Source organism: Brassica napus, chromosome C2, assembly GCF_020379485.1.
Source record: "Brassica napus cultivar Da-Ae chromosome C2, Da-Ae, whole genome shotgun sequence".
NCBI lineage: Eukaryota > Viridiplantae > Streptophyta > Magnoliopsida > Brassicales > Brassicaceae > Brassica > Brassica napus.
The window spans coordinates 23,974,640-24,046,506 of record NC_063445.1 but is presented as its reverse complement, the minus strand read 5'-3'; the positions used below and the strand labels follow the sequence as shown (position 1 = coordinate 24,046,506).

The window sequence follows — 71,867 nt, the reverse complement described above, 5'->3', positions numbered from 1 at the left end:
ACTTATGTAATTCACCGAATTCATAGAAAAAGTTAAAATAGAAACAAAACTCATATCAATGAAACAAAAATGAGAATGAAAGGATAATTTTATAGACGTAGAAAATGAAATTACTTATGGAAAATTAATAGTAAACAAATCGAGAGCATAAAAACTAATCATCTTTTATCATTTTACAATCGATGTTGCCTATCTGGTTTTGGTGATCTGTGTCGGCCACAAAACTTTATTTTTTTGTGCATATGAAGTCTTAGAAAAAAATAAAATGAGCTATAATACGTTAACTCTTCAACAAACATGATATATTTAAGAAACAAATATTTGTATTTTTCATTTTACAATAGATAAAAATTATAGTGTTACAAAATATTAAAATTATTTAATAAACAAATATTAATATAAAAACTCACTCTGCACATGCGCTCGAAATTGATTCTAATACAAAAATGCAAAACAAAAATTAGCCAATGGTGCTCAGAAAGTGGAATATATATTATAGGGTTTTATTGCATTTAACCCTTTTAAAACATCCTACATGAACAATTTCCCCACAAAAGTATTCACACGAGGATAATCCATGAAAACACGAGGCTAAAATTACTTCTATACTATAAGGCACATGCTTTCGTATTTTTCCTCTTTAAATTAACCTTGTCGTTATCCTTATCTTCTAGAGGCTTGCGCTCATATTACACTAATCGAAAAACATGTGTGGAAACTTATCCAAACAAGGGTGCTGAATTTGAACCAAAACCAGATTGAACAGAGAAAATTAACGCTAGTTACGGAACTAAAACCATCATTAACCCCAGTCTCTTAACTAGAGTTCTTAATTTCGGTTAAAAAACGGTTATGTTTTTCTTAACTTTTAACAAAAAAAAATTAAGAACTGTTTTTTAAATAAAAATCCGACGGACAGACCAGTCCTAAACCAGAGCTATAATGGAGATACATATATAAACTTATTCGTTAACCAACGGTCCAAAACAAGTCTAAAAGTCTTTTTTTTTTTTTTTGAGCAACTTCTAAAAGTCTATATATCTCCCCATAGAAAGAAGCGTTCTTACTTCATAGCAAAAGAAAAGTTTAAATTAAAGAAGCGTGGAAGGAAAGTGGAGTAAAATAAGATAGGCCTTTTCTCAAATCTCAATGTACTTGTTTAATTTTAAAGTTAATAATTCAAACCCAAAAACCAAGCGTACACAAAGCTGTATGCACATTCGTGTATAAATACTGATCACATGGACTCACATTTTCTTCATCCAGTAACAATCAGTTATAATCAACTACATAAACACAAAAGGATTAATCCTATGTTTTACTTCCTTCTTGCCTTAACCGCTCTTTTGGCGGCAACCCCAAACGCAGCCAAACCAGTTCTCGACACTGATGGTGATTTCATATTCGATGGCAGTTACTACGTTCTACCTGCCATCTTCGGCGCTGCCGGTGGCGGCCTGAATCTCGCCTCTCGTGGTAGCAACCAATGTCCCCTCTTTGTCGGGCAGGAAATTTCAGAGGTCGACAGGGGAATTCCCGTCAAATTTTCAAATTGGAGACTTAAAGTTGGGTTTGTTCCGGAATCAGAGAAGCTCAACATCAAGATGGACGTCGAAGCTACAATATGCGTTCAGTCAACCTATTGGTGGGTCACTGCAGCCCCAAGTGGCTTTCGGACATCGTTCATAACGGCTGGTCCTAACCCGGAAGCAGGAGAAGATTCGTCGAGGAGTTTCTTCCAGATCGAGAAAGCTAAAGGTTTTCCTGACGGTTACCATATTATGTTTTGTCCTAACGATAACGATTGCATCAATGTGGGGATAGTTGTGGACGAATATGGCGTTCGGCGTTTGGCTTTAAGCTCCATGCCATTCCCGTTTGTGTTCATGAAAGCTACTGGTACACAGACTTCGTCCAAGCCTATTATGTCTATCATCTAAGAGAAATTGATGACTACAAAACTAAAAGGATATGAGTTGCTATAACGTACAACTAATAATAAAACTCTATCTGTGTTCCTTGTTTTCTTTGTTCATCTTTAATGGAATGAAACATCTTTCCTTTGTTTCTTTTTTCTTTTTAATTATCTCTCTACTTTAAGATTCGCATAACTTGGAAACTAAACAGAAACATTGTCTCTCTATTAGTCGAAGTTATAACTCTTATCCTCTTGATTTTGTAATCTTTTAGAACATCCATGTTTCCTCTCTTAACCTTTCTCTTTCCTTAGTTCCTCTTCTCCCAATGGCAAAATCCGACCCGATCTGATAGTTAGTCCACCACAGATCAGTGTACATGTTTGCAGTGCAAGCGCATCGACGGCCGTGAAACTCACAAACCACGAGGCCAATAAGTAAAAAGAGCTCGTGAAAGGTGCTTGCATATTAGATACTGGATAATTATCTTCACAAGATGTACTATTGCTTCATTTTTATGTCCAATATAAATTAAGAGTTGATGTCCATATAAAATACTAAACAGTAAGAAGATGATAACTCACATGTTTTTATCCTTCATAATTCTTTCTATCATACTCACTCAAAAATAAAAATAAAAAAGTTACTCTTTGATTCTTCTTCTTCATCAACATATATAGGTGATGAAGAAGAAGAATCAAAGAGTAACTTTCTACCATACTCACTTAAAAACAAATAAAACGACACGCCATAACAAGGATTTAACGTTTACTATATGTATCATATAATTAAGTACGTGTTATTCATTGATAAATTGTATAACTATATATACAAAACATCGTTTACTTTTTTTACCAAAAAAAACATTGTTTACGTAATATAGTCACGTCAAAAATGATAATGTTATGTGACAAGTAGGTTTACGATCTATAATAAAATGGTCTCAAAATACTATTTTCTAATGAATATCTTTTAAACCGTTATTAATTCGCTCAAAAGTGTTACGTAGCTAAATGGTTCTTAAATAAATAGAGCAGGTGAACCACATGCCCATTTCATTAGTAAAGCTGACCCATAATAGAAAGACAAACAAACCATTACGAATGGTGCTTGAAAAGTGGAATCTATATTATAAATGATCATCTTCTCGACGTACAACCCATTTCATTAGTAAAGCTGACCCATAATTGAAAGACAAACAAACCATTACGAATGGTGCTTGAAAAGTGGAATCTATATATTATATTAAACCATGTTCTAAAACGCGGCCGCCGTGACCGGCTTTGCGGCGATTCAACGCTACGCGGCTCCCGGACATGGCGAGTGGCTCCAACTCGGCGAATTAGGCGGAATGGCACAAAAAATCTTTGTTTTTCTTGTTCTTAAGTTCAAAATCGATTGGTATATAAGCAATTAACAAGTTCAAAGAGTTAATCATGATCTTCATCATCTGCAGAGAAGTCCTCTCTGGTCTCTGCAAGAAAGCTCAGGAATCAAGCTCTTTACTAGGCATCAGAATAGCTCGACACAGTCCAAAAATAAATCACCTCTTATTCGCAGACGACACTATGTTTTTCACAACCTCAGATGAGTTCTCCTCACTGAAGAACATACTCAGCGATTATGAACGGGCATCTGGACAGAAGATTAATGTCCAGAAGTCTTCGATCTCTTTCTCAAGTAAAACCCCTGCAGATGTACGCACCAGAGTTAAACATCAACTAGGAATTGAGAAAGAAGGGGGAGTTGGGAAATACCTGGGCCTCCCAGAGCATTTTGGACGAAACAAGAAGGATCTTTTCGCCTCCATTGTCGACATAATGTATCAACGATCTATTGGCTGGTCAGTACAATTCCTATCTACTGCAGGAAAGGCGATCATGCTGCAATCTGTTATCTCGGCTATTCCCAATTTTGCAATGTCTTGTTTTCTTCTACCGGTGGGGATCTGCAAGAAGATCCAATCAGTGCTCACCCGCTTCTGGTGGGACTCAAAAGCAGAGGAGAGAAAGATCTGCTGGCTCTCCTGGGAGAAACTGACGCAACCTAAAAGCCTTGGAGGGCTAGGCTTCCGTGACATCCAAGCTTTCAACAACGCCTTGTTAGCAAAGATAGCATGGCGTCTGATCACTGCTCTTGATTGCCTCTTCTCAAGGATCATCCTAGGCAAATATTTCCCTAAGACGTCCTTCTTGAAGGTCACAGAGAACTCATCCATCTCCCACGGGTGGAGAGGTATACTCAAAGGCCGCGACCTCCTCCTACAACATTTAGGCAAGGTTATTGGTAACGGAGAAACAAGAAGTCTTTGGAATGATTCATGGATTGATCCAAAAACAAACCTGAAGCCCTACGGCCCAGTATTCATCGCTGACAAAGATCTGATGGTTGCCGACATCCTCACAAGAGAAACTCGGGAATGGAATATCCAACGCATAAACTCCCTCCTCCCGGAGCTAGCAGCTCACATCCTACCCATTCAACCAAGTCTTCTGGACTCCCAATATTCCTAAGTCTGCCGTTATCAAAGAACGGAGCCTACACTGTCAAATCTGGCTACATCTCTCTACACCAGACAGTACACACACTCCCCATTACTTTAAGTAATGACTGGAACTGGAAGAAACAAATTTGGAACCCGCCGCTTCTCCCCAAACTGAAACTTTTTCTCTGGAAGATAGCACAAAATGCCTTACCATCATGTGAGAATCTACAAAGGAGGGGCCTCTTAACTAATACAGCCTGTACCCGATGTGGAGAACCGGAGTCAATCGATCACATCCTCTTCCATTGAAACTTCGCAGTAGAAGTCTGGAGGATAGGACCATGGACCAATGCTTTCTCAATCATGGCGGAGACGACTTTCAAGCCTTCACTCTGCGCCTCGTATTCATGGAAGATCCTTCCTCCTGTGGGCGTGGTAGGGAATTTATTCCTCTGGATCTGTTGGCATCTCTGGATCTCAAGAAACAAGCTCCTGTTTGATAATCGATCGACGACCCCTCAAGATATTTTACTCCAATCCATATGTGCGATGAAGGAATGGGAGGCGGCCAGCCCGAATCGACCAACAACAACCCTAATTTCGCCCCCGATCCCGCATCTGCCACGACCTTCGATGATCTCAGTCTCCACCACCGTCTGTCACACCGATGCCTCCTGGAAAGTTAGAGCGGCAGGTCTGGCCTGGATCTTCTCAGATCATGCGGGTACCGAAAGTTCACATAAAGCCATCTCGCTCAATCATGTATCTTCTCCGCTCATGGCAGAAGCTTTGGCCATCAGAGGAGCACTCCTGCATGCAACATCTATCAAAATCACCCACATCTGTCTTCGCTCAGATTCTCAAGTGCTTATTCAAGAAATCTGTCAGAGGAAATTGATAATGGAACTCTACGGCGTTCTGTCTGATATCGACTCTCTCTCGTTCTCCGCTGTTTCTCCTTTTGTTTCTGTTTGTTTCAATTTCATTTCTATATTTATATACAAAATAAGATAAACAAAATCACAATCTACAGTTAACTGTTATAAATCAATTGATGGATGTCCATAACCGTCCCGATCCATAAACCGGCCCATCCGCAGGAGAGAGAGAGAGGAGAGGGAGTCGGCCTATTGAGGAGAGAGAGAGGCGACTACATCTATGTTTTCCTTATTCGTTTATGTTTATGATTTGTAATCTTTCCTATTCTTGTATTTCCTTTTATCAATCTTGTAATCCCCTATATAAAGGGAGCACTTTATGATTAATAATATACAGAAACTTACAGTCCTAACTCCAAAGTTTCACAACACGTTATCAGCACGATAGTTTCTAAACTCCCTAAGCCAAAATCGCAAAACCCTTAAACCCTAAACTAGACAGCGATCCATCTAACCCTAATCCGATCGCACATAAACCCTAACCCGTTCACGTCCCGTTCGTTCCAGAAGCATTCCCGTCTCAGCCCCATCCGATCTCAGCTCAGACGACCCCATCCGTTCTCAGCTTGCATCCCAGACAGCTACAGCTCGTGTTCCCCGATCAGCCAGCTCGCGACCCGATAGGAAGCAGCCTGCTCGCGTTCCCGATCAGACGCATCCCGTTCCAGCTCATTCCAGCTCGCGTTCTAGCTCGTTCCAGCTCGCGGCCGATCGTCAGGCTCGGGGTTTTCTTGGTGGTCCGGTTCTACAATCTTCAAAACCTAAAGGTAATTCGAATTCTGAAAACATGAATCGAATCTGGTTGATTGTAAAGAATGAAACCCTAAAACCTAATCTCTAAGATGAAAGCCATAGGATAATAGATCAAAACCCTAGATGAGTAAATCGAAGCTCTAAAAGTTTGATGAGTAAATCGAAGCTCTATAAGTTCGATCCCCAAACCCTAAAAACGAGATTGATCCATTGATCAATTAAAATCGGAATCTTAAAGTTTTTGAATCTCAAATCAATCCCTTTGATCAAAGATCAAATTTTTGAAAATCCCTAAACCCTAATTCGAAAAATATTGATTGATTAAAACTTATTGATTGATTGAAATTGAATTGATCATCCTGAATTTGAAATTGCTTGTTAATTGAAATCGAAACCCTAAAACCCTAAAATTGAAAAAATGATTTTTATTGTTTAAAACTGAATCTTGATTGATTGATCGATCACCTAGAACTATTGATTAAGATTGTTTAAACTTGAATCTGAATAAATTGAGATTGCTTGACTTGTTTAAACTGAAACCCTAGTCTAGATTATTTTTGAAATCGAATCTAAATTTTGGTCGTGTGGCCTTGTTGCATTCATACCATAATTTGATCAGATTGATTGATTGCAATTACACTTAGAACTTATTCTAGGAATGGTATTGAATCAAACCAAATAGCCGTGTGGCTTGTTCTATTTCTTGGCCGAGAGCTTTCTTGTTTTGTTTTCATCTCGTATAAACTGATAGAAACCATGTTAGGATTGCAATTACATAACAAACTAAATGCATAAGAGTGAACCGAATGCATCCATAGCCGTGTGGCTTAACTTGGCCGTGCGGTTTACTCATTGGCCGTAAGGCATAGATATTGGCCGTGAGGCATTGTTTGATTGTTTGAACCTAAAATCCTAATAGTTTAAACTTAAAAACTATTACTAAAGATCTAAAATATTAATCTATGATTTCAGATGTCGAAAATCAACAACTTTGATTTCGCTGCCCTTAATCTATCTGAGAGACAATTACCTTCAGTGGGCGCTTGATGCTAAGATCATCTTGAAATCCAAGGGTCTCGGTGAATGTATCACTAAGAACAGTAATCCTAATGAGAAAGATCATTACAGAGCCATCATGATCATTCGTCATCATCTAGTTGAGAGTCTCAAGGATCAATATCTAACCATTGAGAATCCACTAGATCCTTGGAACGAATTGAAATCGAGATATGGTCACCAGAGAACGGTGATCTTACCTAAGGCTCGGTCTGATTGGAGAGATCTAAGAATCCAAGACTATAAGTCCGTGGACGAGTACAACTCGGCCATGTTTAAGATCGTTTCAAAATTGAAATTGTGTGGTGAAAGTATTACGGATGAGGATATGCTTGAGAAAATATTTTCCACTTTCCACACAAGCAATGTGCTGTTACAACAACAGTACCGTGAGAAAGGTTTTAAGATCTATGCTGATCTTATTTCTTGTCTCTTGCTTACTGAGCATAATAATGAATTATTAATGAGAAACAGTGAGATGAGACCTGTTGGCTCAGCAGTACCACCTGAAGCACACACCACTGAGGACAATAAAGAGTCCCACCATGTCCAAAGAAAGGGCTATCATGGCCGTGGTCGAGGAAGTAGAAACGGACGTGGCCGTGGCCGAAGTTCCTTTGGCCGCGGATGAGGGAATCATAATGGATGAGATCATGGACGTGATCGTGGCTCATTTTGAAGAGGCCATGGTCACGGCCATGGATCTTCGTTCAAACCTCAACACTCGACCAACTCAAGTAAATCAGTGTGCCATAGATGTGGTATGGGCAATCATTGGGCTAAGACTTGTAGGACTCCCAAGCATCTAGTTGATCTCTATCAAGAGAGTTTGAAAAGGAAGAATCCTGAAGCCCACATGACCTATCAAGACAATGAAAATGACTTAGATCATGAGAAGGACGATCTTATGGATTATGAAACTTCAGATTGTCTTAAAGACTGAAGAATGATTTCGACATTATAATCTGAAATTATGTGTTCTCTGTTTTGGTGTTTTTAATTTCTATGTTGTCTTTTATTTTGAACTTGTTTTAAAGACCTACAATAAAATAAAAGTTTCCTTTATATATGAAGTCTCCAAGTAGCATCCTTTTGAATCTTGTTTTGGAAATGAACGAGAACAAGGATGTACTCGTTGTGGACAGTGGATCAAGCCACACGATCTTAAAAGATAAGAGATGCCTTGTATTCACCCTACTCTAAGAGAAGTCTATTAAGCTTTAAAGACATTCGATTGAATTGCTATCGTATTGAAACCAAGGGCGAAGGACACAAAGAGTTCCTCCAGATCATTGATCTCGTCCAAGGTCATAAGAAAGTCTTAAAATCCATACCCGCACTATCTACTGGTCTTTACCGTACTAAAGCCAGTATGATCGAGGCCAATGCCATTTTTGGCCATCCCGGTTGGACCATGATGCATAAACTGATCCTGAACTCAAAAAGCCATTCCCTTAAAGAGAAACAAATCATCCCTAAGCACCTATCTTGTGTTGCTTGTTCCCAAGGAAAACTCATTTCTAGGCCATCACCAATTAAAGTCACTAAAGAGACTATAAACTTTCTGGAAAGAATTCAAGGAGACATCTGTGGACCAATTCACCCACCTTGTGGGACATTTCGATATTTCATGGTCTTCATTGATGCGTCCACTAGGTGGTCGGATGTTTGTCTCCTGTCGACCAGAAACTTGGCATTTGCCAGGTTGCTTGCTCAGATAATTCGATTACGAGCCCATTTTCCAGATTTCCCTTTAAAGATTATACGTCTAGACAATGCTGGTGAGTTCACTTCCCAAGCGTTTAATGATTACTGTATGTCCATGGGGGTAAGTGTGGAATACTCTGTGGCACATGTACATACACAGAACGGCTTGGCCGAATCATTTATAAAACACATAGAGCTCATAGCTCGACCATTACTCATGAGGTCGAGACTTCCGGTCTCAGCGTGGGGACATGCGGTCCTTCACGCGGCCGTGCTCATACGCATCAGGCCATCAAGTGAACATAAATATTCCCCATTACAATTACTTACGGGTCATGAGCCAGACGTATCCCATCTTAGGACATTCGGTTGTGCCGTTTATGTTCCAATAGCTCCACCACAGAGAACAAAGATGGAACCTCAAAGGAGGATGAGGATATATGTTGGATTTGATTCCCCCACGATTTTAAAGTATCTTGAGCCAACTACGGGTGATTTGTTTAAGGCCAGATACGGTGATTGTCATTTTAATGAATCCGAACTTCCAACATTAGGGGGAGATAGCAGTAAAATGGTAAAAGAAATATCATGGAATCAAACATCCATATCTTGGCAAGATCCTCGAACTCAAGAATGTGATCTAGAAGTTCAAAAGATCATTCATTTACAAAAGCTAGCTAATCAATTGCCAGATTCCTTTGCTGACCCGAAAAGAGTGACAAAGACGTATATACCAGCTGCTAATGCACCAATAAGAATTGATGTTCAAGAAGGACACAATCAAGTTGCTACAGAGTCTAGACAACGTGTGAAACGTGGTAGACCAATAGGTTCCAAAGATAAGAACCCTCAGAAAACAAAGAAAGGTGCAGAAAATGAAACCGAGGTTGTTCAGACACCAGACATGGCCGCTGCCGATCCAGCCCGTGATGTGGACGCGTCCGACCCTACGACTTTAGACATGGCCGGACCTGATGCCACTGATGTGGCTGGCCCTGATGTACCGAACAATGATTCTTGGGACGCCAAGATTCATGGTACAGATGATGCAGATAATAATGAGATCTCAATAAACTATGTCTTGTCTGGGAAACAGTGGAACAGAAAACATGTCGACATGGATGATTTATTTGCTTATGAAGTAGCACTTGAACTTATAGATAACGAGGATTATGAACCCACGTCTATATATGAATGCATGCAACGACTAGATTGGCTTAAATGGAAAGAATCCATAAACGTGGAGTTAGAATCACTGAGAAAAAGAGGTGTATTTGGCCAAATAATCCGGACACCTCATGATATCAAACCAGTATGATACAAATGGGTTTTTGTGAGAAAGAGAAATGAGAAAGGCGAAGTTGTGAGGTACAAAGCATGCACAAGGATTCTCACAAAGACCTGGAATAGACTATGAGGAGACATACTCCCCTTTGGTCGATGCTACGACCTTCAGGTTTTTAATAAGTCTGGCCGTGAGAGAAGGTATAGATTTACGGTTAATGGATGTTATAACCGCATACCTATATGGTCCATTGGATAATGAAATCTATATGAAAGTCCCAGAAGGTATCGAATTGAAAAACAAAGAGAGTTCTCGAGAACAGTATTGTATTAAGCTGAATAAATCTCTTTATGGACTGAAACAATCCGGACGGATGTGGTACAATAGACTAAGTGAGTACCTAGTGAAAGAGGGATATAGAAATGACCCTATCAGTCCATGTATTTTAATTAAGAAATTCAAAAATAAAGGATTCGTGATCATAGCAGTGTATGTTGATGATCTGAACATCCTTGGAACCTCTGAAGAGATTTCCCAAACGGTTGAATACCTTAAGAAAGAATTCGAGATGAAAGATCTCGGGAAAACAAAATTCTGTTTGGGATTACAACTTGAGTACAAAAATGATGGTATCCTTGTGCATCAAATGGCATATACAGAAAAGGTACTCAAGAGGTTTAATATGGCTGATTGCCATCCACTGACCAGTCCCATGGTCGTGAGATCTCTCGGTCTGGATACTGACCCATTCCATCCCAAGATGGACGATGAGGATGCCCTTGGTCCCAAAATGCCATATCTCAGTGCCATAGGAGCTTTAATGTACTTGGCAACTCACACACGGCCTGATATAAGCTTTGCCGTGAACCTACTATCTAGGTTTAGCTCATGTCTGACCCAAAGGCACTGGAATGGGATAAAACATGTTCTTCGTTACCTGCAAGGAACGAAAGACTTGGGTCTATATTATACTAACCATAACAAAGATGGTGTAGTTGGCTTTGCTGATGCTGGTTATTTATCAGATCCACATCAAGCTCGATCACAGACAAGATATGTCTTTACACATGGAGGTACGACCATATCATGGCGTTCCATGAAACAAACCATCGCGGCCACTTCATCTAATCACTCGGAAATCTTGGCCATACATGAGGCCAGCCGTTAGTGTGTTTGGTTGAGGTCGATGACCCAACACGTCCGAGCTGATTGCGGGATGTCCGAGGACAAAGAGCCAACCGTGATGTATGAGGACAATGCTGCGTGCATTGCTCAGCTCAAGGACGGTTACATAAAAGGTGATAGGACGAAGCACATATTGCCTAAGTTCTTCTTTACTCACGAGCTTCAGAAAGCCGGTGAGGTCCAGGTCGTCCAAGTACGATCAAGTGACAATTCAGCTGACCTATTTACCAAAGCACTTCCTACCTGCACGTTCAGGAAGCTCACGCATCAGATTGGGATGCGTAGGCTGAAAGACCTTCACTGAGGTTCACATCAGCGGGAGTAGTGCGTGTTGTACTCTTTTTCCTTCATCATGGTTTTGTCCAACTGGGTTTTCCTGATAAGGTTTTAATGAGGCAACATTAAGTGTATTACATTCCCTGTATAGTTATGACATCCAAGGGGGAGTGTTATAAATCAATTGATGGATGTCCATAACCGGTCCGGTCCATAAACCGGCTCATCCGCAGGAGAGAGAGGAGAGAGAGAGGCGGCTACATCTATGTTTTCTTTATTCGTTTATGTTTATGATTTGTAATATTTCCTATTGTTGTATTTTCTTTTATCTATCTTGTAATCCCCTATATAAAGGGAACGCTTTATGATTAATAATATACAGAAACTTACAGTTCTAAATTCTAAGTTTAACAACATTAACCGTATTTTTTCTAATTCTTTCGCTTTTTCATTTGAAAATCATAAAAAATATTTTAAATTTTCTCTTATAATAAATTTAAATTACTTTTGCAGTTAACAAAACTTTTGACCAGGCTACACAATTTTGAACCAAGCCAGATTGAACGGAGAAAATTAATATAAATTATAACACCAGAGCTGTAGTTAACATACATAAACTTATTCGTTAACCAACGGTACAAGACCAGGCTAAAACTCTTATCTCTCGAGAAGAAATAAATAAACAAACAAGCGTTCGTGGCAAATATAGATTAAAAATTAAAGAAGCGTGGAATGAAAGTGGAATTAAAAAAAAAAAAATAGGCATCTTCGGCCATATTTGGCCATATTTATTGGGGTTCTTAGGATGAGGTTCTTTTTTTTTTGATAACCCAGGTTTCCTGCCGCTCATCGACAGGGCGACGGCCAATAGGGCGATATAACCCATACATTGGCACCCGTACATCGAGAGCACAGACTAGCCACGTGGGTGTCCAAACGGAGCTCTACGTGTTGGCTCCTGGACGCTGCAGTCCGCATGTGAAATCCGCAATGACCGGTAATCGAACCCAGGTGGCGGTACTCACAGCTGTGAGCCTTTTACCACCAGAGCTAGACGCCCCGGTTAGAATGAGGTTTTTAGCGTAAATAAACACTGTATCTTAACTTTAATTAAGAAAAACTAAGAACTGTCTCTTAAAACTTTTATTTAAGAGTCAGTTATTAGTTTTTCTTAGTTAAAAGTTATGAGTCGGTTCTTATATTACGTTAAGATCTCCATCCTAAGAACCCCCGATAAACATGCCCTGCGTGTATACAAAGCTGTATGTGCATGTATACACTAATACACATCCGTGTATAAATAGCGAACACATAAACTCACATTTTCTTCATCCTATAACATCAAGTCTAATCAGCTACATAAGCTCAAAAAAGGTGAATCCCATGTTTTGCATCTTGCCTTAACCGTTGTTTTGGCCGCGACGGCACAAGTTGATGGCAATATCATATTCGACGACAGTTACTACGTTCTCCCCATCTACTCCAATGGTGGCGGCCTGACTCTCCCCTCCCGTGGTCATGACACCAATGTCCCCTCTATGTTGGACATGAATATTCGGAGGTCAATGGGGGCATTCCTGTAAGATTCTCAAACTGGAAATCTAGACTTGGGTTCGTTCCTAAATCAGAGAACCTCAACATAGAGATGGACGTCAAAGCTACGATCTGCGGTCAGTCAACCTATTGGTGGGTCACTGAGGCCGAAAGTTAGACGTTCGTAACCGCTGGTCGTAACCCTGAAGCTGGAGAAGATTTTTCGAGGAGTTTCTTCCAAATCCATAAACCTATAGGTTTGTTTGCCAGTTACCAGATTATGTTTTGTCCTAACAATAACGATTGCAGAAACATCGGTGTAGTTGTGGAAGAATATGGTGTTCCGCGTTTAGCTTTAAGCCCTATGACATTCTCGTTTTACTTCAGGAAAGCTACTGAGATATCGTCCAAAACTATGTCTATTATCTGAGAGAAATAAAGAAGATGAGAGAGTTATAACTTAATAGGGTTTTAAATTCTCGCTCTAGTAGACTCCAAAATTAATAGGATAATTTTGTAGTCTACCAGAGAGAGAACTGAAAACCCTATTTATTTGTAAACTCTTATCCTCTTAATTTTTTTGAATAATACTATTTTACTAGGATAAGACCCGCGCCTTGCGCGGAATTAAGTTATTATTTTTATTATATTTTGGAGAATGAAACAATAGTTTGGCTTCATTTGGATTAGGGGTCTTCAATCCAGATATCGGATTGGTTTCGATTCGGTTCGGTTTTTTTTCGGTATTTTGGTTAGTAAAATAGAACTACTATTCTAAATCCATATTTACTTTGACTTTAGTCTTTCACATACTTTTGAAAGATTTCAACTGGACAACTAAATTGATCAACCAATCTTGTTGCTTTAAATCATTAGTATATATATAAATATATATATATTATTTAGTTTGAATATTTATTAAATAAAAATTCATATGCGTTATATTTTATGATAATTTGTAACTTATAACAACAAAAAAAATAATCTATTGATCACGAAATTTTCAGAGTGAGAATCTTCAAATTTCTAATAATATATAGACGTTTTGAAAAATTCAAAATATAACATATAAGAAAAAATATAAATGTTTTTATTATATATTTAATGTGATTTTTAATATCTTTTAATAATATAAAATTAAAAAAAAGAACTAAGATACCAAAATTGTTATCAAATATTTATTATTCATAATAATTAATTTTCATATATACGTTAATCATATTAGGTAATTTCGTAGCTTCTAATTAAGGAAAGTGCAAAAACAATATTTGATAGATTATTTATCAATTCGAATATTCGATAGTTAGTTTAATAAAAAATATAATGTAAGTTAAGATGGACCAACCTATTTTTTTAAGAATAGTATATTTTATATAGTCATTTACTAAATGAGAATTTATAATCATACACTTCTATGATCATTCATATCGTTTTATAACTGAATATTTAAATCATCGATAACAAAATTTTTAATGTGAAATCTTTAATAAGTTTATAATTTATAAATGTTTTTGAAAATTCATTGAAAGTTTTAATATTAAAATATTTATGTAATCTTATGGTATATAGTTTAATCTATATATATGTATGTATATATATGTTTTATTATTAAATGATATTTTTTACTCATATAGTTTTAAAATCATGTGTATCTTCTTATAATATTAAATAAAAGTTCATATTAATACAATTTTATGATCATTTGTAACTTATTATGGCAAAAAAAAAAATCTATTGATCACAAAATTTTAAGAGTGGTGATCTTCAATTTCTAATAATTTATAGACGTTTTGAAAAATTCAAAATATAACATATAAAAAATATAAATGTTTTTTTATTATATATTTAATGTGAATTTTAATATCTTTTAATAATATAAAATTTTTAAAAAGAACTAAGATACAAAAATTGTTATCAAATATTTATTATTCATAATAATTAATTTTCACATATATGTTAATCATATTAGGTAATTTCGTAGCTTTTATTTAAGGAAAGTGCAAAACATTTTTTGGTACGTTATTTATCAATTCGATAGTTAGTTTAATAAAAAGTGTAATATAAGTTAAGATGGACCAACCTATTTTTCTAAGAATAGTATATTTTATATAGTTATTTATTAAATAAGAATTTATAATCATACAGTTCTATGATCATTCATATCATTTTTTAACAAAATATTTAAATCATCGATAACAAAATTTTCAATCTGAAATCTTTAATAAGTTTATAATTTATAAATGTTCTTGAAAATTCATTGAAACTTTTAATATTAAAATATTTATGTAATCCTATGGTATATAGTGTTTAATCTATATATATATATCACTACAAGAAAACATATTTTTTACTAGGGCAGTATTCGTTGTAAATTCGTCGTAAACGGGGTGTTACGACGAATTAACGTCGAAAGACGTTTCGTTGTTAAACGTCCGTCGTAACGGAGGTTTCGTCGTAAACGACTCGTTACGTTTACGACGAAATATATTCCTCGTAAAGCGCAGGGAAAGGATTCGTCGTAAACGCCACGTAAGACTTCGTCGTAAATCCCACGTAATTATTTCGATGTAAAGCACACGTAAATACTTTCGTTGTAAATCACTCGTAAACATTTCGATGTAAAATCCTCGTAAATATTTCGATGTTAATTACTCGTAAACGTTCGTTGTAAACTCCATGTAATGTTTACGAGGAGTTTACATCGTTACTTATTATATTATTATTAATTAGTATATAATAGATTTTAATTTATTTTTAATATTCAGAATTTAAAATAATTTAAATTTTAAAACAAAATATGAAATTGGAAAACATATTTTAAAAAAGTCATACAATAATATTTAAATTCATAATACAAACAGAAAAAAAAAACTACATATTGTCGAAGTAGTTGGTGGGGTTGCTCGGCTGTTGACGGGTTGGATCGGACTCTTGGGGATCTCGTGGTGGCATTCCAAGAGCGGCTCGTCTCTCACTCAACATTCTCTGCATAACCGGGTTTCCCACTGCCATCACGTCTAGCAAATCCTCAAGAGAGTCTAAACGAACCTGCTGACTATCCATTTGAGCCTTCTGGCTATCCATTTGAGCCTTCATCTGAGCAGTCTCTTCATCCCGTCTCGAACTGTATGACGAAGTTGCCCTTGCAACTTCGTTAACAGAGCCTATACCGACTATCCGTCCCTTCTTTTTAGGAGCCACCTATAAAATCAAAACATATATTAATATAGTTAATTATGTTAAAATATTTAAAATAATGTAAACTAAAATTTTAAGTTACCTCTTCGAAAATTCTGTCGACCTCTTGGGTGGACAATGTGACTGGTAATCCATCGGGAGACTCCTGGGTTAGTTGCGTCTCCCGTTCTTCAATCCGACCGGCCACTGTTCGGAAGAGTTTCTCAGATGCAGGATTCACAAAAACTCCGTCGGATGTGGCGTGAGTCATCTTGAATAGGTCAGACAGAGAAGGTAAGACTAACTACAAAACTACCGTCGAACATAGATCTATATTGAAGGTACTTAGAACAGAGAATTGATTAAAAATTGAATATAATAAATAAAAAAAAAAAATTAATATAATAAATATTATAAATATTATATTAATTGAATATTTTAAAATATATATTTAAAACAAAACTTACAGCTTCTAGACGGACTCCTGCATGAGGTTTTTGTCCGGTTCTGTGAAGCATGGGCAAATGACCATCTTTATCCTTCGTCCTTCGAGAAGCCGAGCACGAATTGGCCTTTCTGATCGAAGAGGGGTGCTCCCAATAGGCGATGAGGCCATCCCACACATCCGTCGTGAGCTCAGTGGGCTTTCCCTCATACCCGTAGATCTCCCACTTGTCCTTCCAATCAGAGACTGTGTTGCAGAGGCGTATCTTTGCCTTTGCAACGAATTCCGCCTTCACCCTCTCGGTGATTCCCAAAGACCAATGCCACTTTTGCTGAAACATAAAAATTTTGAAAAAATTACAATTAATAATAAATATTAAAAAAAAATATATATATATATATATATATAAGTGAAAATTTAATTAAATTTAAAAATCTTACCGCAAAACATTTAAACCACGTGATCTTAACGTGATTTGGTGTCTTGCTCCAGTTCGGGTATGCCCCGTCGTAGTAACCCTTAATCGTCGCCGAAACGCTCCGGCTAACACGGTTGTTAGCCCCAAACCTGAAAAAAAACAATTTAACCGTTACAAAATAAAAATTAATTAAATTTTAAAGTAATAAAAATTAATAACTTACCAATAAGTTCCTCGGGGTCTATCGGGGTCTAGAACATCCAAACCCTCCCGTCCAGGCTGGGCAAGCAAATCCTCCACCGTATATCTCGCGAAGGGAGCATATGAAGGCACACGCAAATCCGGATGAACTGCACCTTCTGGGACAGGCTCAGGTGCAGCCGCTGGAGGAGGAGGTGGAGGCATCTGCGGTGGAAGAGGAGGACTCGAAAAAACTCTCTGAGAAGTCTGAGAGTCTGGAACTGCATCGGAAGACGATGGACCGGAAGAAGATGTACCGGAACCATCGCCAAACAACTGGGCATAAGTAGGTGCTGCTGGTTTCCTTCTAGGAGCCATCTAAAAAAAATTAAATAAATTTAATCAATTATGACGACATAATTAAAAAATTATTCCGTTACCTAACTAATCACCTAAACTATAGGATTCCGTCATCTAACTAATCACCTAAACTAATTATCTAAATAATCACCTAAACTAATTATCTAACTAATTAATAACCTAAACTAACTTTAAAAAAAAAAAAAAAAAAGAGGGAAGAGAATGTACCTTAGGGAGAGGAGAGGAGTTTAGGAGGAATGGACGAGGCAGCCTCGTCTCGGCGTCCCAATATATAAAAGAGTTTCGTCGTAAACGCGACGTAACATTACGACGAAGTTACCAGGCCCGCGTTTTTTCATTTACGACGAAGTTACCAGGCCCGCGTTTTTCGATTTACGACGAAATTACGTCGAAACGTCGGTTTACGACGAATTTACAAGGCCCACGTTTACGACGAAGTTACCAGGCCCGCGTTTTTCCATTTACGACGAAATTACGTGGAAACATCGGTTTACGACGATTTTACAACGCTTAACCCTAAACACCGAGAATGAAATCCCTAAACCCCAAAGTCACATATCATCTAACATCATATCTCTTCTTCTCTACTACTTTGTGCTCTTTCTCCAACTTAAACTCTAAAACCCTAAAACTCCAAATAATTTTTTTAAATTAACACAAATACATATTATATAAAACAACATTTGTTACACATACATTAGGATGGTAAAAAAACAATATTTCTTTAAACATACGTTACAATAGAGAAATACAACATCAGAGACATATATTACATCACTCTAAATCGTTTTCGTTCTCATCAATATTACATCACTCTAAATCGTTTTCGTTCTCATCACTATCATTACAATCATCATCGTCGCTTCTCTCGAACTCGTCTTCACGTGCTTCATCTGTCGCATCTTCGGGAATATCTTCATATTGAAAGTTTTGCGGGTCGATCAAAAGGATTTCATCAGTTGGTTGTTCTGGTACCTCAACTTCATTGATAGCGTCTTCTTCTTGCAAGGGCGGTTCTTCTCCAGCGACAATGCGTCCACGAGGTGTAATTTTGATAGCAGCTAACCAGTTTATCCCGGAAGTTCGAAGCCGAGGATAAGGAAGGAAGCTTACTTGCTCGGCTTGTGAAGCTAAAATGAAAGGCTCAAATTTGTTGTATCTTCTCCCAAAATTGACATCCACAACACCAAATTTGTTATACCGAATCCCTCGGTTCACAACAGGATCGAACCATTCACATTTGAAGAGGACGCATTTTAGCTTCAATAACCCCGGAAATTCCACTTCAATAATCTCCTGCAAGATCCCGTAAAAGTCCGTTTCACCTTTCACACATATTCCGTAGTTACTCGTTGCCCGATGTCTCCCATACTCGTATGTGTGAAAGGTAAATCCTCGTGTGAAATACATAGGTGATGTGGTGACCTTTGCAACTGGACCTTGAACCAATTCGTGAAACCATACGGGATAATAAGGATCGTCATAATCAACCTGCCAAAAACAGTTATTCTTAATTAATATTGAAGTATCAAAACACTTACTTAATTAATCAATGTATGAGATATATTACGTACCTGTGATTTTAACCACTTGACAAAGTGCTTATCTTTACGTGTGTCCACATCAGTTGCAGATATTCCTGGTATTGCTTCTTCAACTTGAGATACAAACATGCTGCAAATTAAACAAATAATCAAGTCATACATAATTAACTGCAATTCATATAATTAACATTCACAAAAATATTTACCTTTCAAAGTAACGGGTCACTGCATCCTCGCAGTTGAGCAGAATATAAGTGTGGGCACTATGTTTATCCTCTTCACATGACCACCATACTTCTTTCGTTTTACCACCAAACCGTGCAATTTCGCAGAAAATGTCAGGAACACCATCAATTGGATATGATGTCGGTACTCCACCATCATCATATCTTCTAGGAACTCTTTTCCTCGTACGAACAGTTGGAGCAAAGTAGTATGATGTGAAGTTAGATGTTTCGGCTGTCAAACTTCCCGCAACTATTGAACCTTCCACCTTTGCAAGATTTCTTGCTTTCCCCTTCAAATGTTTCATCTGTCGCTCATACGGATACATCCATCCGTTGTGAACAGGTCCACGAAGCAATGCTTCATACGGTAGGTGGACAACTAGATGCTCCATGACGTCAAAAAATGAAGGAGGAAATATCTTCTCCAGGTTGCACAATATGATCGGAATGTTATGATGAAGTTGTTCGATGACTTCTTCCTTGAACGTACGTGTGCTGAGATCTCTGAAAAAAGCGCCGATGGCTGTATATTGCAAAAGTAATCAAATTAATAACATTTCATAACATATGTATATATATTAACGTTTTATAATTACCTGCAAGTGCTTCATGGACATTTGCTGGAAGGAGCTCGGCAAAAGCAAATGGAAGTAGTCGTTGCATAAACACATGACAATCATGACTCTTCATTCCGGAGAACTTTTGACCTCGTTCAACACATCTTGACAGATTTGAAACATAACCATCAGGAAACTTAACTTCTGATGCAACCCAGTCAAACAAGGTTGTTTTGGCTTCTGATGACAACCGGAAGATGGGAACATGAACGTTTCCATTGCTCTTGATATGTAACTCACTTCTTGAGCAAATATCAGGTAAGTCCATCCTTGACTTTTTGTTATCTTTTGTCTTCCCAGGGACGTTAAGTAATGTATTCATGATGTTCTCAAAAAAGTTCTTCTCAATATGCATGACATCCAGATTGTGGCGTAAGAGAAGATCCTTCCAATAGGGTAGCTCCCAAAATATACTCTTCTTATGCCAATTGTGAGACACACCATATCCATCAGGCATATTTCCAGGAACATGCCAATTTCCTCCAACTTTAACTGTTTCCTGAGCTCCGTAATAATCAATGTCTGCTTCGATCTGCTGGCCGGTGAGATATGGAGGAGGACCGTCTCTGACAATTTTTTTGTGCCGAAACAATGTCTTATTTCTTCTGTACGGATGGGCAAGTGGAAGAAAGCGACGATGACAGTCAAACCAACAACTCTTCCTACCATTCTTCAGTTGAAAAGCATCCGTCGATCCAAGACAATATGGACAAGATAATCTTCCATGTGTTGTCCAGCCAGACAACATCCCATAAGCAGGGAAATCACTTATCGTCCACAGCAGAACTGCTCGCATCGTAAAATTGTTTTTCAAGGAACAATCGTACGTCCTCACCCCTTCTGACCACAATTGCTTTAGCTCTTCTATCAACGGTTGAAGAAAAACATCAAGAGACCGTTTTGGATGCTTCGGCCCAGGGATTAATATGGTCAAAAATAGAAATTCTTGTTCCATGCACATATCCGGCGGTAAATTGTACGGCGTAAGAATGACTGGCCACAAAGAATATTGTCTACCAGACATTCCAAATGGACTAAATCCATCGGTGCATAACCCAAGATAGACATTCCGAATATTTGTAGCAAAATCTGCGTGTACCTTGTTGAAATGTTTCCACGCTCTTGCGTCTGATGGATGTGCAACCTCACCATCTCTCTGGACATGTTCCGCATGCCACCTCATCGACGCAGCAGTCCTCTCAGATTGATATAATCTTTTCAATCTGTCTGTAATTGGTAGGTACCACATCCTTTGGTACGGTACCCTATTCCTCCCACGGCCTTGCGGTTTGAATCGTGGTTTTTTGCAGAATCGACACTCTTCTAACTTGTCATCTTCTTTCCAGTAGATCATGCAGTTGTCGATGCAAACATCAATCATCTCCGAAGGCAACCCAAGACTATAAACCAATTTCTGAATCTCATAATAAGATTCAGCAGACACGTTGTCTTCTGGCAAATACTCTTTAAACAACTCCGCCCATGCATCCATGCAATTCTCAGGTAAATTATGATCCGTTTTAATATTCATCATCCTAGCTGCTAGAGACAATTTAGAGAGACCTTCTCTACAACCAGTGTAGATTGGTTGATTTGCAGCATCTAGCATTTCATAAAACCTTTTTGCATCCAAATTAGGTTCTTCTACATTTCCAGTTCCATCAGCTATTGTTGTAGTTGTTTCTAAAAATGCATCACTAATCATATCTTGAACCCTATCATGATCTACCATCTGCTCATGATCTTGATGATAATTATATTCATTATGCAAATGATTCGGTTCTTCACTATGATGACCATCCTCAAAATTATTATTACTACTACTAGCTTCATTTCCCCCATAACCCTCTCCATGTTGATACCAAATGTAGTACTGTGGTGTAAATCCTCTGTTTACTAAATGCTTCCATACAGTTTCACTACGTGCAAATTTTGAATTCTTGCATTTCCAACAGGGGCAGAACATCTTACCGCTTTCCTGTGTTATCGGTGTACAGCCCGCCTGGTGCATGAATGTCTCTAGCCCGCCTAGAAATGCGTTCGTCACCCTCCCGTCGGAATCTTTGTGCAAATACATCCAACTCCGTAACTCGTAAATACTACCGCCACCGGCCATTTTTTCTTATATTTTTTTTTGAAATCTTTTTTTTCTGATTTTTTTTTCGGATTTTTTTTTCTCCCGTTTGTGTGTTGTGAGGAAGAGAGTTGTGGGAAATGACATATATATAGAGAAATTTTCGAGTTGGGTAGTTGAAATATAACAACGATTTTACAAGGAATATTTTATATGAATTTTACATGGTTTTAACATATTATTTACAACGACTTTGCGACGAAATTAGGTAAGTTAAAGCACATTTAATACACGTTTTCACCTAAATATAATGGTAACATGCTTCGTTGTAATGTCGATGTAATGATTACGACATATTTCTCATTCCACGTACATTCGTCGTAAACTTACAAGGAGTTTACGACGAAATCAGTTCGTCGTAACTTTACATGGCGTTTACGACGAAAGTTAGATTCCTCGTAATTTGGTTGTAAAGCCCATGTAAATTTACGACGAAATATTTTCGTCGTAAAGTTTCGTTGTTATAGGCACGTTTTCTTGTAGTGTATATATTTATTTTATTATTAAATGATATTTTTTACTCATATGGTTTTAAAATCATGTGTATCTTCTTATAATAAAAATGTTAAACCATTGATCATTAATTTTTAACATAATAATTTTAATAGTTTTAGTCATTTATTGTTGTTTTTAAAAATTCAAAATATAACATATACGAAAAAATCTAAATTTTACTTTTATAGCTAATTTGATTGTTTAATTTATTTTAATAATATAAAATTAAACAAAAAATGATGGAGGAGATATAAATTGTTATCAAATCTTTATTATTAAAATCATTAATTGTCATATATATATTAGTCATTTATGGTAATTCCGTAGGTTTGATTTAAGGAAAGAAAATAACATATCATATCATTATATCATATAGTTTGACCAACTTATGTATCTAACAACATATAAAAATCGAATGTGGACCTACTTATTTTTCAATTGAATGTAATTGACTACCTAATTGAGTGCCACCTATGCATTGGGGCCTATTTTAATTAATACAAAATTGAGGTTACATCTTTTCAAATGTTCCTCAATTAATATATAGGGGATTATATCTATTTGTAAATCGTGCAATTAAATCTAAATCTTACATCTCATGCCCCCTAAACTTCATTAATCATTACCTAGGATAAATTACTTATAAGAACCACATTTTTAAACAAAATCTCTAAATCCATTTGGAATATATAGCATTGACTTTTCCTTTTAAACTAACTAATAGATCTCGATCCGCGCGAATGTATGTTTTCAGTTTTATGAAGATAGATATTTATTTTAGCTCCTTAAAATTTAAAAAAGTTAATCATATATTTAAATGTTTATATAACTATTTCAGATATAATAATTTAATAATTTTATAGTTTATACGTGGTAGTTAATCAATTGTTTAAAGAGTCAACTAGTTGAATATATATGAAAAAGACAAAATTAACAAACTATCCTAACATGCTGAAAAATAAAATTTTATCTGCCAAAATCAATTTAAATTGACTATTCTGTCATTCTTCCTTTAACACGGTAGAAAGAGAAAGTCAAATCTTCATCTTCATTTTTACAACTTCTTCATCGCTGACAAAATTCACTCTCACTATTTCTTTTTATCTTTTATCAATGTCGATAGTTTCTCCTCAAACTAATTAAATTACTCTCCACCAACATCCGTTTCAGCTTCCATTGAAGAAGACGAAGTAGAAACGTTCACTTTCTGAAGATTTAGTTTTTTTTTTCATTTCTCCTTACAATTTTCACAGTGACGCTCGCCGGAGATCGTCTTTCTTCGGCGTCTACAAGGGCCAAGTTTCCTTCTATCAAACCAGATGATTACGCTCACAGTCCCGTTCACTACGCCGTCTTGGGAGATCACGCTTCACTCTCTCGTCTTCTCTCTTCCGTCCCAAAGCTCGGAGATCCAGAGGAGATCCACACCGAATCCAACTCACTGAGCCAAAAACGAGTCCCCGATCAGAACTCCGCCGTCCTTAACCACCACGACGTTACCTCACGCGAGACACCGCTCCATCTAGCGGTTAGCCTCGACGATCTGTTCGCGACAAAGGCATGTAGGCATGTTTGTTTCTTCTTCCTGTGATTTTCATTGAGAGCTTACATGAAATTGAATGAGGATGGAAAGAAGGGAAGGCAAATGAGGAGTGATGTGGTGGATGCAGTCTTATTCAAGATCAAGAAAAGAATACAGAGAATTTGAAGAAAATGCCGGAGAGAGAAGTTCTGTACGTACTATATAAGGGTAATATCGAATTATCAAAAAATCAATAGTGCCGAAAGGATCGGTAGGGTACTTAGCTAATATTGACATTTTCTGTGTATACACGCCGTAAATACTCCTCTTGAAATATATGTACATATATGTATAAATGGATTAGATCGGATATTTGTTCCTAAAATATTAGTATTTGTTATTTGTTTCGTTTCTTACGGATATTGGATATTGCATATTAATATTTGTTTTGCTTCATAGATTTACGGATATTCAAATTTTTCTGTTCTAATCGAAACTGATGACGAATCGAATCAAAATTTTACTGATATTTTTTTCATCCCTACCGTGCCATTCCCGATAACGTTCGTGAAAGCTGATGAGACGGAGACTTCGTTCAAGACGATTATGTGAGAGAAATTAAGAAGATAATAGAGTTATCACTTACGACAAATAATAAAACTCTATCCATGCGTTCCATGTCTTCTTTGTTTATCCATCTATATCATATATGAAATAAAACAATAAGCGAAAACATGACGATTATGTGAGAGAAATTAAGAAGATAATAGAGTTATCACTTACGACAAATAATAAAACTCTATCCATGCGTTCCATGTCTTCTTTGTTTATCCATCTATATCATATATGAAATAAAACAATAAGCGAAAACATGTGTGGCAACTATGAACAAATTTTATTTTATTTGTTAAAACTCTATCTCCACATAAGAAATAAATAAACAAACAAGTTAAAGAATGGTCTTATTTGTGTAATAGCCATATCTGAGACATAAATTAGGTGAGTAACATTGACTTTGACATAACTAAATGTCAGATATTTGTATTCCATTTTATCTGGTTCTGCCCTCTCGCTTAAAAAGATTTCAATTGCAAGTAAGAAAGTAGATGAGGTCTCTTTCTTTTGGTGAAGTCGTCCACATATACATTTATTAACTACATACATATGCATAGAGTATTCTATTCCATATCCTCGAAATAATATAAGATTATAATTTCACCTACAACTTTTAAATAATAAACATATTCCAACTCTAGTTATCCCTAATCCCACCACAACCCATAAATATTAAATCTTAAACTCTAATCAGTAAACCTTAAACCTAAATATAAACCCTAAATCCAAATAGAATGGAACAAAATAAATACATAGTACATATTGGTGAAATTATGAAATGTATGTGGTTGCATGTAAGAAGTTAATTCTGACCCCAATCATACCCATTCATCTTCTAAATACTAAACCATAATCTCTAATCACTAAACCCTAATCCAAATATGAACTCTAAACCCAAATATCAAAATCTAAAAAGTACATAATATTATGTAATATTAAATTATATTATGTAATATTAAACTATACAATATAGATCATAATACAATTTTTAGAGATTGAACACATGTAAAGATAGTTAGAATTTAAAGAAAATTACAAACTATATTTCTAAACAAAACATAGCATTTTTATTAACCATCAAATGAAATGGAACATGATAAAATAATATAATAACAAAAACTGAAATGGAATAGAACGCATAACAAAGTATGAAAAATACACATAACTGTTCATCTTCTCCTACATATAATAGAGATTTCCTGTAAATTCAGATACATACATGTTCTGGTGTCTTCGCTAAAGTCGCTTTTGGAATCTGAGAAGCCTCTCCTTTCAGTCACCGACAAAGCCTCCTGAACCGGTCTCCTCCTCCACAAAACTTTTCGGAAACGTAGTCCATAGTCCGTAACGTCTTCGTCGCTCAAATCTGTTTTGGAAGAATCTATTCACTTCTTCAAATATTAGTAATAAAAACTTATTTTGTGAATGTAAGTGAACAACAAAGAGCCACATTTTATGTTTCACAATAATTATTAATTAAATTTTTGTTTCTTTGCGGGTTGGCCGGTGAAAGAGAGGGCTAATAGAGTATTATTCGTGTATAGAAATGTTAGGGAAATTGATTGCTCAGTGAATTAGACTTTTTTCCATGTCATACAGCCCAATCTCTATTATTAAAAGAGAAGTACCAATTAAAAATTACCCCTATTTTTTCTAACTTGTTTACACTTCCATGCCACTGAGAATTAAATTAAACTACATATTTTAATGCTTGTCTTTTCCAGTTAAATTAATGAGTTTTCCTTAATCAAATTTAAATTTAATGTCATTAAATAAACCTACATATTTTAATGCTTGTCATTTTCAGTTAAATTAATGAGTTTTTCTTAATCAAATTTAAACTTAATGTCATTAAATGAACATAAAAATACATCATATTTAATGTAGCTTATTACGTACGAGTACGGTCCAATAATGAACTTGAATTTTATTTTTACGAAAACGTGAATCACTTGACTTATGTAATATTTAAAATATATTAACTACAATATAACAAATGCATATAACCTACCTATACTTTAGTTTGAAATGATCATGTTCAAGTTTTATATAGTCAACTTACATCATGCATCGATCGATGTACAATATGCAAACTACCTATAGTTTTCGTTTTCTTTATAATATGTATCAACCAACCAATCATCCCATTGATTTTCTAAGCTTTATAAAAAAAACAAATTAATAAATACAAACTCAAAATCCAATATCTTCTATTAATCAAAACAGAATATCTTCAATGTCGTATATTTAATGTTCCTATCAAATATAGAAACTGTAACCATAATTACACTAATTATAAGAATAGATTTGATTCCAACCAATTGATCTATTACTTCGGTAATTGATTTGCTTGCAGAAGAAGAAACAATAAATTTAAAATTTATAAGAATATAAAGATATAGAGATTCCAACCAATTGCATATATTTGCGTATGATTTCCGCATAATAAGCTTCAAATTGAACATTGAAAAAGATAGAGATTTTTTTTTAATCTTTTACCGACACAAACTTAAAAAAACGAAGAGTTAAATATTTTTTTTTGTTACACTTCCCGGAAAAAAAACGGTACAACATGGGCTTTCATAATATGGTCTTTTAACATATTAATGCAATGGACATTTAATAATTATCTTGACGAAAAACGAAGACTATAAATAATTTATTATTAATAAAATTATGAAACTATTTACAATTTGATGACTAATTCATCGCCCTTTTTTATATGTTAAATTTTTCATAGAAGTTTAAAAATAATTTTATTTCCTTTAAACATGTATAACTAATTTATAATCTTTTACGCCATACTAATTCATAATATAATATTTCTTCATATTTTACGTTAATAACCATTGTTTTTTATATTTCGTCTACAATTCTCTAATTACGTCTATTTGTTCAATTTTTTATATGATATCGAATATTCATCGTAATTAGTTGGTTTAAGATGCCAAAAAAATTATTTACTTGGTGAATATAATACATCAAATATTACAAATACATTATTTAGTTAAATAAATAACTAAAAACCGAAAATTCAAACCCGCGCTGGCGCGCAGATGAGGGTCTAGTTTCCCTAAAACAATACACGGATAAATACCAATCACATGCAAAGCTGTATATGATTGTATACACGTATCCAAAGCTGTATATGCATGTATACACGGATAAATACCAATCACATGAACTCACATTTACTTCATCCAGTGACAAACAACTCTAGCCAACCACATAAACTCAAAAAAAGGAGAAGATGAATACTTTGTTTTACTTCCTTCTTGCCTCAACCGCAGTTTTGGCCACCACAGCAAACGCGAGCGAACCAGTTGTCGACGCTGATGGTGATCTCATATCCGACGGCAGCTACTATGCTGTCCCCGTCTCCGACAATGAAGGTGGCCTGACTCTCGGTTCCGGTGGTGGCAACCAATGTCCCTTTTATATCGGACCGGAATTATCAACGAAGAACAAGGGCCTTGCCCTAAAATTCTCAAACTGGGGGTCATGGGCTGAGTTCGTTCCCGAATCAGAGAACCTCAACATCGAGATGAACGTCCCCCCATCTACGATCTGCGGTCAGTCCTCCTATTGGTGGCTCACTGAGACTCAGAGTAAAGGATTGCTGTTCATAGCAGCTGGTCCTAAGCCAGAAACCGGAAAAGATTCGTCCAAGAGTTTCTTCCAGATCAAGAAAGCTGGTGATTTTCTTCGCGGTTACAAGTTTGTGTATTGTCGTAACGATAAGAGCTGCTACGAATTTGGGATGGTTGTGGACAGATTTGGCTATAACCGTTTGGCTCCAGCCAATCTGCCATTCCTCGTTGACTTCGTGAAAGCTGACAAGACAGAGACTTCGTCAAAGTCCAAGACAGACAGCTTCGTTAAAGACTACAAAGAGTTCGTTGAGTTAGAGGATAAGAGTTTTAACTTGCACAATAGTAATAAAATTGTATCCGTGTGTTCTATGTTTTCATTGTTCATCTTTAATGGAATTCCCGATATATTATTTGATAAGCATTACAACTTTTGTAGCCACGTGTCATCACTAGTATGATTCTTAGAATCATTAGAGAAATCTGTTGGTCCATCTAATTATATAATAAGTTTTTTATTAAACTAATAATAAATTCATCATTAATGTACTGTATTATTTCCTTCATTAAAATTTACGGAATTGCCTAATGTGGCTAAAAAGTATATGTCAATTAATGATTTTGAATAATAAAGATTTGATAAAAAGTAGTGTATCTTCTATCATATTTGTTTAATTTTAAACTATTAAATAAATTAAACAACCACAATAACCATATAATAAAAAATTAGATTTTTATGTATATGTTATATTTTGAATTTTTACGAACGGCTATAAATTAATAAAACTGTTAAAAATCTCACATTCAAATTTTATGATCCATGGTTTAAAATTTTTGTTTTGACAAAATACAAATGATTACAAAAACTATATAATTAAAAAGTCTAATTTAATTAATTATTAAGATTAATATATATATCGTTTTAAATTAAACTATAAACCATATAAAATAAAATATTTTAGTTTCAAAATTTACTTTGAACAATTTTTTTGATAAAAGTTTTGAACGATCATTGACAACTTACTTTTTTTTTTAAATTATAAATTACTAAAACTATTAATCCACAATGAAAATTTTGTTATCAGTAATTTATTTTTTTTTCTATAAAAGATACAAATGATCAAAAAAACTATATGAGTAGAAATCATCATTTAATAGACATTAATATTAAAAATATAATAAAATATATTATTTATGTTAGTATCATTTAAATTTAATAGCATATCCTATCAAATATAAAAAAAATATTTTTTGGATTAATAAAATTGATTTATATGTTCGCACCAATTTAATTATATATTTAATAGTTGCTGACTTTTAATTATTTAATATATATTTATTATTTCATAATATATAAAAATATTTAATACATAAAATAATATATATATATATATATATAATGTTGATCCCGCGCAAAATACGGGTCTTAACCTAGTGAAACATTACTTTTCTTTTCAATTCTCACCCTAGTTTAAGACCCTAAATTTTTGAAGAAATTACACATAGATCCTCAGATTTGTGTAAAAGAAAAATTAAACTCACAAATTATTGAATTTTTTTGTTAAACCGTCTAGAACTCTAAAATCTCAGCCCCTGATGCACATGCCCATTTTTTGGGTAAACGTTATTAGTATTAACTGGTGAAGCACATGCCCACTTTATCAGTAAAGTTGACCCATAATAGAAAGACAAACAATCATTTAGCGAATATAAAATAGAGAAAATTACTAGAATGTATAAGAAAGTTGGTTTATTACTAGAATATTAAACATCTTATAAAAATTATTAAAATGTTTCTCTATCCATAATAAAAGACTGTAAGGGCCTTTGATTAGTTTTTTTTTAATTGAAATTATTTTTAAACATTAAATTCACATCACTAATTAAATATACACATTATCAGAACATTGTCTTTGTCGTCTCGAAGTAAAAAAAAAAAACTAACTAAGAACATTGTCTTTGTCGTCTCGAAGAAGGAACCGTCAAAGAAGGAACCATCGAAGAAGGAACCGCGAGGATACTCCCACTCTCCGTCATCGACATTGTCTGTGTTTACTTCCTCTTCCTCGAACTACCTCTCTATCGTGATACTCTGTTTTCTCCGTTTTCGTCGTGCCCGAAATCGTCGTCTTCAATCGTTTGTACAAAATCGTCTTCGCCGCCGTCTTTGCCGCATTCTTATCTACGAGTTCGTCTTTTCTGGTAGGATATCGCGACGGTATATATTATATTTTGTTGCGACTGAGATAGAGTTATGTTGCGGCTGTGATATGGTTTTGTTGAGGGTTTTGTTGCGTCTGAGTTAGGGTTTTGTTGCGACTGAGTTATGGTTATGTTATGGCTGAGTTATCGCTGTGTCGTGACTAAGTTAATGTTATGTTGTGGCTAAGTTACTTTTATGTTGTGGCTGAGTTACAATTATGTTGTAACTGAGTTACAATTATGTTGTAACTGAGTTATTCAAACATTTTGTGGCTGAGTTATTGTTATAGTACGGATGTGTTATTGTTATCTTGTGGCTGATTTATTGTTGGGTTATATGATCAGATGGATGCTGCGGAGGTTAAATCACGGGATTACCCTCCAAGACTTTACCCTGAAGGGTCTTCTAACCTAGAAAAAAAAGATATTAATCACAATTTCCGTTTAGGAACTTTCCGCCACATTAGAGAAACAATTGGACTTGATGTGTGGGAAGAATTGGTGAACTCTCCCATTGGAGTAGTTGCTAGGCTAGCTGGACGCGAAAGCGTATGGTCTGGTAGGACCGTACACTATCTACTATGTAGACAGCTGCGAGTACATAAGAAGGAGATATGGTGTCTCGTGGTTGATGAGGCTATCAGGTTTAGCTTGCTCGAGTTTGGTGAGATCACTGGGTTAAACACAGGTCCATTGCCAATAGAAAGGTTTGAAGCTGATCAATACAAAGAGTTTTGGGAGGAGTTGAAGGTGCCTCTTGGGATGGGACCCAAGGTAGATGAACTGAAGAAAGCATTAGCGTTCTGTCCGCTTTGGAGTTTTGAAAAGCGTAAGTGGTTGGGGCTGCTACTTCTTCACGTCATGGGAGTCTATTGTTTGCATCACAATTCTAGGATACCTTTTGAAAGTGCAATAAGGGTATTCGACGATGAAGCCATGTGGTCGTATCCATGGGGTCGGACTGCATACGAAGTTCTCATTGACTCTATTAAAACGTTGGCTCTAGAAGGAGGGTCATACACAATAAGCAGCATGACCGTCGCGTTATTGATTTGGGCTTATGAATCTGTCGCCTGCTTCGGTGAGAATTTTGGGATGGTGGTGAATAATGAAGACGTTCCACTTTTACGATGGGGTGGAAAGCGTACAAGTGCAAGTTTTGATAACTTGTTGGCTGCCGAAATCAAAGAGCATGCGAGGTAAGGTTTACGCTGAGTTTTTAGTATTTTGATGGCTGATTTATTATATTTGATGGCTGATTTATTATATTTTATGGCTGAGTTATGTGTTATTTTGGTGGCTGAGTTTAATTATAACCTGGTGTTGCAGGTGCGTGTGAGGAGAATGGTTTTGAAGGACTCAATTGAAGAGATGTTTCCTAAATGGTCGGGTGAACCTGACGACCCACAACTCGTTAGGTTGATAACATTCATACATGTAGGTAGATTTGTGAAAGGTTTTTGGGAAGTGCATGGGAATACGCAGGGTAATGCACAGGGGAAGGGGAATGAGAAGAAGAAGAAAATGAAGGGTGGAGTTTCGTCAGAAGCTGAGCCACCCACTAAGAAGCAGAAGAAAGTTAAGACACATAATGAGTCTGAAGTTGCTGCAACGGAAAAGGGTTCTAGCGAGAAGGAAGGTAGCAAAGATTCGGAGTTGGAGAACAAAGCGACTCTGAGGACCATTGTGAGTACTTTGGATAATATTTTCCAGGAAAGTTGAGCAGTTTGACTCACGGTTGGAAGCTTACGAGTTAGACCGGAACATACCATTGATGGACCAAAAGACCATTGATGACAGCGTGAAAGCTTTACTGTAGGAGCGTCTGAAAGTTCTGGGAGTTGGGAAAATTTCCGAAAACAATGTTAACCCCTCTCCACCATCAGCAGATAAATCTTTAACGTTGGCATCACCGCGGGTTCAAACGCATCAGAAGTCTGTCAATAGTCCAGCGTTAGTTGCGACTCCTGGTAAGGTTTTTGGACCGAAAAATAATTTGGCAAAGGAGCTTGATAAGGAATCATTGGTGAAAAGGACTTTGGCTGAGGAGTTTGGTAGTGTCGCTAAAGCTACTGATCTTGATAGTCAACATGTTGATTTCGTATTAGTTTCTCCTTCAAAGGCTACTAAGGATGATAAGGATGCTAAGGTTCCAGCCTATGGACGCGGCTGCAGGGGCAAGCGTATTGTTAAGGGTGAGGAAGCCGATGAGAAGAAAAAAGCAGCGCAAGTAGATGATGCGTTTAAGAGGAAGGAGAAGGCTGAGGCTAAGAAAAAAGAGGCTGAGGCTAAGAAAAAAGTGGCTGAAGCTAATAAAAAAGAGGCTGAGGGTAAGAAGAAAAAGAGGCTGAGCTAAAGAAGCGAAAACAGGCTAAGTCAAAGAACAAAGAGGTGACTCCATATGGAGAGGACAGTGTATTTGCTGATGTGACTGACGAAGTTATTGTGGGAGAGAACGAATTCGCACTGGAGTCTGACGTCGAGGGATCTGAACTGGTTAGATCTGCCATAATTAAGGAATATCGGGAGAAAAATGTTTAGTTAATTCCAAAAGGGTTTTCAAAGGCGGCAGTTTCTTCACCAGCAGTTTTTCCGTACGTAGGAGATAATGGAACGACGTGCATGAGGAAAAATGTTACTCCTTCATCAGTAATATATGACCCTCTAGCACCTGTTGATCCGGTGCTACTCGAAAAACTGATGCAACACATTAAGGGAATTCCACCCAAACCACCAGCACCAGCAGATAAACCAGCAGTCCTCTCCGTTGATCATGAGGGTGATTTCTACAGCATACTCATCCATGAAAGACTGTGGCCGGAAAAGGAATATGGATGGGTGTTTGATAATGTAAGTTTTTAGTGCGGCTGAGTTATATATTAATTTTATTATATTGCGGCTGAGTTATATATATGATTACGGCTGACTTACATATTCTTTTAGTATGGCTGAGTTATATATTATTTTACGGCTCACTTACATATTCTTTTATTATATCACGGCTGACTTGTTAATATTATTTGTGTAGCATGTCGTTGCATATTTGACCGTCCTCATTAAAAGGTTCATGCTAAATCCCACTTCATTCTGGACCAAGCGGATTGCCTTCATTGACCTTTGGTGGCAAAGTTTTTTGATTCACGATTTCACTCAGTTCAAGATAAAACCTAGTATGTTCAAATTCAAAGTCAATGGTTATGAAAATATGGTAAAGGGTAAGCTTCCCGATCACTGTCCAACAAACTTGAAGTGGTATGAAGATGTGGATCACTTGTACGGATGTCTTCAAACTGGCGGAAATCATTGGGTTGCGTATCATGTGGATCAGAAGAAGGAGAAGATTGATTGCTACGATCCAATCTTTGGAGAGGTAACACCCGAAAGTGAGCAGAGAATTCTAAATTCATTTAAACCGCTGACGCACATGATTCCGTATATGTTGAGTGAGCATATTCCTGTCAATATCCGAGCCCCTAGTAAGAAGAAGTTATCATTCAGAAGGAGGAGCAAAAGATACACTCCACAAAACATCCAGATTGGCGATTGCGGGGTGTATTCGTTGAAGTTTGTGGAGTGTCTAGCGCTTGGTGTAACGTTTGATGGGATAAACGATAAAAATATTCAAGGTTTACGGATGAAGATGGCAGCAGAGATCCTCGATGAAGAAGGAAATTCTGTGATGAGCAGTTGGCTGCCTAATTGAACCTGTGTTTGTTATTTTGTACTTGACTTATGTTATTGTTTTGTACTCGACTTATGTTATTTTGTACTTTATTAAGTATTTGACTCAGTCTTATCTTTTTTATAACTCAGCCGTGTACTATATGTGTAATTCAGCCTTACCCAGACATACCCTATAATCGTAAAATGTTTATATAACTTAGTCGTATCCATTAGTATAAGTCAGCCGTTACGATATTATAACTCGGTCATACCTCAAACATACCCTAGAATCAAAAAAATTAAATGTTTATACTTTAAAATGTTAAATTGAAACTCCAATTATAAATTTGAAGTGAATATATAATCAACTGAATGTGTCTTCTTTATTGAATTTACGAGTTTAGAATCAATCATGATCTTGAGGTATATGTTGTCTTACAATTACTTATAGTTTAACTGATATACATAAGGTGTGAGCAAAATTGAAAATTCACAAACGATTATTGTGTTATTTATTATGAATGCACGTTTTTATAATATTTGTTGCACCATAAACCCTAAATAAGCAACCCTAAACCCTAAATAAGCAAACCTAAACCCTAAATAAGCAACCCTAAACTCCATTTACTAAGTCAGCCGTAAATGTTAAAGAATCAGCCGTAAAGTGTAACTTAATCTTGATGTTTGGCGGGAAAAAGATAACTGATTATTGGGAAATTTTAACTCGAGACGTTTGACGTTCTGTACCTCTCCATATATTGTCTCCTCTCTTACACCTTTCTATCTCTAGAAAAAACCTTAACAATATCTCTCTATCCCCATCAAAAGTTATGCTGATTGTTCCTGGTTATTCAACGATGTTAGAGAACAGTGTCAATTCGATACTAAGCTCTGCAAATCGTGAAAACCTCCCTCTTCTATACCCTGGTCCGGGAGAATTGCTTGACACAACCAGTACTATATGATTCAAATTTTTAAGTGATCTATCCCTCGTCATCCCGTCGATTCTTGCAGAAGAATGGGATCATGATTGGCCGACATACCGCGCCATTCCCGATCATTTTAAGGAACACTGGTTTTTTCAACTCGCTGTAAGAACAGTTTGTCCACTTAAATTGGCAGCATAGAGTCGCTGAGTTATTTTTATTTTGTGTTCTCAACAGTTTTGTAATCTTTTTGGTTGTAGCGCAAAAACACGTGGGATCGAAGGCATAATTTGACACTTTGGACACATTTTAATCTTGTTGCCAGAACGCTATTTCGTTATCAGATGCGCCATTCTGAAAGTGATACCTTGTCTGTATTTTGAATCTGATAATTTCGGTTTCTGAATGTAAACATGTCGAATTCAAATTTCTTTTATGTTAAGTACTATAACTCAGCCATAATGTGAATATAATTCCGCCATATCTGTTAAAATAACTCAGCCAGAACGTATAAGGTAACTCAACTGTGAATGTGGCTCAGTGACAACTTTAAGTTAACTCAGCCAAAACGTATAAGGTAACTCAGTTGTGAATGTTAATTAAACATAAACCCAACCATAAGTGACCGAAAATCAGCCGTTATTAAACTAATGATAATTCAGCCATAGTAAAACATAGCCAAAACCCAGCTGTGATGGGATGTTTCCGCTTGCTTGATTGGACTGAGTTGTCGATTATGGGGCGTGTGGAAATTGAGACGGCTCAAACCTAATATCGAGGCTAATTATTAAGAGTATTAAATACACGGCTGCCACGCATGTGTCGAGGGATTTATAATATCGAGACATTTAAATATTATTATATTTAATAAAAAGGAAATAAGTAAATGACACCGTTTCATCAAAATTCCATTTAATTTCATTTTGTTTCTGAAATCGTTTTGAGAATCAAAAAAAAAAAGAATCAAAATGTCTTCTTCATCCTGTGTTTCAGGAAATTCTTACAGACGACGTTTGAATGCGGAAAGAGGAACGCCGAAACGATGTTGGTGTGGTGAACCCTGTTACATTTCTACATCTGGAACCACTACAAATCCAGGAAGATTGTACTATTGTTGCGGAAAAGGATATAATAAGGTTCGTTTTTTTTTTGTTTTGATTTCGCGTGTTCTGTAACGTAATACTTAGATCTGGTTATATTATGAAAACAGAGACATTTATTCAAATGGGCGGATGAGTGTTTGGTTGAAAAGGTTGAGGATATAAAGTCACTGATAAGTGGCATGAACAAAGACATCTCAGAATTCAGACTTAACGTTGATCGGTTGGAGAAAGAGATTGAAGTAATGAAGAGGGCGTCTGAGGGAAAAGGAGAAGAATGTATGAGTCAGGGTCGGTGTTTGAGGAGTGTGGTTGTTTTTAGGGTTGGAATGTCGTTACTTTGCTACTACTACTTCTTTGTTTAGTAATGTTTTGTACATATAAGTCAGCCCATGTTTTATGTAACTCAGACTTAACGTATTGCAGTAACTCAGCCGTAAAGTAATCTGAAAATGTATAAGGTAACTCACTCACAGCTTTAAGCTAACTCAGCCAAAACGTATAAAGTAACTCACTCACCCACTTTTGATTATTAATGGGACGTTTCCACTTGCTTGATTGGACTGAGTTGTCGATTAATGTTGGCACGTGTGGAAAATATTGATGTCTTTATAATATCAAGACGATTTATACTTTAACTCCGCCAACAATATGAGAATATCGAGGCTAATTATTACTCCCTCCGCTTGTTTGATTGGACTAAGAATTTAATTGACATTTTACATGTCTGCACGTAAATTAAGAAATCTAAACTTTTTGCAATGCACGTAAATTAACTTCTTTTTGCCTGGTGTTTAATACTAATATGACTTCATATTATGTGACCAAAACTCAGCCTAATTAAACTAATGATAATTCAACCATAATTAAACATAAACCGAGCCATAATTCAACTATAAATCAGCCAAAACAAACAATAAATCAGCTGTCATAAAACAATAGCTCAGCCATAATTAATAACGCTGTTAATAACTCTGCATGATGTTTGTTGATGTTTGCATGATATGTGTGCTTGAAAACAATAACTCAGCCGTGATAAAAAAGTAACTCATCCGTAATTAAACTATAAATCAGCCAAAAGAAACAATAACTAAGCCTTCTTTACATTAATTTGTAGTCAGACATACATAATGGCATAGCAAAATAAGATTCCGATAGATTACATCTTCACCAATTCCTTGTGTCCCTAATAACGCTTATCGGTTCAAAATCACGTAAAAATGTGCCAATCTCTTTGATCCAGAAACATCGCTCACACATGTTATCATCCTTAGTCATATCAATGTGCCACAAGCAGAGACATTGTCGCTCCACATGTGTTGCACATTGGCATCTATAGAACGACGAAACATAAGCTGAAACGAACACGTCCCTATTTTGGCGGAACTCGTCAGAATGCCACAAACCCCATCCCATTTCACAGATCGCACTAGTTTCCCTATCCTCTGAACTGATTCTCTTGGAATACCAGCAAAATACTGCCCATCACAACAAAAGATTGCTCGAGTCATTGCGTGTGTATACACAGCACGCTCATATCATGCATCTGCTGCACGCTTCATGAGAGAAAGCCCTTATTCTTTAAGGCCGAATGAGAAGAAGAATTGTACACCCTTTATATAAAGTGTGCTTGGATTTCCCTCAGCGTAGCAAGATTTCAAGAACGAAGAAGGCATATTGAGTCCCCAGGGAACGAATAACACATCGTAAAAATGGTATACACCACGCCGCTCTGCTAACGCCTTCACCGACTTGGACGATGCTTTGAGGCCATAGAGATCTTGGAAGGAGTTACGGGCCACACATTCAACCACCAACGCCTGAATTTCTTCAGGAAATTCAAGAAGAGGGAAATATTTCATTTACTGTGAAATTGATTTAGAGAGAGAGAGAGAGAGCAATTGTGTAAAAAATAGAGAGTTGAACATATAATTGTTCGAGAAGTGCCTTATTTATGGACAGTAAAATGGTTTTCATATCGCGACGCTTCTTATTTTGGGCGGGAAGTTATTCCATAACCCAGCCGTAATACAAATTAATTCAATAAATCAGCCGTTTGAAAACAAAAACCCAGCCGTAATACAAAAACATGAAAATCCCTAATCCAGCCGTAATGCATTTACATGAAAACAAAAATACAGCCGTAATACAAAAACATGAAAATCCCTAATCAAGCCGTAATACATTTACATGAAAACAAAAACACAGCTGTAATAAAAAACATGAAAATCCTTAATCCAGCCGTAATACATTTACATGAAAACAAAAACAAAGCTGTAATACAAAACATGAAAATCCCTAATCCAGCCGTAATACAAAAACATGAAAATCCCTACAACACTTGCTTACATCGGACAAGTTTTCGCATTATGTCCACTCTGTCTACATCGATAACATGTGTGTTCTTTCCTAGGACGTTTGTTTTGAAGTGCAACTTCTAAACCAGATTTCATCCTATTTTTCTTAGGTCTTCTCGGCTGTTGACGAATAGACGGAGACAAGAACGGTTGGTTAGCCACGATTTCTGGAACAGGTTGCGCTGAGTCAGCCGGCATGACCGGTTCAGCGTATGCGCTCACCAAATATGCACTGTTATAGTAAGAACTGCACAGAGATATACGACAAACATTGTTGTACTCCGCAGCTGCGATTGCGTGTACACATGGTAATTTCTCGCGTTCGAAACGCTGACATGTGCACTTTCGCTCTACCAAATTAATAACATTCAAAGACTCTCTAGAAGATCCATATTTAACTTCAGTGTGATGATCATCAATCCTTTCGACTGTCAAATCTCTGGCGGCAGTTACACCACCATATTAACAAAAAAAGAATAAATATGAAACAACTGACTTATTACATATTACGGCTGATTTAAGAACTACAAAGGCTGACTTAAGAATTTTATGAATTTTAAAGACAGACTTATTTTTACTGTTACGACTAACTTACATGTAGTAGTTTCTCGACACCACGCATAAGCGTCGTTGGCTGCGATCTGGCATCCTCTCTCCGTTCAGCAAACCATCTGGTCTAATAATCTGGTATCGATTCTAATAATCGAACAATGTTTAGACCTCTAGCATTCGACAATGCTCTGTTCATTGATTCCGCTATGTTTGTAGTCATCAAATTGTACCTCTCGTCACGGAAATGAATACGCGTTCACAGTCAGACATCAGCTCTTTGGAGGTAGCCGTGGAGTGCATGATTAATCGCTTCAATCTCCTCAAAAATCGCAGTAAAGTCAGACATCCTAAAACATCTCGCCGCTTTCTTCACCAGACGGAATGCATCTTTTCCTTTGTACCGTCCCAATATGTTCTTATATAAATGGTAGGTGCATATTTCCCGAGCAGCTAACGGATACACATGTCTAATTGCTTTCCCTATAGAGTTATGCCTATCCGAGATTATCGCATGACCCTCGTCGTCAGGAATCAGAAGTTTTAGTTGCGTAAAAAAACAATGCCACGAATCATCATTTTCTGTGTCAACCACTGCGAAGGCTATTGGAAAAATCTGAAAGTTACCGTCCTGAGCTAGTGCTGTGAGTAGCGTCCCTTTGTATTTACCATTGAAAAACGTTCCGTCGACTACAACAACTTTGCGCATGAAAGGAAACCCATTTACGCTCGCACCAAAGGCAAGAAACACATACATTAATCTTCCAAGCTCATCGATTTGAAGACGCGTAACTGTACTCGGATTTGCCCTTCTTATCATGTATAAGTAAGAATGCAAGCTTTCAAACCCACACTCAGGTGTTCCCTCATCGATTTCCCTTGAAAATTTCAGCGTCCGGTGTGATTTCCAATAATCCATCTGTTCACATGATAAAACGATCCTCATAACTCAGCCGCATCAAATAATTAAGACAACCACAACGTAAAAATAACTCAACCCTATCTTTACTATAACTCAGCCGCATCTAACATTATAGTAACCCAGCCGCATTGTATGAATATGTCAGCCGCTACATTTGATATTACTCAGCCGTATCGTTAAAATAACTTAGCCACAACAAAGTAATTACCTTTATACCAAACTGCTTAGTGATAGCTATTCCGACGCTCGTAGAGCGAACGGCCGAACCAACATCGCCGAGAAAGTTCTTGTACAACTCTCCTAAAATATCTGGTGTTGCTTGTCGGGATCGATTAGAACGCTCTGTGTAGGAACATGTATGCTTCGAATCGTAAATACGAACATAAAATGCTGGGGATTCTCCTTGGGTAGAAGCACGAACTCTCCAGAGACATCCATCAACCCAACACTTAACAACATATGATGTCGGGGTTGATGTTTCTACATCAAAATCAAATTGATGCCTCACTGTAAGAAGTTTCAGTCGTCTCTCCAAATCGTCTTTACTCTCGTATCGTTGACCTACCGCAATGTCTATCGACGACATCTCCAATCTTAGAACCTCCAGATTCCCTTTAGATCCGCTCATCGAGAAGTTATGATATCTCTTTTTAGGAGGTAGCGTTGGTGAATCTTCATCTTCTGTAGGAGACTCACCGTATGAGCTGAAGTTATCATCTTCAGATGACGCACCGTCCGAATCGTCGAACATATCAAATCGGCTTTCAAATTCATCATCTTCTTCATTTTCTTTGCCTATTTCATCTTCTCCGACTACGTCGTGTTTTTCTCCTTCCACATTACTAGAGCAGTCATTCTCATTGTCCTCTTGTTCCTTCTCCAAACTGCAACCATCGTAACTCCCACTGTAATTTTCGTCTCTGGACTCAACTACTGAAGCTTCTACTTATGAGCTAAAGCTGAAAAATGTTTTACTCTTCTCTCTTTCTCTGTTCTCTGTAATCTCCACAGAGAGACGTAGTTGTTCGATTTTCTTTAGGCTTAGAAAACCTTGCAATTGTCGAGTATTGGACACGTAAACTGGTGGAGTATCGTGCACCATTGTTTTCAATGCTTTATTCGAGAACAAGTAGCTAAGTTGAATATGATCCCTCAAAGCATTCAATCCGCAATCATCGAGAACGGTCTTTGCGAAATCTTCATGTGTTGTTTTCTCATCTAAATGAAGAACTCTACACCCTCTTCTGTCGACGTTGAATACATATCTGTTTTTCTTAATCCAGTTACCGAAAACAATAACTACCGGATTCATAACCAACTGAAAAAGATGAAAACGATAGATAAATAACATGCAGAAGAACATGAACAGTCTCATAAACCAAGTTGTAAATTTCGTTCGTTAGTGATGACATGGCAAATCCGAATTGATCACAAAACTCAGCCAAGAAGTTAGCATTATCTCAGCCTTAAAGTAACAATAACTCAGCCATCTCGCATTTAAATAACTCAGTCATGTCGTATTTAAATAACACTGCCAATAAACGATAACTCAGTCAATATGAATTTAAAACTCAGCCGTAATTGTAGAGAACCCAGCCATAAACAAAAATCAGCCGTAATTAAAAGACAACCCAGCTATAAATTAAAACATAACCCAACCGTAATAATGTCTTAGCAAAGTACATTAAAAAAAGATAAGATTCTATACAATACATCTTCACCACTCCCTTGTGTCCCTAATCACGCTCATTGGTTCAAACTCACGGAAGAAGAGCCCCACCTCTTTGATCCAGAAACAGTGGTTACACATTTTGTCACCCTTACTGTTTTCAATGAACCACAAGACCCAATCTCGCTCCAAAACAGGAACACATTGGCAACTATAGAACGAAAGAACAATGGTTGAAATGAACTCGTCCCTCTTTGCCCGACACTCGTCACCGTGAGGAGAATCCCATGCCCATTTTAGAGATCGAACTTTTTTCCCGATCCTATCAACTGATTCCCTTGTAAAACGAGCAAAATACTCCTCATCACCCCAAATTTTTTTTCTAGTCATTGCGTATGTATACACAGCACGCTCATATCCTTCATCCGCTGCAAGCTTCATGAAAGCAAGTCCTTCTTCCTGAAGGTTAAATGTGAAGAAAAACTGTACACCCTTCATGAAAAGTGTGCTTGGATTTCTCTCCACGTAGCAAGTTTTCAACAACTCAGTAGGCATAGTGAGTCCACAGGGAACGGATAATACATCGTAAAAATGGCATACACTACGCCGACCTGCTAACGCCTTGATCAACTTGCACGATGCTCTGATGCCATAGAGATCTTGGAAGGAGTTAACGGCCACACGTTCAACCACTAACGCCTGAATCTCTTCAGGCAATTCAAGAATCGGGAAATAATCCATTAATGTAACGTTAATATAACTAAGCAATGATGGTTGATATAACTCAGCCATGATGGTTGATATAACTCAGCCATGTTGGTTAATATAACATCGAGGCCTTCATAGAGATCGAGACGGTAATACTTTATTATTTAACTCAGAATATAACTCAACCGTTAATATTAATGGGACGTCTGAGTGTGGAAAATACGTCAAAAGTGTGGAAAATACGGCTAAGAACTAATATCGAGGCCTTTTATTACTTTAGTATTTAAAAACTGATTTAAACGTTTAATGAGACGTTTCGTCTTTCTTGATTTGACCGTGTTGATAATAAATTATGGCGCTTCAGAAGTGTGGAAAATACGGCTCAGAAATAATATCGAGGCCTTTATAACATCGAGACGATAATACTTTATTATTTTCAAAGTTTGATAAGACTTTGCATTAACGATAACTCAGACATAAATTAACGATAACTCAGCCGTGAATTAAACGATAACTCCAACATAATTAAATAATAATTCACCCGTAAATTAACGATAACCCAGCCGTAAATTAACGATAACTCAGCCGTAAATAAAACGATAACTCCATCATAATTAAATGATAATTAAAAGACTACATTTTTATTTCTCCCAACAACAACTAATACATCTAACACTTCACCCTAAGACACTCGATAAGTGCTACGATCTCACTTATGTCGTTCTTCATATCAGCTAAGTCTGCTTTTATGTCGGCCAAATCTTGCTCCATCGTCGCCAGTTTGTTTGCCACAACTACAAACTCTTCACCATGTGCTTCATCAAGCCATTTGAAAACATGGTTTACACCCGAAATTGCTCCACAACGATAAAACCTTCTTCCCGGATTCCTTGCGGTATTTGACGTTAACACAACAGTAGCAGCTCCACAGTCGCACCTCTTTGGGATTCCACGCCCTAGATCCATCGAATTCTACTTCACAACACACAAAAATGATTGAAACTATACCAAGGCGAAACACACAAAATGCTCAAGTAAAAAAAAAACAGTATATGATCTCGGATTTGACGAAAGAGACTTACAGTTAATCCTCTCTTCTGAAGAACCCTAATTTTCAAATTTGGGGGGTTTTAGAATGAGCCTCGCGATCTTAACTTCTGTGAGCTAACATGTCGACGTTTTCTCTTTAAACGAAACGGAGCGTTTTGATGAAGAAGATAGATTGATAGATAAAGATGATGAAGAAAAAGATGAACACACACAAACATAGTTGTAAAGTAGTTCGTTAGCAGTGACATGACAAATCTGAGTTGATAACATGGCGGATGACATGGAAAATCAGTTAATTAGCCGACAAACGAATATATAACTCAGCCTACGTAAATCAGCCCTCGTGTACAATGTAAGTCAGCCGAACCGTGGATACTATTTCAGTAATTAATCTTTTGATCCGAAATAAGCCGTAATTAGGATGAAAAAACCATAAATCAGCTGTATCGTCACATAAATCAGCCGTCAAACAAATGCTATTCTAGTAATTAATCTTTCGCTAATAAGTCAGCCGTAAACAAACTGAGTTTAATGTTAATTCATCCTATTACGGCTGATTAAATATAAACTCAGCCGTAACAACATCCAATTAGTCAGCCGTAAATTAAATAACTTAGCCAGTCGATATTCATTAACTCAGCCGTGGAAAAATAACTCAGTTGTGTCTTAACTACAACTCAGCCGAATATTCCATCAATCAAACCGCCGATGTATAAGTTAGCCGTAACTTGGGTATGTAAGTCAGCCGTTATCCCATAAATCAGCCACATTTTTGTAAATCAGCCGTACCGGGCGGCTGACTTATGTTCTTAAATCATCATTTTCATCTTAAGTCTGCCGTGTTTATTAATTCAGCCGACACGTAGAAATAAATCAACCGTAACGACGTATGAAGTGATTTACGGCTAACTTAATGAAAACACGGAACCGAATTCCTACGTGGCGTCGGGTTTTTGTTTACGTGGCAGCGAAAAGTAATGGCATTCTTGTAAATACGTTTTTTCTGATAACGTAAAATAATGACACGATTGGTATTTAAAAAATGCCAGTAATAAAAAAAAAGATTTGTATGATTGTAGTCAATTATCTTAAAATATTGTATATTTGAGTAAACAATAAAAAAGTGGAATCTATATTATAAATATCATCTCCTCGACGTAGACAATAGTTTATATTTGATAGAATTTGGGTGAAATGATTAAAATAAGAGAATTTTACTTGATAAACAACCAAAGTTATTTCCACGTAAACAGTTTATTGGCTTTCAAGAGTTTAGTGCTATTAATCTTCGATGCCAACTATTTATTTGATAAAATGTAATTGTTCAGAGGAGGTATATATGGTTTCGTTCATTCCCCATCTTCAGTCATTAATTGTATAGCTAAAAATATAATGCTCGTATAGTTCTATACCTTTCTATAGAAATAGTCAGCTATAGTTTTCTATTTTCAAAAACAAAATATGGTTTTCATTTGAAAGTTTAAAACAAATTATTTCCTAATTAGTTTTTTTGTATGATAAATCAAAATTGTTTCTTCAGATAAAGTTATAATGAAGGTAATTATGGTATTTAATAAACATATAAAAGTATATATTTAGAAATTGAATAGAAAATATTATCTCCATAAATAAAACCTCTGAAATCTCGGATCCTGCGGGCCTCGTATTGATTAGTTCTTGAGACTAGAAAGTCTTTGGGATCATCACACTACGGTTATAAAAAAAAAAACCTCTCAAACGACTTATTTTGTTATTTTCTCACTAAAAGAAAGAAAATTATGAAACGTGACTAACATATTATTAATCATAACCGGTTTACTCATGTAGATTAGCTCGAATAAGGACTATGTGTAAGTTGGATAAAAAAGGACTAAAAGCTATATACTTTTAATTAATCATATAGGCTTTGGGCTCTTTCCTCTTTAAATTAACCTTGTTGTTATCCCTGTCTTCTAAACTATCTAAAGACTTGTTGTGTCCATATCACCAGATATCACAAGAATAGAAAACCATATGTGAAAATTCTATGAATGGTTAAACAACCTTTTAACCAGGGTGCTCAATTTCAAACCAGCCCAGATTGAATGGAGAAAATTAAATGGAGCTTTTAGTTGTTATTCTTTTCTTTGTAAGAATGTGAATACCATTAATAAAAATGAACATTTGATACAAGTTGTTAGCTTGGATCTCATTTTGCTATGAAAGCACTATGGTTTCTACAGAATTTCTATAAAAAAAATTAAATTATATAATTAATAGAACAAGGTTACCTGAACAACTACGAGAATAACCAGTAGGTTATATCAGAGATGAACCAGAAGATAATGAGGAGATAGAGAGATATCTGCTCAGATCACAACATGGAGGCAGTCGACAACTCCGGCCCCGGCCATTGGCATCGATGAGTTGGTTCCAAACATATCAAAATCCAGAGAATCATATGCTGTAGGGCCTGAGGGTCCAACCCCCAACAATTGTTATAAAACAACGTTTCAATCAAAAATTTATAAAACCAGAGCTATAGTGAACATACATAAACTTATTCGTTGCCAACGGTCCAAGACCAGGCTAAAACTCTATCCCAGATATGATATAAATAAACAAACAAATTAAAGAAGCGTTAGCAACAAAAAAAAAACAAAAGTGTTAAAGAAGCTTAGCGTATACAAAGCTGTATGTGCATCTTTCTCGAGACGTGAAGACAGATTTGAGGGTTCTAGAACCAGAAGTGCAGCCACATGTTGCAACAAAGACTGACTCGCAATTAAAGAAGTGGATCACAAAAAAGATACGCATCTTCTCAATCTCAATGTACTTTAATAATTCGAAACCTAAGCATAGCGTATACAAAGCTGTACGTATCAACTCAGCACATTCATGTATAAAATACCAATGACCTGAACTCACATTTTCTACACCCAGTTACATTCAAATATAACCAACTATATATATAAACTCAAAAAAAAATGAATCCTATGTTTTACTTCCTTCTTGCCTTAACCGCTGTTTTGGCCGTGACCGCAGACCCAGGCGGACCAATTCTCGACAATGATGGTTATGTCATATTCAACGGCAGTTACTTAGTTTCGCCCAATCATCTTCGGTGGCTGCCTGACTCTCTCCCCCCTTGGTGACAACCAGTGTCCCCTCTACATCGAACAGCAATTTTCAAAGGACGACATAGGCTATCCCATAAGATTCTCAAACTGGGGGTCTGGAGCTAGGTTCGTTCCGGAGTCAGAGAACCTCAACATTGAGATGGTCATCCCAATTACGACCTGCGTTCAGTCTTCAACCTATTGGTGGGTCACTGCGACCGAGGGTAGCAAATGGTTATTCATATCGGCTGGTCCTAAGCCAGATCCTGGAGAAGCTTCGTCCAAGAGTTTCTTCCAGATCAAGAAAGTTGGAGATTTTACTAATGGTTACAAGATTATGTTTTGTAGTAAAGATAACAACTGCATCAATGTCGGGATAGTTGTGGACGAATATGGCGTTCAGCGTTTGGCTTTATGCACAATGCCATTCCCCATTACGTTAGTGAAAGCTGACGGGACACAGGGGCGAAGCTACATCATAGAGTAGGACTGCACGTGCACCCACTGTTATTTAGGTTTTGAAATTTTTGCATTAGAGATATAAGGGAAAATGGCTTAATCGGTCAAGGTGCCCCCGTAACTTTTGAAGAACCTGAGTTCGATATACCTATTTTAACTTATATATATCATTATATTTAGTTATTTAATTTATGTGCACCCAGTAATAAATATGTCTGCTCTCGCCCCTGACGGGACAGAGACTTCGTCCAAGACTATATCTATTATGTGAGAGAAATTAAAGACTACAAAATTAAGAAGATAATAGAGTTATAACTTACGACAGATAATAAAACTCTATCCATGTGTTCCTGTCTTCTTTGTTTATCCATCTATCATATATGAAATAAAACAATAAGCGAAAACATGCGTGGCAACTACGAACATATATAATTTTATTTGTTAAAACTTTATCTCCACATAAGAAATAAATAATCAAACAAGTTAAAGAAGCGTTCGTAGACAGAAATAAAACAAAAATGAAAAAGCGTGGAAGGAAAGTTGAGTAAGAAAAGATGGACATGATCTTCTCAAATCTCAGTGTACTTGTTTAATTTTAAAGCTAATAATTCAAAACCTAAGCGTAACGTATGCAAAGCTGTATGTGCATGTGTATAAACTGATAATACCAATCACATGAACTCACATTTTCTTCATCCACTAACAAACAAATCTAGTCAACCACATAAACTCCAAAACAAAGAGATGAATCCTATGTTTTACTTCCTTCTTGTCTCAACCGCTGTTTTGGCCGCCACAGCAAAGGCGGGCGAACCAGTTGTCGACACTGATGGTAATCTCATATCCAATGGCAGTTACTACGCTGTCCCAGTCTCCCACTATGAAGGTGCCCTTATTGAAATCAAAACTAAGATTGTAACTCAACAATCAAATCAAAGACTCAAACTCAAATTTGTTTATTGATAATCTTTTTGAGGAAACTTAACTCAAAACCTCAAAACTCTCTAACTCCATTAAGTTATACCACATAATGGTATCTCCTTATATAACAATTCTATTTTCCTAAACTCATTAGGAATTACATATTTCCTTTTATCCTTATCCTAAACTCATTAGGATAACTTGCACCCTAAGTCATCTTTAAGCTTATGTCAACCATCTCCCCCTTAAGCTTAAGAACCTCATTTGACACATCTTGGACTCCAATGAAGCTTCTCATCTCCTTGAACTTGATTCTCCCAAGTGCCTTAGTTAGGATATCCGCATTTTGCTCTACGCCGGCTACATGCTCAACATCGACTATTCCATCTTCAACGCACTCTCTTATAAAGTGAAACCTTTTGTGTATATGTTTGCTTCTTCCATGGAAGACCGGATTCTTGGTTAAGGCAATAGCAGACTTGTTATCAATACGTACGACTGCCTTTTCTGTTCCATTGCTTGTAATCTCTCCAAGTAATTCTTGCAACCATATTGCTTGCTTTGCTGCCTCTGTTGCAGCCATAAACTCGGCTTCACACGAAGACAATGCCACAATTTCTTGTTTTGATGAACACCATGAGACTGGACATTCATTCAAATAAAAGATATGTCCCGAGGTGCTTTTGCCGTCATCTGGATCCACATTGTAACTACTATCGCTATATCCCACGAGTCCTTTCTTGTTGTTACGCAGATAGTTCAAACCGTAGGAGCAGGTACCGCGCAAATAACGAAGCAAGTGCTTTAAGCACAGTCCGTGAGGCACCTTCGGTTCATGCATGTATCGACTCAACACACCAACAGAGTATGCAAGATCAGGTCTCGTGTGAATCAGATAACGAAGACAGCCGATGTTCCTTCTATACTCAGTATCGTTGATCCCTTCTTCCTTAGATGGTTTTGACAGTTGAACACCGGTCTCCATAGGTATATGACTCAAGTTGCATTCACTCATTCCAGCTTCTTCTAGTATTCTCTTAGCATATCTCTCTTGTTTCAATACTATGCCTTCCTTGGACTGAATCACTTCAATCCCTAGGTAATAGGTAAGCTGACCGAGATCACTCATCTCGAATCTAGTCGCCATCTCATTTTTAAACTCTTGTATAATACCTACGTTTGACCCTGTAACTAGCAAATCATCAACATAGACAGCAACCAGAAGTGTACTTCCTCTCGATTCTTTTCTGAATAACGATGGCTCCTTAGAACACTTAGTGAAGTTCAATTCCTTCAGAATTGATTTCAGTTTGATGTTCCAGGCCCTTGGCGCTTGTCTTAAGCCATAAAGTGCCTTATGCAATCTGTATACCTTGTCTTCACTACCTTTGATCTTAAAACCATCAGGCTGAGACACATATACTTCTTCATTTAAATCTCCATGTAGAAACGTCGTTTTCATGTCCAGATGATGAATCTCCCAACCGTTGGATGCGGCTAATGCAAAAATAACTCGCACAGTCTCCATTCTTGCTACCGGAGCGAACACTTCTTCAAAGTCTATACCATGACGTTGTACGTATCCTTTGGCTACAAGTCGCGCTTTGAATTTCTTGATACTTCCATCTGTGTTGCGCTTGATCTTGAAGATCCATTTTAAGCCAATCGCTTTGCATCCTAGAGGAAGATCAACTAGTGTTCAGGTCTTATTTTTCTTTATCGATGTGATTTCATCTTCACATGCTTCCCTCCACACTTTCTCGTGTCAGGCTTCATTCCAGTCACCTGGTTCCTCATTAATCAACAAAAGTATTCTTTCGGTCTCAAGTATCTCAGTCATCAAGACATAATCATCAAGATATGCTGGTCATTTACTTTCTCGAGTTGACCGTCTCAACTGTTGGGGCTCTGTATCAAGATCCTCTGTTTCACTGTCGGCTTCTTCTTCTTCTTCCTCGAGAGCATCATCTTCTTCTTTGTTTGTAACTTCTTGCTCAAGGTTCCGCGTCGCTTCCTTCTCAAGGCAACGATCCGGAAAGATCACCTCTTCATGATCATCACGTGAATCTCCTTCCATTGCGTTCCAGTTCCATGTTCTTTCTTCCATAAAGACAACATCCCTGCTCACTACTACCTTGCGTGTTTTAGGATCTAACAATCGATAGGCTTTCGTTCCTGGTTCAGTTCCAAGATGAACTAACTTTCTTGATCTGTCGTCTAGCTTTCTGAGGTGAGGCGTGTTGTTCTTAGCATAACAGACACAGCCAAAAACTTGCAGATGCCCCACGTTTGGCCTTTTCTTCTTGAAACACTCGTATGGTGTCTGCAATTGTAAGGTTCGCGTCCCAATCCTATTGATCAAATATGTTGAATGTCTCACCGCCTCTCCCCATAAGTAGTTTGGTACCTTTGTATGCTTCATGATACTTCTTGTCATCTCCATCAGTGTTCTGTTTCTTCTCTCAACGACGCCGTTCTGTTGTGGAGAATATGGTGTCGTTAAGTGACGTTGAATTCCATGTTTGTCGCAGAACACTTGAAACTCGTGAGAGTTGAACTCTCCGCCTCTATCTGTTCGTAAAGTTTTGATTGTAGCTCCCGACTCTTTCTCGACAATACGTTTGAAAGTTTGAAAGCGCTCGAACGCTTCATCCTTTCCTTCCATTAGTATTGACCACATATACCGAGAGTGGTCGTCTATCAAGACAAAGATATGCCTCTTCCTTCCTGCGGTTGGTGGTGATATTGGCCGACATAGATCCCCATGAACCAGCTCGAGTATATGTGTTGCACGATATGTTGTAGCCTTCCGGAATGTTGCTCTTGTTTGTTTTCCCATTAGACAAGAAGAACATGTTTCTCTGTCGATCTCTATGTTGGGCATACTAGTGACCATCTCTTTGGTTATCATCGATTTCATAGTATCCGTACTGACATGACCCAACCTTGCGTGCCAAACAGCCGAATCACTATTATCTGCTAGCTGTAAGAACTTCATGCCTTCAGCCTCCATAGTAACCTTATACAATCGATTTGTTGATCTCTTTGTTTTCACCATCAAGTTCCCATCTCGATCATACAAGGTTAAGTGATCCCCTCTCATTCTCACATCGCATCCTGATTCTGTTGCTTGGCCAAGGCTGATTATATTGCTCCTCAAGTCTGGTATGAAGTATACATCTGACAGGATCTTTCTCTTGCCGTCTCTGGTCATAAAAGAGATGGATCCTTTGCCTTTTATATCGATACGAGAATCGTCTCCGAATTTTACTTTCCCTGTAATCTTTTCATCCAAGTTCACAAAGAAATCACGGTTTCCCATCATGTGGTTGCTTGCTCCATTGTGTAAATACCACACATTAATACAGTCTGAGCGTGTCTCGAAGTTGCTTGGTATAACTTTCTTCTCGTTCAACAAAACGATCTCATGCATCATTAGTTCCTCTGCTTCATGTGTGCTATCATTCTTGTTCTCCTTTGTTTCTTGGACTTTCAGTAGTCGATCTGGACAGTCAATTACATAGTGCCCGACTTTGTCGCACCGAAGACATACTACTCGAGATGCATCTCTGCCCTGTCTCCAATCACCTTCTCTGCCCTGTCTCCAATCTACTCGGCTGTTGTAACGTCCCCGTCCTCTTCCTCTACTACCAAACCGGCCTCCTTGTCCTCGTCCTCTACCATAGTTGTCTTGATAATTCCGTGAATCATTAGTGTACATAAGTTTTTCTTGATCATCTTGTTGATCATCGTCCTGGATTCTCTCTTCGTAAGCTTTTAACCTGCCGACGATGTCTTCAAACGTCGTTGTGTTTAGATCGAGCACTTGCTCAAGTGCGGCTATGATATTTATATATTTTTTCTTTGGAAGACTACTCAAGAATTTCTTGACTAGCTTTGGTTCTTCCATGTTTTCTCCCAGTGCCGCAGATTTTGAGGATAGCTCCGCAAGTTTACCCGAAAAATCATCGATTGATTCTGTGTCTTTCATCTTCATCTTGTTAAAGTCATCCATTAGCGTCTGCAGTCTTGCCTCTCGAACTCTATCAGCTCCCATATGTCTAGCTTGTATCGCTGTCCATACTTCCTTTGAGGTGTCGAGATTTCCAACTTGCAAGACCAGGGACTCTGGTATTGATTGAAACAGAAGCGCACGAGCCATATCACTCTTGTCTCCATTGTCTGATCCAGGGTCTATAGTATCCCAAACTTTATGTACCTTTAGCATCACTTTCATATGCATGCTCCAGACTGTATAGTTAGTAGCGTTGAGCATTGGGCACTTGATAGAAGGATTGTTCTCCTTCGGACGGGTGGTAACGACAGTTAGGTCTCCCATGTCGTGATCTTCTTTCTTCTCCCATGAACGTAGGTTTTGATTTCAGTAATGCTCTGATACCACGTATTGAAATCAAAACTAAGATTGTAACTCAACAATCAAAGACTCAAACTCAAACTTGTTTATTGATAATCTTCTTGAGGAAACTTAGCTCAAAACCTCAAAACTCTCTAACTCCATTAAGTTATACCACATCATGGTATCTCCTTATATAACAATTCTATTTTCCTAAACTCATTAGGAATTACATATTTCCTTTTATCCTTATCCTAAACTCATTAGGATAACTTGCACCTTAAGTCATCTTTAAGCTTATGTCAACAGCCCTGACTCTCGCCTCCGGTGGTGCCAACCCATGTCCCCTTTATGTCGGATCGGAATTATCAAGGAGGAACAAGGGCCTTCCCCTAAGATTCTCAAACTGGGGTTCTGGAGCTAGGTTAGTTCCCAAATCAGAGAACCTCAACATCAAGATGGACCTCCCACCTACGATCTGCGGTCAGTCATCCTATTGGTGGCTCACTGAGACTGAGATTAAAGGATGGCTGTTCATAGCAGCTGGTCCTAAGCCAAAAACTGGAAAAGATTCGTCCAAGAGTTTCTTCCAGATCAAGAAACCTGGAGGTCTACTTCGCGGTTACAAGTTTGTGTATTGTGGTGGCGATAAGAGCTGCTACGAATTCGGAATGGTTGTGGACAGATATGGCTATAGCCGTTTGGCTCCATCCAATATGCCATTCCGCTTTGTGTTCGTGAAAGCTGACTAGACAGAGGCTGCGACAAAGTCCAAAATTATGTCTATTAAGTGAGAGAAGTTAAAAGACTACAAAAATTACGTGGATAAGAGTTTTAACTAGCGACTAAGAACATGTTTATTGCTAACAACCTTTAGTGTTGCTTAAGTGGTTGTTAAATGAATTTTTAAGTATTAAAATAAAGCTAAGAGATAATCTTAAGAAACACTTAATGATATTGGTTTATTGGTAGTTGCTTAACTTAAGGTGATTAATAATAAAAAAATATTAAATTTATTTTTAAACATAAATTTTTTTTTAAAAAAAAATTATTAATTAAATAAAACATAGTTAAACATAACATTTTAAACATAAATTTTAAAATACAAACATAAAAGCATGAAAACAAAGATTACTAAAACAAACGATAATAATTTGAACGAGACATCGAAACTCAGTTGGTATCTCGATCACGTCTAAATTTACGCCATATATATTCAACCAAATTACCTTTCAGTTGTTGATGTGCTTGTCTATCACGAATTCTTGTTCGAACACCCATCTGATTGGCGATATTTGTAGGGATATCTGTTGAATATGTGAGATCGACATGTGAACTTCCGCTTCCTTCTCCTTGTTGAAAATCAGAAACATCGTATTGAGGGTAGTCATCTCGTTCGTTTTCTACTATCATATTATGGAGTATGATACATGCTTTCATAATCTTTCCAATCTTGACTTTATCCCAAGAAAGTGCCGGATTTTTAACAATGGCAAATCGAGCTTGCAAGACTCCGAAAGCACGTTCGACATCTTTTTGGGCAGCTTCTTGACGTTGAGTAAATAAAACTGCTTTAGTCCCTTGTGAAATTGGAATAGATTGGATAAAAGTTGCCCATTTCGGATAAATGTCATCGGTGAGATAGTAAGCCAAATGATACTCTCTTCCGTTGACCGATAAATTCACTTGTAGAGCTTGACCATTTATTATGTCATCAAAAACAGGTGAGCGATCAAGAACATTGATATCATTAAGGTATCTGGAGGTCCAAAAAACGCATGCCATATCCAAAGATCATATGAAACAACCTCCTCTAAAACGATAGTCGGTTTTCCAGAACCACGAGAATATTGCCCTTTCCAAGCGGTGAGACAATTCTTCCACTCCCAATGAATACAATCGATGTTTCCTATCATCCCGGGTTTAATTAAACAATGTCTGTTCGCTTTTTCTCCTTTTTTTCTTTATTTTTAATTGTAATTAACATTAAGCAACAGCATTAAGCAACAGCATTAAACGTGCTCAAATAATGAAACTCTATCCCTGTGTTCTCTGTTTTCTTTGCTCATCTTAAATGGAATAAAACATCTTTCTTTGTTTCTTTTTTTATTTGTAAATATCTCTCTAGTTTAAGATTCACATAATATGGAAACTAAACATAACTTTATCAAACTTTATTGTTTAAAAATTGCTTAATATTTTATGTAATACCCATGATTTTATAATGATGATTATATCGTCTAATAGTTTAATTTGCGTCACACTAAATTGCATTATAGAGATCAAAATCAAATGAGAGGTATGTAAATTTTCTTTCATAAACTATATCAACACAATACTAAAAGGGGAATAAGCTGATCAGAGAGGCCCTCCACGTCGACAGATAAAATCATCCAATAGGATGCTTTCTTTTGTCCACGTCACACAGACTTGGCCTGATCTTGGGCTTCTAAATCCGTGCAAAAGAAAAGTCCAGCATCGTACGTAACCAAACCCAGAATATGTGTGGCCCTAGCTCTATCTCATCTCATCTCTTCGGTTCCACGGAGATCTCTTCCACGACTCATCTCTTGCCTTTTCCCCTTCTCGAACGGATCGATCAATAAGACGTGGTATCCTCCTCCGAGCCGATCAAACTGGAGTCTCTCTCGATACAGCTGCCTCCGGCGATTCGAAGTATAAGAAGCAAGACGACAAAGTTATGTTTGATATGTTTAATTTCTTTTGCACCTTTTTTTAGTATCTTTGTGGTTTTTTTCCCTCAGTTATGTTTGATATGTTTACTGATTCGGAATTTGGTCTGATTCTACGCTTCTGGTTTGATAGATGAGCAAATAAATGAATCAGAACCATTGATTCGATCGAGTGGAGGCAGAGCGTCTGAAACTTTGATGTCATCGAGAAAAATCTTTTGTCTTAGAGAGTTTAAGAGTTCCAGGGGAACAGGTTTAAGATGATAAAGGCAAGGATGATGATGAAGAATCAAGGCAAGCCAAATTGTACCATGATATTTCTTCGTTTCTTTGAAATTTTAGTTTCTTAGACGGACTACTGTGACCTATTCTCAACTTAAGCAACAAACTTTCAGGTATGTTTTTTGAGATTCCAGCCCACAAATCACCTTGGTTTCTTGATCCATACTCTAATCTTATATTTGACAATCTTTCAGTCAATCGTCTGAGATTCTATGGATTGTTAGAGCCTATGATTTTGATTTTTTCATAGTATTGTGTTGTCTACAGCTTTGTGCAAATTATCTATATATATGATTTATTAGAGATTAATATTTTTGGCCCAGAGTCATCGAGTCAGTCATGGAATCTGCTGCCAAGAAAAAGCAAAGAAATACCTTTTTGTACTGAGGCTTGCTCATATAAGACAACAGTATGTCTAAATGTTCGTCGAACTTGAGGGGTGGATGGATATAAGGTTTTTAATCCTTAATAGCTGTGGGATGCTGTACCGTTACTGAAAAGCTATGGGAGAAGGGCTCCATCAGGAGGACAGCGTGTTGAGGAAGGCGGTAGGGAAAACGAAAAAAAGGGTGGTGAAGTAACAGAGAATCTCCTGGACATTGACCCGCTAGGAAACATGGTTAGAAATGATATTCAAGTGTAGAATAATAAAGAAAGAAAAACTTCAAAGGATAAGGTAAAACCCCATCTTTACATTTTTCCATATAATTTCGTTTGATGAAAATTTGATCCATAGGTTTCTTTGTTTGAATATATTTGAATTAATGGCAGGAAGAGTAGAAGACCATGCCAAGTGGACCACCAATATTGTTGATGAGAAGGTCGATATGTTTGCCTTTGGTGTATTGGTTCTAGAAGTCATAACCAGTCGTAGAGCTGTTTGATACAACATAAGCCATGTCGGCGGTGGTTGTGAATGCGTGCTATTTCAGGATCACACAGCCCCCTCATACCTAAACGAACTCATCTGCCACGGGCAATTCCTAATGGAGTGAGTAGAATCAATCAAATAAAAATTGATGTCTGGTAACTAATGTGCTTATGTCTTGCCTTAGTCACCCTTGACTGAGTTTTGTTTCTTAATATTCTTTATTGGTTGCTTTTTTTATTTCGTCAACCAAACGGTGAATATCACCTAGATGTGTCTCTATGTTGTTTTACTGATCTTTGTTTAGGCTCAAACCCCGAAGGAGTTGTCAATATTTTACAAAGTTCATTATAGTTTTAACCTAAGCATAAAACCCCAGTGGACAAAGAAACTCCCAGATTAAAAAGTGTTAAATATATGGACCTTATTAGCAACAAGCTCTGCTTCCTTACGTCCTCTACAATCTTTTTTTTTTATGTTCGTTCATCTTAGGAAAAATATAAATTTATTTTTGCTTTGTACATGGTAAATTATGAATTCTGGAGATATTATCATTAATGAAACTTTGGGGCTGATAGTGTGTTTAAATACAGATGCACATCGATAACTTTTTACAATTTTTTTTAAAATTCTACTTTGTTTCTCAGTTTCATGAATTCATTTTTAAAACTGTTTCCAAAACAACTGAGATTTGTTTCTATTCTCACGTTTGTTATATTATCTTCTACACAATCAATACCCATGACTAATACATCTACACGTGTGTGATGCATTAATTACATTTGCATGAATTTTCATCAGCATGCCTTTGTAACTCCTTTCGCTGAGGTTCCACATGGGGCAGAAACTAAAGACCAATCCCAAGTTCACACAGAAGAAACTGAAGCTCAATCTGGTGTTCCAGAGGAAGTTCTTTTTCCTTAGTTATTTTTCCTTCTCCAGACGAAGGTTGTGCTGAGGAGGAACGGGTGGGTAAAGAGACTGATGGAAATTCTGAGGATGACTGTAGGGAAGTTTGATGCATAGAAACAGAGATGATGTCAGATGTCACTAGACATCCAGAGGAAAATATTCTGCAGAGCAGTTCATATAGATTTGGCGTTGTTAATGCAGAAGAAGAACCAGTATCTTTGACAGAGCCAAAGAACCTACAACTATCCATTGAAGAAGAACCAGTATGTGTGACAGAGCCAAAGAACAAACAACCACCAACTGAAGCTGAAAAGGAAGAGAAGGAAGAGGAGGAAGAAGAAGAAAGAGTAAAGGAAGTGAGTAGTGCCTCTACTGAACCAAAACAAGAAAGCAAACTCATCAAAACCCCTCCACCATGCTGATTTCAAATCATCTCCTGATGAGTTTGGTACAAGCCACCTTAGTAGTAGTATTTATCATTCCCTCTCCTGAAAAGCCATTCTCTTGGCTTACGGAGAGAGAATCACAACCGGCCAGAGGCATGAAACTGACTAGAAGCCGGAGCTGCAGAGCAATCGTGTTATCGAGTTCTTCCCCATCTTGGTTTGAGAAAGATGCTGCTGACACACCGCCAAGTTGGTACGACAAAGGATTCTTCGTCAAAGCAGCTGAAATGCGCGACATCAAGAATGAGAGGTTGCTGCAGGATGAGTTTAGCGGGAGGAGCGTGCCAACAACATGGATCGAGAGAAGCTTGAGCGACACCCAAACTGCGTATGCTACTGCTTCTTCACATAACGAAATGTCGTCATCACCAAATGAATCGCTCTCCCGCCCTCTGATGTTTCTATGTTTGAGCTTCAGAGCCCTTCTACAAGCCAGGAGAAAACTGAGGAAACTGCTGCTCAGAAAGACAAGCGAATCATTCATCGCTCGGTTAGTTTTTTGGTTCAAGTTTACCTTTTTTTTTTAACTTTATCATAAAACATTTTATAATTTCTCACATTAATTATATAGTTACATTTGATTTATGATAAATTAACAACTATGCTATTGTTTATATGGGATAAACAAGCAGTTTCTTTCAAACAAATATATTGAACAACAAAGGAACAATCCTTAAATATATAAATGTCAGACAAATATTTTCAGTTAATTATGTACGATTTTGTTTTTTTTGATAAATGACGTAAATAACATATGAAAATTTATACTCGGTTCATCATTATTAAAAAATTCATTTTCAAGAACTTCATAAACATTATTCAAAACTCTAATTGGGTATTTTAACAAATAATTATTTACAAAATAATAAATACCAAAAAGTTTAATATTGAAAATAAATTATGGCTTCAAAACTTAAAAAATTGTTGAATCATTTTATTGGTTATCAAAATTTACAGAAGTATTCAAAATTATTACACATTTATAAAATTATATATTTATATGAAATAAAAGTTATTTACCTATACTTCAAAATTCAGACGATAATATAAGAAAATATATAATATATATAAGATGATAGATTTTTTTTATCTTATTAAATGTAGAATATTTTAAATTTTAAGAAAGATTTAAACATGGTTACGAAAAGATTAATAGAGACATTTAATATGTTAACACAAATTAATGATATTTTAAACAAATAAATATATCGAAACAAATAAATGATATAATATTAAAAAAACAAACAAACTTAATTTTTTAAAAAAAATCTAAAGTTTAATGTTTATAGATAAACAAACCGCGCGTAACGCGGTAAAATCTCTAGTAACTAGGAATAGTTGTATTGTATGGAACTTGAACTTCATACCTCTAATGAATCTTTTAATTAATGACAAAAGTTCGACCAATTTTGCTTCTTCTTTATGACATGAAATTTGATGTTCCGGAACTCTATAATTGTTTCAGTAACTGTGGTGCTTAATCAACGAGTTCCAGTAATTGCGCATTTAGAGAATTTGGAGATGAAATGGGCCATAGAGTAAGGCCCATGGTACAAATAAATATATCGCGGCCTATAGCGATATCGAACGGTAGAGAAGGAGAGTGCGATTAAGGAACGTGATATACTGACCGTTGGATGTTATGTGTTATATATATGATTAAATTGTATCCGTTGTACAGGCGAAATCGGCCAAGGAATCGCAAAACCCTCCATCGCCGTTTGGATCTGTCTGTCTATCTCTTATCTTCTTCTTCTTATACCCTTTGGTCCAAGGAAGAACCCTATAAATCGAATAACAAGGTACACCACTCTTCACTTCTTCTTCCTTTCGATTGCTTCTTTAGTGCTGAAGTGGTCAAGATCAGTTTCATGTCTTCATTGATTCAACATACTGTCTTTGTCAAGTGAGTATTATAAAAGTAGTGTCTTTGTCCGTTCAAGTAGTAATAAAGACTTAATCGCTTGTAAAAATTGATACTTAAGGTTAAGGTCATGGTACATATTGCATAACACGAGATTTGTTCTTCCCTCTGCCATGTTTCTTAATCATAGCTTAGATATTTATGCGTTTCCTCGAACTTCTTAGATACCTTTAAAAAAAAAAACATTTTGGGTTTAAAGGTCATAGCTTTGTGATTAGTTACTGAGTGTAACGAACTTCTTAGATACATTTTGGGATTAAATGTAGTTTTTTTTATTAGTTACCGTGTGTATGCCTATTTAATTCAGTCAGTTGTATATATTAATGTGTTCCCTTATACTTCTTAGGTACATTTTGGGTTGAAAGGTTATAGATTTGTGATTAGTTACTGTATGTATGTCTAATTGATTCAGTCAAGAGTAGATATTGATACCTTTTGGGATTAAATGGGTTTTTTTCTTTTTGGGTTCATTGCACAATCAGATGAATATGGAGAAGTTGATGAAGATGGCTAACACTGTCCGCACTGGCGGTAAAGGGACAGTAAGAAGGTAATCATCTATCCAAAGTCTCTCTTCTTCTTTTAATCATTAGGCAATGTTATTAATTATTGTTTAGCTAAACTGTTTTTTTTTTGTTTTCTCATTTATAGAAAGAAGAAGGCTGTTCACAAGACGAACACGACCGATGACAAGAAGCTCCAGAGCACTCTTAAGAGAGTTGGAGTTAACTCTATTCCCGGCATTGAAGAAGTTAACATCTTTAAAGATGATGTAGTCATTCAGTTCATTAACCCTAAGGGTAAATTTCCAAAACTTTTTTCTCTTCGTTTAATTATAAAATCTCAGCATTTGGTTAAAGCCTTTTTTATTGATGTTGATATTACAGTTCAAGCTTCGAGTGCTGCTAACACATGGGCTGTGAGTGGTACACCACAGACCAAAAGTAAGTGTTGTATCTACCATTGTCCAATACTCTCCTCGGCTTATTTGTAATTCTAAAATCAAAATCTACATTTTCCTGCAGAATTGCAAGACATACTTCCTCAGATTATCAGCCAACTTGGTATGTGTTTACCCTCTCCAAGTCCTTTTTCCAAACTAGTGATCGCTTGACATTAACTGATTTCTCTTACTCTGTTTATCTTAGGACCTGATAACTTACACAACCTGAAGAAGCTAGCAGAGCAGTTCCAGAAACAAGCACCAGGTGGAGCTGATGTTCCAGCAACTATCCAAGAAGAGGACGATGATGATGTCCCGGAACTTGTAGTGGGAGAGACTTTCGAGACACCTGCTGCTGAAGAAGCTTCTCAGCCCAAAGCTGCTGCTTCTTAGAGAAGGAAGAGCTCACCAGCACACCCCATTCTATGTTCTGTCGCTTTTTGCTAACCATCTGTTAAATGTGAGTTCCATTCTATGCCCTGTCTCTTCAATCAATCCTTAAAACATAGTCTGTCGGATTCTTGGTTCTGATTATTTACATTATCAGTCAACGTTTCATACATCTTGATGGAAAAAACTGAAATATGTTACATTTTTTTTTCCAATTATTGGACAAATATTGTAAAGGAACATCACTAGTGATCAAGAACATTCCGTTTTGTTCTCCATCTCTTCAGCCTTCCCCTGCTGCGTTAGTGTTTCATAAAGTGGAGCGTTTCTAGTTTATTTTAGCCAGAGACTCACCACACCGCTCAACATTGACGCGGCGCCAATAACAATGAAAGACATCATGGCGTTTTCTCGTCCCAATGCAACTAGCAACGGTGCTGCAGATGCTCCCAGCATGAACGCTTGACACAACAGCGAAACTGCAAAGTTCCTCACGTTTGTTGGGAACAGCTCGACGCCATAGACATATAGGACATCGTAGGCCGTTGAGGACGCCATGAACCCAAATGCCTCAACACCTAGCTGCAGCCATTTGGTAGCAGGTAGTACAACACGATGGAGCGAGAGAACCGCGCAGAGTAAGCACGCGGTTCCAGCTAGGTATGATGAGATTGAGAACAATGGACGACGGTTCATGACCCCTAAGAGGAAGCTTCCGACGAAAACCGCTGGAAACTCCATCAAAGCATTGACCGCAACAGTTGAGTAGAGATTGAAGTTGAGATTCTCAACGTTTAGTTGAATACCGTAGTAAACAAAACCAGTGCCAAATCCAGCCATCATCACCATTACAATCCTCTTCACTGCCCACTTAGTTCTCCAAAATTTCTCTGATGACGACGAAGCTCTATCATCTCGTCCTTGTATCGGATCGACTAGGCTTAGGTCAGCTGGAAGTTGTTTACCATTGCGCCTCGCGAGTTTCTTCAAGACCACCATGGCTTCTTTGTTACGTCCTTTAACAAGAAGCCATCGAGGGGACTCATAGGCAAATGGCAAGAGAAAAACAGCGTATCCAAGAGGAAGAAGGGATGTGATTCGGTAAAGGTTTCTCCATGACTTTCTCTCCAAGTAACCCATGAGTGGTAGAGATAGAAACCCTAACGTGAAGAAGAAGAAACCGAATTGCCCTACTTGCCCACGCCATTTTTTACCGACGACCTCTGTAGCAAGCACGATACAACAAGAACCGATTCCTGATTTAAAGAATCCGTTGGCAAAACGCAAGAACGCGTAAACCCATATGTTTGGAGAAAAAGAGATCGCTAAAGCTGTGACAAACGTTAATAGACAAGAGATAAGAAGTGTCTTTTTCCGACCGAACCAGGAATCAGCAAGATATCCATAAACTCCAGAACCTGTTGGGATAATAAAAGAAGGCAACATGAGAATCATGTAAACAGTGTTCAAGATTTTAGGGCCGGACACAGAAACCAATCAAACTGAAACAAGTCAGTGTATAACATTTTCTCTGTTTTTTATTTTATTAGTTGACGATTTATGCCTGTACACACTAGGCCTGGGACGGATCGGGTATCCGGACAATTTTAAGATATCCGGATCCGGATCCTTATCCGGCGGATCCATAATTTTACTATCCTTATCCGGATCCGGGGTTCGCGGATATCCGGGTGTCGGATATCCTTCTAAAAATTATAATATCCGGCGGATATCCGGATCCGGATTTGGATCCTTAAAATAAATAAAAAATAATATTAATATATATAAAATATTAACAATAATTTAAAAATAAAAATATATATAATGTTTTTAATTATTTCTATGTATAATATTACAAAATTTACATAAAATTTATATATACTATTATAAAAATGAAAATATATTAAATAAAATTAGTTTTTATATATAGATATTACTATTTTTGAAATAGTTATTAATAAAATTTACGGATCCGGATATCCGGACTAAAAAATCAAGATATCCGGATCCGGATTCGGCTTTGACGGATCCAACATTTTACTATCCGGATCCGGATTCGGCCTCTCCGGATATCCGGATTTTCGGATCGGATCCAGATCGGATCACGGATCGAATCCGGATCTCGGATAAAAGTTCCAGGCCTAGTACACACATTAAAGTTTGAATAATACTAAATGATATAGAATATAGAGAAAAATACAAAAATAGCACTAAATCAAGTTTATTCTCCCAAACTAGCACTCAAGATCAAAAGTCACAAAAATAGTACTTAATGTTTTATCAAAAGTCACAAACTTAGGGTTTAGAGTTAAAGTTTAGGAGTTTAGGATTTAGGATTTAGGGTTTAGGGTTTAGAATTTAGGGTTTAGATTTTAGAGTTTAGGGTTTAGGGTTTAGAGTTTAGGGTTTAGGGTTTAGAGTTTAGGGATTAGGGTTTAGAGTGAGAAATGAGGTTTTGGGGATAAGATTTCAAATTTTGAAAAATAAAAAAATTAAAATTTTCAAAGGATAAAATTAGAAAGGTGCTATTTTGGTCATTTTAGTTTTTGAGTGCTATTTTTGTGATATAAACTTAGAAATGTGCTATTTTAGAGATTTGTCCTAGAATATATCGCACAAAAATAATTTAACTTGTACATGAAAAATAAAAACGTTATCTAATTTAGAATTAAAAATGTCTTCTAAAACGTCATATATATTAAAAAATCGGAAAGATTAAATTCGTACCGAAAAGAGATCCGATGAAGAATAGAGTGGATGGTAGAGCAACAAGAAACTTATGTTCGCATATAAGATTCCACTCTGAAATAATAGTGTCGCTCTTTCCTCCAACCCATTCCCACTCTCCGGTGGACAGTCCACACAACATCGAGCCTTCCACGATGGCTCCCGTTGTGAGAAGCCTCGCAGCGGGCTTAGCGTCGGAGAAAATTGATATAAGAGTGGACTGAGCATCGAAGGTCCAAGCAATAGAGACCAAAAGAGCATGCACGATCTGAGCAAACCCTAGTACTCCGATGTGTTGCTCGATTACCTCGTCAACTGTGAGTGCATAGCCATTGTTGGATTGTTGTTGACTTGTTGCTTCTCCTTTCTCGGATGCTGATGAATCTGTCGATATGTTTGGTGATGTCTCAACAAGCTTCGGAGTTTTTTGTTCAGTAGGTTTCATTTTTATGTTGTTTCAGGTGTATGTAATCCTGTTTAAAGGTTTTGTTTTGTTGGTTGAGAATATATGTCATAAGAAGCAACCGTATATATATACACATGGTCGAGCAACGTTTTGTATCACTCGCGAATAAACAATTCTAATAAAAGGAGATTATGGGTAATGAGTCATTATTATTTTATAGTTTAATCAACTTTTTCTTATATTGTATGTTTATATATATATTATCTGTTGAGTTTGATTATTCATTAATTTGAGATTTTAATTTAAAATTGAATAAAACAAGATTTACTTACAAATTGTCATCGAACTATTAACATTCATCTAAGTACGTAACTCTTTACCAAATTTTTTAACAAAAACTGTGTTACTCTCTTTTATTTCTATTTCTCGTCCATGTTTTCTTTGTCTGCAGATGTAACGCTTTGCAAAAAAAAAACGTGACTCTTTTATATTGAAAACAAATATAACAAATTAAACGAAAAAAGTTACGGTTAGAATAAACAAGATAAAAAAGAATGTGTGAAGCATAAGGTTAAGGCATTGCTGAGATTACAAAATTAACTCTTTGATGTGTCAACATGCATGTGAGTTCCAAAAGTCATTAACATTTGTTTGATCGTGGTTTCAAAAAGTTCGGTTCTATTGTGGATTTTCGCCGAATAAGACATGAAAAAATGAGTTTTAATTTTGGAAGAAACTCTTTGTAAGAAAACGTATTCATCCGTAAATAGCTTAGTGTAACGTCTCGGTATGCGAATATGACATACGCATTACTCTCTAAAGTATACTTTATATCCCTTTACAAAAAGTAAATAGTGATAGTTCAGAAAATGGGTAAATAGTGTAATAGAAGCTGAGAGCTTCTCCTACAGAGAGAGGAAGACAAGTTCCGAATGATTATTTTAATTTATATTAAAAAGAAAGTGGAGTGGAACAGCGAGGATCGATTTGGTGCAGACAACTTTTAACAATCTTTTAGTATACTCTAATGACATTTGTATTTATTTTACTTGTTCGCTCTTTTATGTTTTAATTTTTGAAATAATTATATTATTTTTAATAGTATTATATTAACTCTCACTGGTGACCAAATTATAGGAAAATATTATGGTAAATTTTTGGTTCCTCAAATTTATACTAATTAAGTTGAACTTTTGGTCAAATTATTAACAAATAAGTCTCATACTATTTCTTTTAATTCCTCATGAAAAAATAAATTTATGAAGAAAAAAATTCTTTTTCAATTTTGAGGAAGCAAAATGAACAAAAAATTATATTTTTTTATTCATTTTTTCAAATGAATTTTTGTTTATGATTTTTTCAGTTTTTCCATTTATCAAAGAGTCGGCCAATCGAAGCCATTAGCTAGATATACACCGAAGGAAACATTTTGCCGATAATGTTGCCTTATATACACGTCAGGCCCGATTTAATTTTTGGGTGTACTCTGTACAAGTTTTATTCTTTTACATGAGCAACAGAAGTAATAATTAAAAAAACGAAACAAAAAGTCAAACTCTCTCTGGCGCAGTTCCCAATGAAGAATGCTTGGAAGGTGCCCGGCAAGGCTTCTGCCCTGAACCCACCGTCGTTCACCTCCAGTGAGCCTATCCCTCCGCCCCCTATCCCACCTGACCCACCGGATCCAGCCTCCCCTCTATCTCCAATCCAATTTCCACACCCCTCCTCTGTTTTTTCAACTGGTTCTAAGTCATTCTCTTCTCAGAAAAGAGAGACAAGGACCCCGACTCTCCCACTAACTGCTGCTGCATCGACGCAACAGCTTCTCCCCTCAACTGGTGCCTCCCCTGTGGCTCCTGCAAACGCAAAGAAACCTGTAATTGAATCTAGAAGAAAATATTTTCCTAGATCTGAAAACATCACTGTTCAAAGTAATGTCTCTGGTTCCCAGCAAGAAAACAATAACCTAGATTTCAAAATCCTTGAACCTAAACACTCCACACCGACTCAAACAAACAAAGCCTCGTCACTTCCCGCCCAACTACAGTTACAAGCCTCAACTGAAAACCCTCCCATTCCACCAACTCAAACTACCATTCCACCTCCTCAAACCACCTCCCCGCTTGTAGAACCCCTCAGCTCCACCACACATTCTCTTCTTCCCGATCCTCCTTCCCTTGTTGAAAAATAAGGGCTTCTGAGAATAAGACTATGAGACGCTTGGCTCCTGTCACTCTCGCACCTTCGGGAAGACCAAGAGTGCTCATCCTAGACTCAGTTTTCCAAAAAGGAGCAGAGATGCACAAATATTTCATCATTTGTTACTTCAATGGAAAAGCGCCTCCTTTCAATCAAATCCAAAGTGTTTTCAACCATATGTGGGGGAAAGGGAAAAGACTAGAAATCCACAACAACCCCCTCAACCGATCTGCAATTGTAAGGATCCCAAGTGATTACCTGAGGCAAAAAATCCTAGAGAAGAACATCTGGTATGTGGGAGATTCAATCTTCCACACATCGCAATGGTCCTCACAGCACTCTGCTTCTACTCCGTCTCTCAAAGCTATAAGAATCTGGGCTCATCTTATTGGGGTACCATTAGACCTCAGGCATGAAGAAGGGTTAAGTCTAGTTGCTGTACTTGTTGGAGATCCCAAAGAGACAGATGACTTCACAAAGAATCTTGTTAGCTTGACGGTTTCTCATGTTAAAGTCGAGGTTAACCTCACCTTGCCTCTGCCACCAGTTGTTGAGTTTGAATGAGAGAGTGGAGAAGTTGTTGAAGTAAATGTTCATTATCCATGGGTTCCTCCTACTTGCTCTCATTGCCATGAGCTTGGACACATTGTCCGTAATTGCCTCACCTACACTCCTCCAAATGATCCCCCGGAAACTCAAACTAAAGCCCAAGGAAAAAAAACCAATTGATCCTTCGATCAACTCAACCTAATCAACCAAAAAAACCTTGCCCAAAAAGAAAAACTCTAAGCCCACCCCAACTCCTCAAAAGTTTGCTCCAATCCTTGGCAACAAGTTCTGATCTTCACTGCCTATGGACCTGCCTACTGCCACCTCAAGCCCTCCACTTGCTGATGCAATGGAAGTAGACAAACAACTTACCCCATTTCTGGAAAATTACGCCTTGGCCTCTCCTGATCCAACCCCTAGGCCTTCACTCAAAAGATGTCGATCTTCACCAACACCCTCCCCGCCAAACACCTCTAACCAAAACCCCAATCTTTTTTTCTCTCGTTCTCCCTCACCTTTTGTACTCCCAAGCTCTGACATAGCCTCGCTAACAGTCCTCAAACTACCTCCAGCCACAGAAAAAAATTCCCCTTCCCCTCCCCCACTTCCACAGCTTTCAACCACAGAAATCAACTCATTTCCGCATTCTGACCAATCATCCTCCATGCCTCCTCCTTGTATAAACACTGACCCCACAACCTCTCTTGCTATCCAGGAAGCCATCTCTCATGGTGGTGACCTTCCCATTTCAAAAATTGTCCCTATTACATCTTTTGTTAACTAGGAAGCCATCTCTCATGGTGGTGACCCCCCCCCCCCCACCTTTTTTAACTAATGAGTGTCAAGCTCTTTTTTTGGAACACTCGTGGCCTAAATGACCCGAGAAAACATCATAATTTTATTTCTTGGCTTTTTACCCATAAGCCTCTTTTTGGTGCTTTATTAGAAACTCATATCAAAGAACTTTCTTTGGCTCCCCTAATGTCCATTCTCTGCAATACCTGGAACTATATCTCTAACCACTCTTCTGACGAAGACGGAAGAATCATTTTGATATGGAAAGACCCCCTCAAGCTTCAGATAGTGCATCAGTCCAGCCAGTCAATGACTGTAACGCTCTCTCTGCCCAATCAAGATTCCATTTATTACACTGCTGTCTATGCTTCAAATCTCAGTGATGAAAGAGTGGATCTTTGGGCTGAGCTTCTACATCTCCAAGCGACCCTAGATATGGACAACAATCAGTGGATGATTGGTGGTGACTTCAACCAAATCCTACATCCACATGAACACTCTTCTCCATCTGTAGTTGTTCATGATAGCTTGATGTACCAGTTTCAAGACTGCTTGTTGCAAGGTGGTGTGTTTGACCTGCGCTTTAACGGACCCTCACACTCCTGGTCCAATAAGCAACCCGTAAAGCCGGTGGGGAAAAAGCTTGATCGTCTCCTCGTCAATTCGCGAACCATATCTACCCATCCTCATGCCCACGCCTCTTTCCTCCCCCTCTGTTCTCCGACCATAGCCCCTGCATTGTAGACCTAGCCTATAGCCTCCCTTCCACTGGAACAAAGCCCTTCAAATTCCAAAACTATCTAACCAAACACCCAGACTTTCTGAAGGTTGTATCAGACACGTGGGTTCAGGCCGGAAGCACAAGCTCGACTCTAGCACAACTTTGTTGGAAACTAAAGAACATCAAAAAAGATCTAAAAACTTTAAACAGAGAGATTTTTTCTAAAATTCAAGAGAGAGTGAGCGAAACTTACAGTTTACTTCAACGTGTGCAGGTGCAAGCCCTTCAAACACCAACTCCGCAGCTGTTCCAAGAAGAAAAGGACCTTCACCAGAAGTGGCTCTTCCTGCGAGAGATCGAAGAGAGCTATTTGAGACAGAAATCTTGAATAAACTGGCTTCGAGAAGGAGATTTAAACACACTTTTCTTCCACCGAATGTGTCAAGTAAGAGCAAGCTATAATGCCATTCGCTGCTTCCTAGCTGCTGATGGAGTACTGATGACTGACCCTGTGGAAATGAGCAAGCTGGCTGTTTCTCATTTTAAATCAATCCTCGGGCCAGAAAATGGCTACCGACCAATGCTGGCCTCTCCTCATCAATGGTTTCACAACCTCATGAATTTCCAATGTACACTGCAACAAACACAAGTTATGCTTTCAGTCCCAACAGTAGAGGATATAAAGGCTCTTTTCTTCAAGTTAAATCCTAACAAAGTCCCAGGGCCGGACGGATTGACTTCTGGATTTTTTAAACATGCTTGGGAAACTGTGGGTAAAGAGGTGATAGTTTCTATCACAAATTTCTTTGAGATGGGGTTCCTGCCAGCGACGACGAATGCAACCATTCTATCACCCGTCCCTAAAGTTCCCAGGAGCTACAAAAATCACGGACTACCGACCTATATCATGCCTAAACACTATCTACAAAGTAATCTCCAGACTTCTCGTTGCAAGGATTAAGCCAATTCTACAAGGTTTAATACTCCCGTGTCAAACTGCATTTGTTAAAGACCGACTGTTGGTGGAAAATACTATACTAGCTAGCGAGCTCGTATATGGGTATCACAAGAACAAAGGGACCCCGAGGATTACCATTAAAGTGGACATAGGGAAGGCTTTTAATACACTTTCATGGAATTTCCTCTTCTCATGTCTGGAAAGCTTAGGACTTCCTCCTCATTTCGTCAAACTGCTTAAAGCTTGCATCTGCAAAACAAGCTTCATGGTCGGTTATAATGGAACTGTAAACGGGTACTTCAAAGGAAGCAGAGGTTTGAGACAAGGAGACCCCCTCTCCCCTTATCTCTTTGTAATAGCTATGAACTGTCTATCATTCATGCTTAACTCCACAGCAGCTCAGGAAAAGATAAAGTATCACTCAAACTGCAAGTCTATGAAGATGACTCACCTCTCTTTCGCTGACGATCTACTGATCTTCATTGACGGTTCCCTCCACTCGGTCCAACAAGTGCTGCAAGTCCTGAAGGAATTCGAGAAAAGATCAGGACTGGCGATCAGTATGCAGAAAACAAGCTTCTATGCCTCAGGTATGACAGACCAAGAAGTGGATACCATTCAGGCTTCAACGGGTATGATCTGTGGCACACTCCCTGTTCGTTATCTAGGCGTCCCCTTGAACTCCAGAAAGCTCAACTTCGTCACTTGTGAGCCCCTGATACATCAAATCAAAAAGAAGTTTTCATCCTGGGTCGCATGGGAGACAGTGGTCCTAACAACACAGCAATGAGGTCTCGGCGTGAAGGATCTTCATACATGGAACAAAGCATGCTGTCTGAAACTAGTGTGGCTTCTGTTCTTTAGATCAAGATCAATGTGGGTGGCTTGGTTCAGAGAAGTTGTACTCAAGGGATCGATCCACAACTACTGGACTACAAAGCCAAAGGTTTCATTCTCTTGGCTCGCAAACAAGATCCTCAAACTTAAAGATGTTGTCTACCCATTGGTTAAACTGCGATTGGAGAATGGACTATCTGCTAGATTTTGGCATGACAACTGGTCCCCCCTAGGAAATGTTGCTACACTGCTGAACGCTCAATCATCAAGGTTAGGCATTCCTCAACAAGCAACAGTGGCCTCACTATTCCGTAATGGATCATGGCGTCTTCCACCTGCAAGATCAGAGCAACAGCTACAACTTCAAGCACATTTAACTACAGTCAACCTCACAACTGAGCCAGACTACTTTGAATGGGAGATAGAAGGAAGGATCTCTAGCAAGTTCTCTACTGGTGAAGTGTATCATTACCTGAGAGGGGCGCATGATGAGGTAAATTGGGCGACTGCGGTGTGGACCTCCTACGGAATTCCCCGACATAATTTTCACACTTGGCTAGTAGTTTTGGATAGCTGCCCAACACGGGATCGTCTTCTACGTTGGGGCCTTCAGGTTCCGCCTGTCTGCTTACTGTGTAACAGCTTCCCCGAAACTCGTAATCATCTCTATTTTGAGTGTGAATTTGCCTATAACTTGTGGTTGAAAAGCTCCAGAAGATGCTCCCTTACACCCTCACGCAACTGGCCGGACGCGCTTAATCAGATGATTACTTTACCAACTAGTAGAGGTTCAAGGGCACTTCGATTACTCACCCTACTGGCATGGCAGTCAACAATATACTGGACCTGGAATGAAAGGAACGCCAGACTGCATTCCAACTCTTTTCGTTCTGCTGATCGCCTCTTCCGGGTTGTAGATTTACAAATCAGAAACAGGATTCAAAGTTTCAGAGAGTCGAACCCACGCCTATCTTCTAGTATGATGCAGACATGGTTCCGTCTTGCATGAAGCCTCATCTCTCATCCATCTCACTTGCGACTGCTCTCCTCTGTATGATCGTCGATCATCTCTGTTCCGCTGGAAAATACCAGAAGTCGTTAACCTTTCTCCATCAAATGGGCTTATTGGGTTTAGGGCTAAAGAAAGTTCTAAACTATTAGTTGCACTATTGGGTATTGCTCACTTAAGACTTTAATGGTCTTGTAAACGTTTTTTATTTTTGCTCTTAATTTTGAAAGCCAATTTTCAAAAAAAAAAAAACAGAAGTAATAATTTGTATAAAGAATCCTAGATCTATGTAAAAAAGACCCTCAATATTAATTATTTTTTTTCTTAATTTTTTGGACCCTGAGCAAACGTACCTGATGCACATGCGAAGCACCGACAAAAAGGATCCATCTATATACTGCTCCCCATGAAAATCAGTTGAAGACATTCTATAGATCTAGAATACTTAAAGGTTACGGAAAAGAAATAGAGTAAATAGAAACTTATTTTGAATACTTCAAGGTAGGTTAACCCTAATCATGAAAATTCTCCATAAATTTTGAATAAAATGTATAAATTGGTTCTTTTGATACATTTTATATCTATATCTATAAGTAGGCTATATAAAAAAATAAATAAATCTATATATATATACACGATAATTAAAAGGTAAAATAGGAAAAATAGTTACTTTAGAAATAAACGTAAACTTTTTTCTTGATATAAATTATAAAACGTAATTTTTTTATGTTTGGGTAACCATTACATTTTT

General features: G+C 37.3%; 8 protein-coding genes and 2 pseudogenes across 8 annotated transcripts; 8 read left to right on the top strand and 2 right to left on the bottom strand.

The window, feature by feature from the left end:
* The first annotated feature begins 1,214 nt into the window (after nucleotides 1-1,214).
* On the top strand, nucleotides 1,215-2,083 carry LOC106379993 (kunitz trypsin inhibitor 4). Its single transcript, XM_048748599.1, has one exon. The coding sequence runs from the start codon at nucleotides 1,242-1,244 to the stop codon at nucleotides 1,938-1,940; it is 699 nt and encodes a 232-aa protein (XP_048604556.1). The 5' UTR covers nucleotides 1,215-1,241; the 3' UTR covers nucleotides 1,941-2,083.
* A 10,508-nt stretch (nucleotides 2,084-12,591) lies between these two features.
* Nucleotides 12,592-13,793, top strand: LOC125582266 (annotated as a pseudogene).
* Nucleotides 13,794-27,813: 14,020 nt separating this feature from the next.
* Nucleotides 27,814-28,951, top strand: LOC125582095 (kunitz trypsin inhibitor 4-like). The gene has a single exon (XM_048748598.1). It carries the CDS (start codon nucleotides 28,140-28,142, stop codon nucleotides 28,938-28,940), a length of 801 nt encoding a protein of 266 aa, XP_048604555.1. The 5' UTR covers nucleotides 27,814-28,139; the 3' UTR covers nucleotides 28,941-28,951.
* A 2,075-nt stretch (nucleotides 28,952-31,026) lies between these two features.
* On the top strand, nucleotides 31,027-33,037 carry LOC111206861. Its single transcript, XM_048748864.1, has 4 exons — nucleotides 31,027-31,833; nucleotides 32,011-32,118; nucleotides 32,167-32,367; nucleotides 32,501-33,037. Exons 1-4 carry the CDS (start codon nucleotides 31,027-31,029, stop codon nucleotides 33,035-33,037), a joined length of 1,653 nt encoding a protein of 550 aa, XP_048604821.1.
* A 6,504-nt stretch (nucleotides 33,038-39,541) lies between these two features.
* Nucleotides 39,542-40,949, bottom strand: LOC106378892. The gene is made up of 2 exons (XM_013818944.1): nucleotides 40,407-40,949; nucleotides 39,542-40,195 (listed from the first exon to the last, which is right to left on the bottom strand). Exons 1-2 carry the CDS (start codon nucleotides 40,947-40,949, stop codon nucleotides 39,542-39,544), a joined length of 1,197 nt encoding a protein of 398 aa, XP_013674398.1.
* A 190-nt stretch (nucleotides 40,950-41,139) lies between these two features.
* Nucleotides 41,140-47,243, top strand: LOC125582094 (annotated as a pseudogene).
* A 5,513-nt stretch (nucleotides 47,244-52,756) lies between these two features.
* On the top strand, nucleotides 52,757-53,209 carry LOC106379994 (kunitz trypsin inhibitor 4-like). The gene has a single exon (XM_013819831.3). The coding sequence runs from the start codon at nucleotides 52,757-52,759 to the stop codon at nucleotides 53,207-53,209; it is 453 nt and encodes a 150-aa protein (XP_013675285.2).
* A 6,089-nt stretch (nucleotides 53,210-59,298) lies between these two features.
* On the top strand, nucleotides 59,299-61,193 carry LOC106382522 (nascent polypeptide-associated complex subunit beta-like). Its single transcript, XM_013822550.3, has 6 exons — nucleotides 59,299-59,460; nucleotides 60,065-60,132; nucleotides 60,234-60,382; nucleotides 60,470-60,526; nucleotides 60,608-60,646; nucleotides 60,731-61,193. The coding sequence occupies exons 1-6, from the start codon at nucleotides 59,314-59,316 to the stop codon at nucleotides 60,916-60,918; spliced, it is 648 nt and encodes a 215-aa protein (XP_013678004.2). The 5' UTR covers nucleotides 59,299-59,313; the 3' UTR covers nucleotides 60,919-61,193.
* Nucleotides 60,957-67,591, bottom strand: LOC106382521 (organic cation/carnitine transporter 1). Its single transcript, XM_013822549.3, has 2 exons — nucleotides 63,643-67,591; nucleotides 60,957-62,333 (listed from the first exon to the last, which is right to left on the bottom strand). Exons 1-2 carry the CDS (start codon nucleotides 64,085-64,087, stop codon nucleotides 61,249-61,251), a joined length of 1,530 nt encoding a protein of 509 aa, XP_013678003.1. The 5' UTR covers nucleotides 64,088-67,591; the 3' UTR covers nucleotides 60,957-61,248.
* Nucleotides 67,592-70,144: 2,553 nt separating this feature from the next.
* LOC106378894 lies at nucleotides 70,145-70,866 on the top strand. The gene is made up of 2 exons (XM_013818946.1): nucleotides 70,145-70,600; nucleotides 70,816-70,866. Exons 1-2 carry the CDS (start codon nucleotides 70,145-70,147, stop codon nucleotides 70,864-70,866), a joined length of 507 nt encoding a protein of 168 aa, XP_013674400.1.
* Nucleotides 70,867-71,867: the final 1,001 nt, after the last annotated feature.

Bases quoted from the DNA above. Each gene is read 5' to 3' on its own strand.
- LOC125582095 (XM_048748598.1), top strand. From the start codon at position 28,140: ATGAATACTTTGTTTTACTTCCTTCTTGCCTCAACCGCAGTTTTGGCC.
- LOC106378892 (XM_013818944.1), bottom strand. From the start codon at position 40,949: ATGTTCGACGATTCGGACGGTGCGTCATCTGAAGATGATAACTTCAGC. The intron at 40,196-40,406 runs GTAATTACTTTG...TCATGTGAACAG, and splicing joins CTAAGCAGTTTGGTATAAAG to ATGGATTATTGGAAATCACA.
- LOC106379994 (XM_013819831.3), top strand. From the start codon at position 52,757: ATGTCAACAGCCCTGACTCTCGCCTCCGGTGGTGCCAACCCATGTCCC.
- LOC111206861 (XM_048748864.1), top strand. From the start codon at position 31,027: ATGGATGCTGCGGAGGTTAAATCACGGGATTACCCTCCAAGACTTTAC. The intron at 31,834-32,010 runs GCAAGTTTTGAT...CTGGTGTTGCAG, and splicing joins GGGGTGGAAAGCGTACAAGT to GTGCGTGTGAGGAGAATGGT. The intron at 32,368-32,500 runs GTGAGTACTTTG...GCTTTACTGTAG, and splicing joins AAGCGACTCTGAGGACCATT to GAGCGTCTGAAAGTTCTGGG.
- LOC106378894 (XM_013818946.1), top strand. From the start codon at position 70,145: ATGTGGGTGGCTTGGTTCAGAGAAGTTGTACTCAAGGGATCGATCCAC. The intron at 70,601-70,815 runs GTAAATTGGGCG...GTGGTTGAAAAG, and splicing joins TGAGAGGGGCGCATGATGAG to CTCCAGAAGATGCTCCCTTA.
- LOC106382521 (XM_013822549.3), bottom strand. From the start codon at position 64,087: ATGAAACCTACTGAACAAAAAACTCCGAAGCTTGTTGAGACATCACCA. The intron at 62,334-63,642 runs GTACGAATTTAA...TTATCCCAACAG, and splicing joins CTTCATCGGATCTCTTTTCG to GTTCTGGAGTTTATGGATAT.
- LOC106382522 (XM_013822550.3), top strand. From the start codon at position 59,314: ATGATTAAATTGTATCCGTTGTACAGGCGAAATCGGCCAAGGAATCGC. The intron at 60,133-60,233 runs GTAATCATCTAT...TCTCATTTATAG, and splicing joins GGTAAAGGGACAGTAAGAAG to AAAGAAGAAGGCTGTTCACA. The intron at 60,383-60,469 runs GTAAATTTCCAA...TTGATATTACAG, and splicing joins TCAGTTCATTAACCCTAAGG to TTCAAGCTTCGAGTGCTGCT.
- LOC106379993 (XM_048748599.1), top strand. From the start codon at position 1,242: ATGGACTCACATTTTCTTCATCCAGTAACAATCAGTTATAATCAACTA.